Source organism: Liolophura sinensis, chromosome 1, assembly GCF_032854445.1.
Source record: "Liolophura sinensis isolate JHLJ2023 chromosome 1, CUHK_Ljap_v2, whole genome shotgun sequence".
NCBI classification, from domain to species: Eukaryota; Metazoa; Mollusca; class Polyplacophora; order Chitonida; family Chitonidae; genus Liolophura; species Liolophura sinensis.
Window position 1 is genome coordinate 62,192,009 of NC_088295.1, and position 56,886 is coordinate 62,248,894.

The 56,886-nt window shown below is 38.0% G+C and overlaps 2 protein-coding genes across 3 annotated transcripts; one reads left to right on the forward strand and one right to left on the reverse strand.

Annotated features, from left to right (window-relative positions):
• Positions 1 to 755: 755 nt before the first annotated feature.
• LOC135481841 (uncharacterized) lies at positions 756 to 8,360 on the reverse strand. Of its 2 annotated transcripts, XM_064761568.1 has the most exons (5): positions 8,183 to 8,360; positions 7,099 to 7,474; positions 3,896 to 4,078; positions 3,107 to 3,353; positions 756 to 2,319 (listed from the first exon to the last, which is right to left on the reverse strand). In XM_064761568.1, the coding sequence occupies exons 1-5, from the start codon at positions 8,339 to 8,341 to the stop codon at positions 2,238 to 2,240; spliced, it is 1,047 nt and encodes a 348-aa protein (XP_064617638.1). In that variant the 5' UTR covers positions 8,342 to 8,360; the 3' UTR covers positions 756 to 2,237. The 2 variants fall into 2 exon arrangements, with proteins under 2 accessions (XP_064617638.1, XP_064617639.1); XM_064761569.1 differs by lacking the exon at positions 3,896 to 4,078.
• Positions 8,361 to 10,258: 1,898 nt separating this feature from the next.
• On the forward strand, positions 10,259 to 29,117 carry LOC135474987 (uncharacterized). The gene is made up of 17 exons (XM_064754708.1): positions 10,259 to 10,356; positions 11,579 to 11,667; positions 12,505 to 12,612; positions 14,719 to 14,826; positions 15,825 to 15,926; positions 16,368 to 16,427; positions 17,371 to 17,505; positions 19,602 to 19,761; positions 20,316 to 20,416; positions 20,854 to 21,053; positions 21,695 to 21,809; positions 24,267 to 24,406; positions 25,254 to 25,415; positions 25,914 to 26,066; positions 26,770 to 26,940; positions 27,485 to 27,662; positions 28,726 to 29,117. Exons 2-17 carry the CDS (start codon positions 11,589 to 11,591, stop codon positions 28,875 to 28,877), a joined length of 2,124 nt encoding a protein of 707 aa, XP_064610778.1. The 5' UTR covers positions 10,259 to 10,356; positions 11,579 to 11,588; the 3' UTR covers positions 28,878 to 29,117.
• The last annotated feature ends 27,769 nt before the right edge of the window (positions 29,118 to 56,886 follow it).

The following is a 56,886-nucleotide window of genomic DNA, read 5'->3' on the forward strand; positions in this document are numbered from 1 at the left end:
CTGCTGCAGTAGGGGAATTATTCCAAACTTTACAGTAAATACTTCACAAATGCTGTGATAGTATTGTAAATTTTCAGCAAGTGTTCAAATATGTCAGTGTGCCCCCTTCTAAGAAAACTCAACTTACGCACAGCTTTAAACCACTTTTGCATGATCCCTCGAATACCATTTTCCTTTCCATGCTACACGTGATATTGAAGTTAAGGTCAAAGAAAATTTGAACTGATTGAAAGGATTATTTTATCTTTGCACATAACAATACATACATTTCTACAATTCAACACATTGACTGTGCAAATCAATCTCACAAATTCAATCCAGCAAACAGATGAATATGGAAAAATGTGAGATTCATAGACATAAATTGGAAAACATATGCTAATTGTAAAAAATCTCTGGAAATTGAATACAAAATGGAATCGTCAGTATAGATTGTAGGCAGGAGCATAGGACAACAGTCAATACACAAGAAAAAAAATTCTGCCAAAGGTGGGCAGAAACTTGACACCTTTTTTTTTTTTTAAATGTTGTCCACTAAATTCACAACATGGGATAAATTTACTAGCACTTACACAAGTTTTTACATAGGCAAAACTGGTACAACAATAGAGATGTCACCAAAGTTAGGCCATGAAGTAACATCATCAGGTACATTTTACGTACCAGTAGTGTCACCCCAACTAAAAGTATAGAAAATTACATATATATATATATATATATATATATATATATATATAAAGGTGAAAATTCATAGGGTTCAGCTATTTGGCACAGGGTTAAATTTTCAAAACACATTATCACATTGTTTTTACAGTATAGTGTAGTAATGATTGCTTTTTAAAGCACTGGGGCCTTGCATTAGTGAACAAAGGAGTTAACTCTGATACGGTGACTCCACAATGACGAGGATGACATTTTTTTTCCCTCCTGTTCCTGCAAAGCAATCACAAACAGACAAAACAAACTGGTGGAATGTCTTGTATCAGTTAGGGGATAGCGCGTCTTGGAGCCAACAGTTGCAAAAAGAGAATCAAGAACACGGAAGCTAGGAATAAAATCTTGATAAGAATCATTGATACACACACAAAAAATCTTTCCACTGTGTACAAAAGATCACAGTGAAAGATAATAACTGTAGGAACATAGGCATCATAAATGGTTTACATCTTTTTTTTCAAAATGACACTCCACTACATGTACTCTATAAAGGCTTCAAACAAATGAATTGAAAAACAAAAAAGATCAAATCTCTGAAACTACAGCCTAATACATACCAAATTACAGTTTGTTTTAGATACAAAGAATAAAAACAAAATATAATAATACTCTCGAACTGAAATAACCGACCAGCCATGCCATCTTCTTACAATGAAATCTATTACAATCTAGACAACTTTCCTTATCTTAAAAACAAGTAATCAGTTTTCCTTCCATTGCAAATTTCAATCTTCTAACATAACCTTTAAATGACAAAAACATTCATATTTTTTCTTCCACTTGACGAACCACTCCAGCAAAATGTAGCATTGTCAGTCTGCACCACGTCAAGGTCAGCCTTCACAATGCACAATAATTTGCATCAGTTTTCATGAAAATTAAATCAGATTTGACATAAGTAACAGCCATTAATGCCCAGCACCAGGTAAAACCTTTTCCTCAGAAGAGCATTTTGCTACGTAATCCATTTCGACTTTGGGGATGTACCAGATATGTACTCAAGGGGATTACTGTCCAACAATGAGCTTAAGTTTCTTATGTTTAAATGTATTAGAATGAGATTTGTATCTATGTCTGGCCTCAACAATACTCATCCTAATACATAGACATAACAAATGACACCTGAAACTTTAGCCCAGGCTAAATACCTGTCTGAACTCTTACCACACATCTGAGCATCTTCTAGATATGCACTTTAGTGCCTTTTTGGCTTTACCACGCAACTGGAATCAATGCACTTGTCAAGCATCTTTAGGTCATGTCAGGCAGATTTTTCCCCCGTGCTCTTGACTTGTGTCATACAGAACATGGCAGCTGTGTGAAATGTGAAGCGCAGGGCACCGCATACAGCAATGTCACCATACTAAAGCTCAGCATCATGAGCGTACTGGATAAGCAACATGAAGCAGGAAACAGTGATGCGGACATGGTGAGACTGTCACCCAGCCTCTTGGCCTGTCAGGCTGATATCCTGGCAGATCACTGATCAGTCCCTCTCTCAAACCTGCACACCCCAGAATTCAGGTCTGAAATACCAACAGTCCAGCATCTATCAACTTCTTTATTTTCCTCCTCATTTCAGGGTCAGCTGAATGCAAGATGCTGAAACAGAGAAGCAACAAGTCGGTCAAGCAGGTGCATGCAGCTTTTCACAAACCAGTTTCAATTTTGCACTTAAAACGCAGCTAGTAAATGATTATCACAAAACACATGAGTCTGCCAACAACCTGCGGACGGCCGTGACTTTCCACCGGGCTCTGCCTGGTTTCCTCCCATCATATTGCTTGCCACCACCGCATAAGTGAAATATTCGCGAGTTTGGCATAAAACACCAATCAAATAGATAAATAAATAAACAAAACACATGAAAAGCAAACTGTAAAAATAAATTATGTTACTTGCACAAAGGAACTGTAAAGTGATGAAAAAGTCCGTAGCCTTAGCCCAAATTTGTCTTAACTACCAACTTATCTAAGGCAAAAAAATATTTGTACTCAACGTCAATTTTAGTCCGGCCGTTCTGGCATAGCTTACATGTACTGTATGCCTGTCTTCCATTCTTGAAATTAGTTCTTAACTGCTTATATTAAACTGATTTAAGAGGGCACAGTTCTTAACTCCATAAAAAGGATCTACAAATGATACAGCACAATCATTCAGGAGCCTTTCACCAATGTGATCGCTGTGAGTTCAGCTCATGCTGTCTTCCTCTCTGGTCGGACATGAAAAGATCTGCTAGCAGACCTGCGGATGGTTGTGGTTTCTAACAGGACTCTGCCAGTTTTCCTCTCACGACAATGCTGGCTCTCGTCATTCAAATGAAATATTCTTGAATACGACATAAACACCAATCAAATATATAATTCAATCAATAAAAAAAAATCCTTACCTTTGAGCCTGGACTTGGTTAGACCTTAGGGTCTGCACCAGCCTTTGTATGTCGGGGTCTATAAGTATCTGTCTGATCTCTGGGTTAGCCAGGATCTCCTGCATCCTTCTCTCATCCTCGTCAGCAGGGGCCATCGCTGAGTTTATATTACTGTTCAGGACGTTCACCCCTGCACTGTCTACCTCCCGGGCCTTTGCACTCGGCTTCTCCAAATCTTGTTTATTGCCTAGCTTTGTAAAGTGATCCCCTGCACACAAAAATAACGGTAAATTAGTTCAGCGAATAAGTAAAATAGCATATGGTACACCACAAACTGACAGACATGCATAAAAAAGGCCCGGAACACATTTCTTGAAATTTAGAAAAGATAAGACAAATTTGTATCTGTCCTCGTCACACAGGGTTTAGTGCAAATACAAATACATTAAATAATAGCCATATAAAAAACAATCATGCGAATTTGATCTCTTTATAGTAGAAAAATATAGCTACCTGTACGTCTGTAGCATTTCTTTATTCATTTGAATGACAACAATAGTGTTCACTTATATGCCAGATGTCAGATTAAGAGTGCAAAGAGGTCCTTATTAAAGACACATGCCTACAGACTTATATCACCAGCCAGGTCACAAAAGCTGGACTTGAGACCCAGACTTGCCTGGTCAATGACAATCTAACAGTCAGAACTTTGGTAACTGAGACCTCTTGTCCAACAAGGCTTAGGGCCCTCCAAGTTGTTACCAACTGAATTAAAAGAATATCACATACTGATTTCTAATCGTGTATTACCTATAATTCCACAGAAATCTTTAAAGAATTTCTGAATTTCTGAGTTATTCTGATACTTTAACATGGCCCCTTGGGGGTCACTCTGAAACTCTCCAATAGCCTGCACAAATACGGGGTCTGTCAGTCGCCGTGCCAACAAGTCATTACCCTGAATCTGTGACAATAAATCATCTGTCAACCACTCTACAAAGAAAAACGATTACAATAGGTTAAGTTCATTACTTCTCTTGGCTGAAGCATTCAATACCACACTGTCTGCAGCTTACTGCACATGAACAGTCAGCAATGAAAGTTGACTTTTAGTGAATCCCTGAAATTGGCGAACCCAACCAATGTAGTTTTCTCTCGAAAATCAAATTTAAAAATGTGCATAAACTGTAAATTGTAAATTCTGAGTACCAATAACCTCCCCCCTACTATTGATAATGATTCAACACATCACACTTGTAAATTCTGAGTATCAATAACCCCCCCTACTATTGATAATGATTCAACACATCACACTTGTAAATTCTGAGTATCAATAACCTCCCCCCTACTATTGATAATGATTCAACACATCACACTTGTAAATTCTGAGTATCAATAACCTCCCCCCTACTACTGATAATGATTCAACACATCACACTCGTAAATTCCTAGTATCAATAACTGCCCCCCCCCCCCACTATTGATAATGATTCAACACATCACACTTGTAAATTCCTAGTATCAATAACTGCCGCCCCCCCCCCCACTATTGATAATGACTCAACACATCACACTCGTAAATTCTGAGTATCAATAACCGCCCCCCCTACTATTGGTAATGGTTCAACACATCACACTTGTAAATTCTGAGTATCAATAACCCCCCCTACTACTGATAATGATTCAACACATCACACTCGTAAATTCTGAGTATCAATAAACTCCCCCCTACTATTGATAATGATTCAACACATAACACTTGTAAATTCTGAGTATCAATAACCGCCCCCCCCTACTACTGATAATGATTCAACACATAACACTCGTAAATTCTGAGTATCAATAACCCCCCCCCTACTATTGATAATGATTCAACACATCACACTCGTAAATTCTGAGTATCAATAACCGCCCCCCTACTACTGATAATGATTCAACACATCACACTCGTAAATTCTGAGTATCAATACCCGCCCCCTACTACTGGTAATGATTCAACACATAACACTTGTAAATTCTGAGTATCAATAACCCCCCCCCCTACTATTGATAATGATTCAACACATCACACTCGTAAATTCTGAGTATCAATAACCGCCCCCCTACTACTGATAATGATTCAACACATCACACTCGTAAATTCTGAGTATCAATACCCGCCCCCTACTACTGGTAATGATTCAACACATAACACTTGTAAATTCTGAGTATCAATAACCCCCCCCCCCTACTATTGATAATGATTCAACACATAACACTTGTAAATTCTGAGTATCAATAACCGCCCCCCTACTATTGATAATGATTCAACACATCACACTTGTAAATTCTGAGTATCAACAACCTCCCCTCTACTATTGATAATGATTCAACACATCACACTTGTAAATTCTGAGTACCAATAACCTCCCCCCTACTATTGATAATGATTCAACACATCACACTTGTAAATTCTGATATCAATAACCTCCCCCCTACTACTGATAATGATTCAACACATCACACTTGTAAATTCTGAGTATCAATAACCCCCCTACCATTGATAATGATTCAACACATCACACTTGTAAATTCTGAGTATCAATAACCGCCCCCCTACTATTGGTAATGATTCAACACATCACACTTGTAAATTCTGAGTATCAATAACCTCCCCCCTACTACTGATAATGATTCAACACATCACACTTGTAAATTCTGAGTATCAATAACCGCCCCCCCCCCCCCCTACTATTGATAATGATACAACACATCACACTTGTACAGTAAATGAAGTAAATGTATTTTACACACATAAACCGTAATAAATTGTAGTTTAAATGTTTGACAGACCAAACTATATGCACCACTCACAAGAGTCTCATAGGGTCAACAGAACCTCCTTCATGACTTTTGTGGGCCTCCACTTATTAGTTTTCAAATTACGAGCAAATTACATGTACTAAGACAGAAAGATGGACAACCAACGCTCTGGAAAGAAAATTCAAGTCAGAAGAGATTGGTACAGCCTCTGTGACCTGTCAGTTTGGTGATTCTGCCCTTATAGCAGTTTATAAAAATAAGCCAGGATGGCAAACATCAATTTGATGCATGAAAATTATGGATTTAAATTACAAAATGACAGAAAACCTATTGGAATCAAGGAAATGTTTCATAAAGAAAAAATTACACGCTCTTCCTGCAGTTTAAAGGTAATCTGAGGTTACAAATTCTGTAAATATGAAACGATACTTACACGAGTTATTTGTTAAAGAGAAGCATGGGAAGCAATGATGAACTAGATTATGATAATCTGTAATCACTTTTTATGTATGGACTTGGGCTGGTTTGTGAACCTAATCTGAAGTCTCACATACTTAATGTTACCATTGGAATTTATGGTTCTAATCAGTTTTCAAGATATCAGCAGAAAAATCACAGAAAATCTGACCAACAGATCCATGGACACCTAAATGCACAGAACAAGCGAATGCTATCTGCTTCTCGTCCTTTCAGGGGCGGAGCACAAGGCGAGCATTTTGTCAAACTGGTATTCTATTTTTGTTAGTTGATGTGATGGGATGAGAGAAAGACACAGTAGAGAGACGCACAAGGTGGGCTTTTAGTCAAACTGGTATTCTATTTATGTTAGCTGATGTGACTGATCAGAGGTACAGGTTTTCTTTACAAACACGGTGAATGATGCAAGAGATTCTGAATGCTTTATCTAAAAAAGTCATGTTCATCATGGTTCCCCATTTTACCTAAATTTTACCTTATATTACGGTTGCGAATATAATAGAGGGAGGAAACCCATAAACATCGGCAGATTTCTGAAAAGACTTTCTCACATACATGTCCATTCTATGTATTATACTTTAGCTTTTTTTTCAACACCTGCAGGCTTGCTACTAGATCTAGCAAATTTTCCCCATTATACTCATATCTGTTTCACAGATCATGTCTTTTGTCCCTTTTCCACTGTTTACAATCATGACCACAGACTTACACACTGCCATGAGGCGGTAACATACCTTTATTTTGTAGCAACCCTTCACTGGCTAGCATTGCCTGTTGAACCTCTGGGATCTCCAGTCCCTTTTCTCGGTTGGTTTGCTTAGGCTTTATAAAAGGCATGTCTTTATTGTATGTCTTTTTAGCACCAGCAGCATTACTCTCTGTCAAATTCCGTGTTTCATTAGTCCTTTTATCGTGTTTACCACTCGAAGCTGTGGCATTGAAGAGAAAGCCTTTCTGAAAGCCCCCGAATGTTTGGTTTTTATTCTTGATCTTTGGTCTGACGTCAGCTCCTCCAGTGGCACCTTGACCCCCTGAAGCTCCACCCACTGCATTATTTGACAGCATCTCCGCGTTGGCTGCTGCTCCACTGGGCATAGCACTTGCTCCTGCCTGAAGATAACAATGAGAATGTATACACTAAAAATGGTCTCCACAGAAATACATTAAGTGGTGAATTTATTAGGACCAATGTAGCATTATTTAACACACAATTACATGCAGTCATTAGACTATAATAGGGTCAATCAGGGCCTGATCCAGGATATCCTTGAGCCCATCAATAAGGCTTTGGAGTCAGAAGTGAAAAATATTCACACTTTCATGCTAAATGCATATAAAACAGGTCAGTATAACAGCTGCGAATCAAAAGAGCACCCAAACTATTCAACTAGATCAACCCCTATCAATGGAGACCCAGCAAATGCCCAGCAGCCATTTTTATTGATGTCAAACGTTCCTTTCCCCGACCATCATGTGACAAGGTGGTGAGTTGGTGTCACATAAAACATAGAGTAGCGTCACAATAGAAACTGACATGCTGCGATGATGCAGACAAGACAATCAATATCTGACACAACAAGGTTTAAAGTCCTGCTTAACAATGACAAGCATCACTACATTGTGTGTGTGGAGTGGGGATGAGAGGTGAGGGGGGTGGGGAGCAGTTTGCTGCCTTCCTACTGCAGAGACTAACTATGGAATTTGTGTCTCTAGTTGTTGGCTACTTAGGTTATGTGTATGAATGGTCAATTACAAATATAACAAAACATTATATTCCAAATGGTTGCTGATTTCATTAGTTTGTAGTTCAATACTTACCTGCAGAGGAACATGTGCACTGTTCTGTGCAGTAGCTGTGTTTATCGGTTTATCTCCACTCTGCCTGCTAGCATTGTTTAATGCAGCTTGTGCCGCATTTGATTTCTTCGTTTTCCTAATGTCTCTCAAATTGTCAACCTGTCTCAGCATCTCAGACATATCTTCCAATGGCGGTGGTGCATCTAAAACCAAAACAAAATGGGTTTAAATTGATAACTAAAACCATTCCCTTTTTTGAAGGTATACATTAAATGTGCTAGATCACACATACAAATGATTAAAGTCAAAAACCAGTTGTCCGATGCCATATTGCAAGTAACAGTCTGAAAAGATGAGTGCCATTTATTCATTATACATGTAGATATTAGCGTTACCTATATTTCAGAAAGGGTCGGTGTTTAATGCTGTGCGTAGACTCCTCGCATATAGGTACTATACGACAGTGATCAATCTAAAGGATGGGGGAGGTGGGGGGGGTGGGGTGTTGTCTCTATGGCAGTGGGTGTTCGCACCGCCGGCCTTTGGCTAGCAAATGACTTTCTCTAAAGAATATTAAAGCTTCAGTGACAATATGAGCACAACCACAGATCTGTTTGCAAGAATCATACTACGTCTTGTGATGAATAAAAACATAGAAAATTCTGCGCACATATTTCTGGACCAACAATGATACCTACGCACAGTACTATCAGGAGGGACTATGTATCGTATTTGTGGGGAGGTCTTCCAGCAACCTGCGGATGGTCGTGGGTTTCCTCTCACCATAATGCGGCTGCCGTTGTATAGTGAAATATTCTTGAGTATGGCGCAAAACACCAAACAAATAAATAAAACAAATAAATATGTATCATATTGAACTGGTATAAATTGGGGAACCCGCTTTTGCTCTACCAACGACTTTGCTCTGATCTACTATATATGTATATGCATTTTGAATGATAAAATGTAGCAGTCTAATGTGTGTTACGTAGCAAAAACCTTATGTGACATCACTGGTCCCATTGTGGTCAGGAAAGGCCAAAATAGATTAAAATATTCAAATGCATTTTACTAGGTTAAACAAAAACAAAAAAAAATCCAACTCTTTTCCTTTTTAATCGTCTTTCATCTTATACATAGTTCATTTTAGTGTTTTCTTTGCCTTCAGAAGAGCGATAGACATGTTTTGGAGTATTAGCTTTAAATACTGTTTTAATCCAGAACACAAACAATGATTTACACTACACTCATCAAGGCGAGTCACTCACATAGGACAACGGTATGCAGATATCCAAGGTTGTGAAGCAAGATTTTCTTTTTTGATGTTATTTAGACAATGTTTTCATTGTCTGCCCGTGTAAGTGAGTGTGCAGTGTTTTGGCACAAATTTAATGACAAATGCCCGAATTTCTGCCGTCTCGAATATTCAACCCAATCTCAGGTCCAACCGATTTTGGAGGTAACTACTTCACTTCAATAGTGGACTTTGTCCGACACTTGACAGTGACGAAAGGGTGTTTCTCTCTTTGTAAACACTGACATACGTTTCCAAAAGAAGAACAGTGTCTGTGATCATGATTTATGATTTGACGTAAACGTTCAATCAATCCAATAGCAACACTGTAGTTTACTGTCCACCATGCAGTGTTTTGGCTTTCCTTCAATTGCCTGACCCAGGCCAGAGAGATATACAAAGATTATCTTGCAGAAGTGGAGTTTGAAATTTTATGTAATCAAGAAACCCACGTCTTGATGGCATTGCATCTTTGAACTTAGTGATAGTTGATCGTCACAGAATATTGGAAGAAGACGGGCAAAGTTATGTTTTTGCACAGAAAAATAGACAATGTAGGGAAAAATAATGAGCGGAAGAACGTTACCTTCGTCGGCCATTTTGACGCTTTGATCTTGACTCGTACATTTCTTGGCGTTATTTTGGGCATAGACTGAAAAGGAACGAGTCCGTAAATCCCAAAATGATTTTATTTTGCTTATTTACATCACGACGGTTTGCCATAATTTTTTTTAAAGTATGATTTTTAGTCTTTGTGGATCATTTTCACTGGTTTCATTATATTATGAAAAGTTCAACAGCAGCCACTCCAACCGGAAGCACGTGGTTTTGTTGTAATGAAAATTGAAATCTGTATCGCGTGGTGATGGAAAGTGAAATATAAGGTTGAAAACAGAATCAGGTAACTAAAGGTTGTGGTACATTTCAGTTTTTGTTACTAGTTTAAATTACACGTGGAAGAGAGAGCGTTGTCATTTGCAGACCTGAAAAAATTATATGGTTTACATGTAGTAGTTCTGTGCGACGAAAACTAGGCCCAGTGTAATACTATTTAATCGCAGATCTTTGACTTCTGGCGTTTGTGTCCTTAAAAAAAAAAAGCATTTTATTTTTGTAGGTATCATGTTTGAAATATACTTACTTTCTTTGCGGATTTTCAATAGATGTGAACGGAGCAACTACCAGTTTCCTGGAACATCTTATAGACTAGAATAGCATAATGAATTATATGCTAGGCCTATATACTGTTATATACTACAATGTCCTCTTACGTCCAGCATTCCCAAAGCCACGGGCCTTGTTTCACAAAACATAGTAAATCAGTTTTTCCTAACTTTTCTGGTAAATGACATTGCCTTACGGCATTATAACCTAGACAACGTTACCAGAAATTTGACTTGCGTAATCCAAGTACACTGACTGTTGCAATGATAATCCAACATATTCATAATCCAAGATGAATATGGCATGTCCAGAAATTCCTCAGTCATTGTACTCAGACTACATATATGACTTATGAAGCTTTGTGAAAGTGCCTACTGGTATTTTCCTGTTCGCACTTAGAAACTCTGTTAAGTTTCCTATCAGTATCTGGCTCTGTCTCCACTAACAATCCATAGCCAAGGGGATGGCCCTTTTATTGGACCACAGATGAATTAATTTCTTAAATTTGTTATTTCCAGACATCAAACTTGGTAAAATTTTGAATTGGCTGCCATATTTGCATTCTCAAAGCACTATCATTGTGGTGTAAAATGAAATGCAGTGTGTCCTTGTCTGTTGAAAGGATATTTTGGGTGATTTCTTTAACCATAAGTCGCCTTCATTCACAACTGTCTCTGGTATATGTAGTTATACTCTATTCAGGTACAAATTAAATTGGGCCTAATAAGATGCAGAGTTTTCAAAACGGTTAAAATTGGCTGAATCGAATGTAGATTTTAAATGTGTTGATGTAAAAGTCTGTATTTGCGACATCATTGACACCTAAATTTGTCCAAAAAGCCCGCTGTAAAATTCATAATGTCAGACTTCATTTTATTGAGTCAGAAAAATCTAGAAAGTAAATAAAGGTAGTTTTCAATGGGTTTTCAGGGTATTCTGTTTGATGTTCATTATTGCAGATCAGCAAATATGACCCAAGGTAACAAAGACTCCAGAATTGTGAAAAAGAAGAAAAAGATGAAGATGCGTCAAAAAATCTCTGTTGATGGTCAGTTTTTAACTCTGATATATATATACCGGAAATATAATAAAATGTTCCTTTTGTACTCACACAGTTGAGCTTGTAAGGTGTCATCTCTTCAACATTTTTGCAAATTTGCATGATTATTCAAGCATATTGTGAGAGCATTATTCTTTGGTGACTGATCATACTTTTTGTGAAGCCCTGAAATTGGGCAGCCCAGCTAGCGTACTTGTGTCTCTTACATTCAGTGAGAAAGGTGCATAAATATGATTTACACAGAAATTGCACGTGAGCAAGAGACACAGAAATTTGAGAGTGGGGGTAAAGAAGACTTGTAATAAAGTCACTCTTTTCAGAATTTCTAGCTTTATTACAAGGGTAATTGCCAGTTATTAACTGTTATTGAAAGATAAATTATCAGTCATCCTTCTGTGTGTGTTTGCACATTATTTGATGTGTAAGCATCAATAATCAAACAATTGTCCACATAAATCTAGTGTGAAACATTTTACCCCTAATTTAAAAAATCCCATGGCTCCAGTGGGATTTCATGGAAGCCGAATGCTACTGATTAGATTATCACCAGATATATTTACAACACAAATTATGTGTGTAAAAATTTTCCTTATCATCTGACAGGTGGGGTTTCAGACTTTAGCTATTATTTTCCATCTAGGTGATTGATGAAAGTCTTGCTGTTGTATATAATAAAATGGAAAATATGTGAATATATAAATCTACAAAAGTTAAGCACTAAGGAAGGAAAACCTCAAAAATTTTAAATGTTTTTCAGCATAGAAAAGAATTATTTCGTCAATTTTCACATTTGTTTTTTGTTTGTTTTTTTGTGAAACTTAACAGGTCCCATTGGAAAGGCTGTTGACAGTGAAAAAGATGTTACAATTACCATGAAAAAGAAAATTAAGAAAAAGATGAAAGTTAATCCAGAACATCCAAGCATTCCAGAAGGTACTTAAACTCATTTCATTTATGATAACTGATACAAGGGTCAAATAATAGGGGAATTTTGAGTTTGAATTCTTTTATGGCTAGAGGTGAAAAAAAAAGTCCTACAGTATTATGTGACCTGTCAAAAATGTTGGACATCAGTATTGGGTCACATATACTGTAACTCAGGCATCTGAGGAAAGTTTCACAAAAAGTAATTTGGAGAAGACGAATGATGAAAGCTATTGAGGAGCTGAATGTTTGTGAAATTGTGAAGTTCCTAAAGAAAAGAGATATTTGTGTTTCTGGAATATTGGAATATAACTGATCGGTAAATTAATGTCAACAAATTTTGATTAACATTTTTCACAAGACACCTGATACTGTTTTGCTGTTGCCTTTAACAACAAAAGGATTCACACTCGAAACTTCTCTAGTCCGCCTTTTTCACCGATTCTCCAGCTTTTGACCTAATGCTGGCTAACCTTTATGATATGGATAAGACAAACACTGTGTAGTGTGATGGGAACAGATTCATTCACTTATTGAAGTCTGACTTTCCAAAATAAATGTAAAAAAATTTAAACTCCCCATTCTTACATATACTTTTTGGCTTTATAGTTGAATTTAAATATTACTAAAGTGACAGACAGTACCTGACTAATGTCTGTGACCCGCAAAAGACTGCCATTCAAAGCATCTTAAACCGACATTAAATATTTTTTTAGATTTTTTTTCAATTCAATAAAAGTTCAGTGAATTTTTGTCCTGACACAGCTTCATCATGTCTCCATTTAGGTGACTCAACATTTGCTCTAGCTCTCTAACGTCAAAGATATTTTCCGCATGAAGTCTAAGCAGTAGACGAGGACAAATGAAAGTTGTAGACTTCGGCGATGAATGTCTCTGGAGGGGTTGTGCTGGTGATTTTAAGCCCAATTTAATATTTTCAACGTCAGACGTCAGAGACAGCCCATGGCTTGAATACGGCGTTTCAATAGTCTTACTGTATTTTATAAAAGAAAACACTAAAAAAAGAACATCCCTGGTATGTTAGAAAGACGGAGAAAAAAATAAGATTTAATTAATTTTAAGCATTGCCAAGATGCCGTTTTTTTATTCCCATAAACCTTCAGCTTCCCTAATGAATTTTGCACTGACTGTGATATTTGTTATTTAGAAACTGCTGTCTGAATGCTGAAATGAATGACAAAAAATGTATTTGAGGAGATGAATGCAGTTTGGACCTAGATGGTGCGCTACTGTCTGGCATATGTGTAATTTGTGACATCGTCGTTGAATATTACACAGCTTGTAAATCAACTGATTTTACGTCTGTGGTTGTCCATGAATGATACAGACCTGCCCCACAACACTTTATGAAATGGCCCTTTTTTCTGCTAGACATAAATAAATTGTTGTTAGCGATCTCAAAACGAAGTCTTATGCAGTAGTTCTGTGTTATCATATTTCACTTCATTGATTGAATGCGTAAAAAGGCTACGTCACAGCTTAGGCACTCAACCTGATAACAAGGTGTTTGATTGGATAAAATTCTCAAGATGGCTGCCTTGTCTCACACCAGCTATTTGTGCAGTATTGTCATTTTGTTCTACATGTTATTTGGTGATCTCATTAAAATAACCAGTTGTGATACTTTTCAGAATGCTTGAATATCCTGCTTTCGATTGAAATATGTTTTAGCCAGGCACTGTATTGTCCCTTAAGATTGTTAATTTATTCATATACATGCAAGTTCTTAGATTGTGAGCTTCTTAAGAGTATTATGTACTATGATACATTTTGCAATCATTTTACCTAATGCTTTTTGGTTGAATGTGTAATTTTTGAGTTTTATTTTCCAACATTAGAATTTTTAGTGAAAATCGGAAATTTTGGTGATTTTAAGGATTCCAAAAGATTAGTTATGTTGGATTTTGTTATGTTTTTGAATGTAATACTTGTACAACAGTGAAATAGGACAAATATTAATTGGACAATATATTGATTGGACAAAATATTAATTGCACAGAAAAAAGTTTTAGGCAGGACTGTCAAGTAGGCAAGGGAACATGTGTTTGGAGGTTTTCTAGTCTTTTGTATTTTCTTTATCATAAAACTTTGCAGGCCCTATTGGGAAGACACTCAGCAGTAAAGAAGATATAAACATTACCATGAAAGTTAAAAATAATAAGAAGAAGAAGTTGAAGGAAGACCATCTGAACATTACTGAAGGTAACTCCTTTAATATTTAACTCACTGATCCAAAACAAATCTACCTGACCAAAATTCGTAAGGTTTTAATCATCTCTTCTGTAGGGCATACATACATTATGGTCTGTAGATAAGATGTTATGAGAGATATGACAAGGGACCAAGTTTTGCCCAGATGAATGCATTTTTAGATTTAAATACATGTACATATCATTATGATAAAATATTACTTCTGATGTTGAAACTTACGTATTTCCTGTAGGATGTCACATGACCTTCCAAACAATCCTCAAATTGCTCAACACAGTTTTCATTTTAGGATCCAGATAGTATGTCTCATGGAGCCAGGCAAACAGAGCAGCTTAGCCATGTGCTCAGTTTTATTTATTTATTTATTTATTTGATGTTTAAAGTCGTACTCAAGAATATTTCACTTATGTGACGCCAACCAGCAATATGGTTGGAAGAAAATAGACAAAGCCCAAGGAAACACACAACAATCCAGGGGCTGCTGGCAGACCTTCCCATTTTCGGCCGGAGAGGAAATGGGCTAAATTTTAAGTTGCTTATCATATTACATATTGTATGTTCTAGGATGGTGTTATATATGTGTAAATGTAGACTAAAAGATATGCATGTATTGGTGCAATGGATTATGCTTTCGTATGGCTCTGAAGTACAAATTTATAAATTACTTGTATATGCTGTAGATATGTTAAACGTTTTTGTACTTCTTAATCTTATTCACAATTCTAATGTGTGAATGGAACGAAATTCATGTGACTAGCAGAGTTTTCATTTAGAATTGGAGAAGGAGGTCAGAGTTCAAAATAGGTGGCTGAATTGAAAGTGATTACATCTCAATTACTATTGATTTAAAAAGTAAGAATATTCAAAGTAGACGGGTATGGGGATGGTAGCAGACAGCAGTCTGCAGCCTGTTACTTGCCCTTTTTGAACACCCTGGACAAGAGAAAAAAAATGGCATATGTTATCTGGGTACATCATTTTTTTGTCAGGTGGCAATGAAGATTCTATAGAAGAAAGTGCTGACAGCACAAAAGAGGTAAAGGAAGATGGAATGTCTGAAGAAACTGAGGAAGATGTACAGCAACCCTCAGGTATAGCTGCATGAAGTGAATGTGGGAAACATATTTTTCTAGGCTGAAAATTTCCTTTTTGTTTTTCTCAGTCACACTGTGCGCCTGACTTAATTTGTATTGACGGACGGGTAATATTTATAGGCATGCCAGAAATTTTTTAAAGTACATCAGAACTTTTCAGTGAGATAATTATCAATACCTCCAAGAGAACAAAATGTAAAAGAAATGAAAAGTTGTATGTCATATTCTTGGAGTTCACACAGGACATTTAATTCTAGCAGTCAAGTTACTGTATATAAACCATGTCATAGGTTTCATTTAAGTTCATCCCTGATGAAAACTGTAAAAGCGAAAATTGAACTAGATGACATTTGCCTGTATTGCTTCGGTTCGAAAAATTGTGAAATATGGAGTAAAAATCCTAGCTTACGTACATACATTTGTTCTTTGCTGATTCAGAAGATTTTGTCAAAAAGAAGAAAAAGAAGAAACGAAAGATGACTGAAGACACAACCACAGGTTTGTTTTAGAAAAGACAATTTGAGGCTTTTGTATGTGTATTCATAAAAAAGGGTCATTCTTTTTTTATTTATCAAAAATAAACCTTGATGTCTATGTCTCAGCTGAAGTCTTACTTTTGGCCAATCACATTCTCTCAATTTTCACTTTTCCGAACAATTGTTTACCGCTCTCTGTTTTGAGTACATGTATTTGGACCCAAACCAAATGATTTTAATACCTGGGGCAGTAGAGAGCTCTGGTCCAGTGGCAGATAACCTACTGACACAATGGCTGCTCCAACGACAAGATGGATGGTTTGGCACAAGTAGCATTTATCTCACTTGTGACATTAATTTGTTTAAAATTTGCAGACATCTTCCTTATAATATGTATTATAAGTGCATGGGTTCCCCAAATTGGTAGAACAGATTTTATTGAAATACGAAAATTACATATTGTGGAAGGCAGTAAGTGTGCAGTTTTGTAATTTAGTACCCATACTGATGTAATTTATTACTCCTTTATATTGCATTAGTGCTCCTTTGTTGTATGTAAGGGCTCCTGTGTTGCAAGTGCTCCTGTGTTGTATGCAAGCTCTCCCGTGTTGTATGCAAGCCCTCTTGTGTTGTACGCAAGAGCTCCTGTGTTGTATGCAAGCACTCTTGTGTTGTATGCAAGTGCTCCTGTGTTGCCAGTGCTCCTGTTTTGTATGTAAATGCTCCTGTGTTGTATGTAAGCACCCTTGTGTTGTATGTATGTGCTCCTGTGTTGTATGTAAGTGCTCCTGTGTTGTATGCAAGTGCTCCTGTGTTGTATGCAAGCACTCCTGTGTTGTATGCAAGTGCTCCTGTGTTGTATGTATGTGCTCCTTTGTTGTATACAAGTGCTCCTGTGTTGTATGTAAGCGCTCCTGTGTTGTATGTATGTGCTCCTTTGTTGTATCCAAGCGCATGTGTTGCAGATATCAAAAAGAGGAAGACAGACACAGGAGAATCTAGTCAAGAGGAGACAACTGATGAAGGAAAAGAGGAGACAACTGATGAAGGGAAGTCTGGAGAAGAGAGTGATAAGGTTAACCAGATGCAAGAATCACAGTGTGAGTACAACAAAAAAGATGCATACTTTTTGCTAATTAAGGCCATTTATATCATTGTTGAATATGACCGATTTTGTGTTGGGTATTTTTTTGTGATTCTCTTTTTCTGCATGGGGTGTCATTTCGTTTAGTTGTAGGAAAATGCAAAAGAATGCATCAAAAAAAAAAAAAAAGAATTATAAGCATAAGCTGGTATTGCTTTTGTTACGGAATAAAAACAGTATTGGTGGGTGGAAAAAAGATGCAGCTCTGAATTTTACAGGGAAACAATGCTCAGTTATGTCCCTTGACCAATGGACCAATAGGATGTTGTCTAAAGAGAGCTCCGTGATACAGCCCATTACTCAGCAATATAGCCAATTGAATTATATAACTCTTATTCTCCCTTAGACAATCTCCAGTTGGTGATGTTCTTATCTTGGTCATAGGCCATAACCAGGGCCTCGGCTGGTGCTCGCCGTTGTTTCAAATTTAGAACAAGTTTTTGAAATGGCGATAAAATTCGAAAAAATGAGAATGTTTAATATGTGTACTTAAAAAAATGTACAAATGTTGTACATGGGAATGGGAATGGGAATGGGAATTTTCTGGAGATTAAGCACATTTTTGCTATTTTTCTGATGAAAACAATCCATTTACTTTCATTTCAAACAGCCTCATTTCGGTGAAACAACAACAACACAGTCACAGTCAGATTTTACTTGACAAATATACAAAGGGGGTTAAGCATTCTTGCAAAGTGACGTAGATTATATAACACTTAATGAATGAAAATCATGGCATTTTTGGAATGCCTTTCATAGAAAAATCTAAAAAAAAAATAAAATTATTAAGGGAGATAAATATAGTGTTAGACCTGTAAATGAAGTTACCTCCCTTGAAAAATTCAACCTTTCCACTTCAATAATCTATTTTTTGGAAGTAAATGAAATGTTTAAATGTTACCATCACATAAATGTGTACAAAGTCTGGTTTTCCTATGTCATACTGTGTTACTTCAATGTTTTAATCATAATGCGGCATTTGAAAGAACTAAATTTACAAATATATTTTGTAACAAATTTTTCTGATAGAGGAAATTTCATTTTACTAGGACCCTATGCGGACTGATTGAAAAAAGGATTGATTTTTTTTCTCAAAAAACAAAAACACTCTGCCAAGCATTGGTTCATTATTTTGAGGAAAATATTTCTGTATGTAGCATGGATAGCTGGAAGAGACCAAACTGATTGTAGCAGCTTTAACAAAGCGGATAAAAGTGAATTACAGATGGAGACCAACAGGAGTCATATGGACACTGTTACCATTCGATCAGTGGATGATAACAAAGATTACGTCAAGGCGGTTAACAAAGTACGGCTAAAGAAAAATAGTATTGGCTACAAAGTCTGATGGGTGGCTAAAGTGATTTGCTAAAGAAAATACTGACCCAGAGAAAGCCCTTCATGACTGAGTATTGCTTGTCATTACAATTCAGTGCAGCATTTTTGTTTTCAACCTAGTTTGGTCCAGGCCATAACTAAGTATTGTTCCCTGTTCAGGAGAAGAATCAAACTCCGTGTATTGAAACAAACTCCACGTAGACATTGTCTGATTTATAATAGTGTGATGAGGAAGGCAGACTAACTTAAATTGATTCTACAAGGCTCTAATAAAAGACAAGCCTTGAAAAGTCTACCACTAGAGTCAAACTTTTCACTTGCCTATTCTGTGCAATCGTTGATTGAAGGAAAAATGGAAGTTTTGTGTGTGTGCATGCTTGGGTTTGGTGCTGAATGAATTACGGTAAATGACCTAAAAGTTGCACATTTTACCTGATTCTGAGATTTTCATCAATCTCACAGAGGTGTTTTGAAGAACAGGAAAAATGTATATTTCACCTCCAAAATGAGTTATTTATGACATCAGTATGCCAATAAAAATGCAGTTATTGAGATGACATTTTAGGTCATTTATTATATTTAGTGGTAAGAAAGCCATGAATGGTATCCAGAACTGTATGTAGTTGGTAATTTCTTGATAGGAAAAAGTTTCATTCATTGGATACACATGTAGACTACTTGATGACCTCTGACAGACTTTTTCTTCTCATCCAGTACCAGGTAGCTCATTGTCCACAGCAATTTTATCTGACACGTCCTTTGAGTCATTGAAGGAGAAAGTGTCAGAGTTGACGCTGAAAGCCGTGGCAGATATGGGGTTTACCCACATGACTGAGATACAGGCAAAAGCCATCCCACATCTGCTGGAGGGAAGGTATGCAGAAGTTTTTAGTCCAAGCAGAAAAGTTCCTGAAAACCTTCAAAACAGAACACAAAATTTCCCAAGGATTGTCAGGTGGTTTGGGTTGATAAATCCCATTAAAAGTTAACTTGGCTGTTAACTAGCAAGAACTTAACTAATTCTACACAGTTTAACATTACTGCTGCTTTGTGCTTGGAGGTTTGTCAGTGTATTGGAAATATTCGTAATAAGCTGAAGGATGTTAAACACCAGTCCTACATGTAAATAATTCTCTACTGGCTTAGTTTTGGAGAAAATGCCATTTACCTAATTATATTTTCTTGTTCATTGAATTCTGTGCAGTTGAATTTGGTGGCGCTAAGCTGATCCAGCCTTCCCAGTATGTTTATTGGTGACATCATTTCCAATAATTCACGGAAATTATGCTTAAAATAGTTATTAAGACATATATAAAATATGCCTCAAAAATTGTTTTCAAATTTGTCCCATTTCTTGATTTATATTCCTTAAAACCCTACTCTTCATTTTATAATACATTTTCATGTATCCTTTAACTGTACTTACAGGGATTTAATGGGAGCAGCTAAGACAGGCAGTGGGAAAACCCTAGCCTTTCTCATCCCTGCTATAGAGCTCATCAATAAGCTGAGATTTATGCCCAGGAATGGTATGTAGCTTCAGAAAATGAGAGGGTTTACCATATAGGTGCCTTTAGTGGGTATCATTTGGAATTAAATAATAAAGGTTAAGTTTAAACCAATTGATATGACTTATAACTACATATTCATTAGTTAGGATTTAGATTGATAAGGGTTTTTTTTTTTGATGCATGCTAGTTTATGATAAGAATTCATTATTCAAGTAAATGAAATTATTTAATGAGTGAAATCTAAATAACTGCATAACATGTGCAATGTTGTAATACATGTGTCAAATTTGATTGAGGACAGGCCAACTGTATTTTAAGTAATTGAAACCTTTCAACGAAAAATGAATGACCGTTCACACCTTTCCGGTATGCTTAAGTTAGCACAATAAATCACACCATGTGGATACGAATAAAATAATGTGAAGTCCTTCCAACGACGTGTTCACTCCCGGCAGGTACTGGTTGTGTGATCATCTCACCCACACGAGAACTCTCCATACAGACGTTTGGGGTGCTGAAGGAGCTGCTCAAGTACCATTGTCACACCTACGGTCTGTGTATGGGGGGAACTAACAGGGTGGAGGAGAGTAAGAAACTGTCCAAGGGCATCAACATCCTGGTGGCCACACCTGGCAGGCTGCTCGATCACTTACAGGTGAGAAAAGGTGGCTGTGACACACGTTAAAACACATGACCTGACATCTGCATGGAAGTGGGGCCTGATGGCACAAGGGATCTCACCTACAGAGGCAGGTTTCATGCAGTGTGAGAAGATGGCATTCTGTGCTGTTATGCAGTAGTGCTAATCTCTTATCTAGCTCTTGGCTTTACAAGTACACCTGCTTGGAACTAGTTGATTTCAGTTCTAAGGAAAATTTGCATGTTGTACACTATGTAATGTTTGAGATCTATCCAGTGTCTATATCATGTGCCTGGGTGGGTTGTCGTGTTTGGTGTCTTCAGCATGGCATTGCAGTGACACAGAACTATAAATAAGTTGAAACTGAGAATTGTCTGCTATATGTACAAGGACACACCATCATGATATTGCCAAAATAAGTTGAAATTATGAAAGTAAAAGTCAGAGATTATTTCCAATCACATCCAGAATTTCCTGACTTTTTTCCTATGGTTTTCCCAGATGCTCAAATTACAACTGCTTTTTTCTCTCTAGAACACCCAAAAGTTTTTAATAAGAACTGCAATGAATGATCTGCATTTTTCCCCAGAAATACTTTGGATTTCATGATTAACATGTATGAATAACAAAGCCTTCAATGTTGTGTTTATTTATAGAACACCCAGGAGTTCATGATTAAGAACTTACAGTGTCTAATCATTGATGAGGCAGACAGGATCCTGGATATAGGGTTTGAGGAGGAGATGAAACAAATCATGAAGCTGTTACCAAGTAAGGGAGTATACAGTATACAATTACACTTATTGGTATATCTGTAGGCTGGAATGCTTACTGTGCTAATTGTGTGCTGCAACACTTACTAGGCTAATTGTTTGCTACAACACTTACTGGCCTAATTGTGTGCTCGAACACTTACTGGGCTAATTGTTTGCTACAACACTTACTGGTCTAATTGTGTGCTGTAGCACTTTAGTACTGGCCTAATTGCGTGCTGGAACACTCACATGTATTGTGCTAATTGTTTACTACAGCACTTACTGGTATAATTGTGTGCTGTAGTACTTTAGTACTGGCCCAATTGTGTGCTGGAACACTCACATGTATTGTGGTAATTGTTTGCTACATCACTTACTGGTCTAATTGTTTGCTGTAGCACTTTAGTACTGGCCTAATTGTGTGCTGTAGCACTTCAATACTGGCCTAATTGTGTGCTGGAACACTCACATGCGTTGTGGTAATTGTTTGCTACAACACTTACTGGTCTAATTGTGGGCTGTAGCACTTTTGTACTGGCCTAATTGTGTGTTGGAACACTCACATATATTGTTCTAATTGTTTGCTACAACACTTACTGGTCTAATTGTGTGTTGTAACACTTTAATACTGGTCTAATTGTGTGCTGTAGCACTTTAATATTGGTCTAATTGTGGCTGGAACACTCACATGTATTGTGGTAATTGTTTGCTACATCACTTACTGGTCTAATGATGTGGTGTAGCACTTTAGCACTGGTCTAATTGTGTGCTGTAGCACTTTGGTACTGACCTAATTGTGTGCTGGAACACTCATATGTGTTGTGTTAATTGTTTGCTACAACACTTACTGGTCTAATTGTGTGCTACAACACTTATTGGTCTAATTGTGTGTTGTAACATTTTAATACTGGTCTGATTGTGTGCTGTAGCACTTTAATACTGGTCTAATTGTGCGCTGGAACACTCACATGTATTGTGGTAATTGTTTGCTACATCACTTACTGGTCAAATTATGTGCTGTAGCACTTTAGTACTGGTCTAATTGTGTGCTGTAGCACTTTGGTACTGACCTAATTGTGTGCTGGAACACTCACATGTGTTGTGCTGATTGTGTGCTACAACACTTACTGGTCTAATCGTGTGTTGTAACACTTTAATACAGGCCTGATTGTGTGCTGTAGCACTTTAATACTGGTCTAATTGTGTGGTGTAGCACTTTTGTACTGGTTTAATTGTGTGCTGGAACACTCACATGTGTTGTTCTAATTGTTTGCTATATCACTTACTGTCCTAATTGTGTGCTGGAACACTCACATGTATTGTGGTAATTCTGTGCTACATCACTTACTGGTATAATCGTGTGTTGTAACACTTTAATACAGGTCTGATTGTGTGCTGTAGCACTTTAATACTGGTCTAATTGTGTGTTGTAACACTTTAGTACTGGCCCAATTGTGTGCTGGAACTCTCACATGTATTGTTCTAATTGTTTGCTACATCACTTACTGGCCTAATTGTGTGCTGTAGCACTTTGGTACTGGCCTAATTTTGTGCTGGAACACTTTACAGGGACACCGTGCCAACGTAAAAAAAATTGTGCTGTTATTTTAGACCTCTTCTACATATAATTGAGACTTCAAGATGTCTACTGACACATATCTGACTCTGGTTGGAAGATCGAATGTTTAGTTTATTTGGGGTTTCCCTTCAACCATCAGCTCGTTCAAGTCGCTGTATTTAAAAAGTCTGATTTTTTTTAGTCATTTACCTCCCCTTGTTGTGTAGACGAAAGGAGATGTTTGGTGAACTTGAAATGTCAGACACAGCACAGTGTTGTAATTATGCAGTATAACTTCAGGTCTGCCATTTGCAATTACGAGTACTTTACAAAACATTATCAATAGAAAGGAAGATCGTATTTGATTTTCTAGACTTCTGATTTGCTTTCATATATCGTATTGTTTACATGTGCGATTCATGAACAAACATTGCATTGTCTTTGCGCTGCCTCATTTGCCTGTTGTCTCGTCGGGCAGATTGTTTAGACCAGTCACGAATTTCCCCTTACAATTCTCTTAATTGACATTTTGTAGGAAATATTAGGCCCAGGAGGTTTAGTTAGGTACACCAAGAGTTAGCAGTTCTTGAGTATTGCCCATTTGTGTTGAACAGCAATAAAGTAAACAAATAAAATAGACTGATCTCTTCCAGAATCTGGGTTCTCGGTCAAACACCAAAGTTAAGCAACGTCGAGTCCTGCTAGTACTTGGATGGGTGACCGCCTGGGAACACCGGGTGCTGTAGGCTAGCAAACCTTTTCGCCATGATATGGCTGATTATGGCGTTAAGTCATAATCATTCATTCCAGAATCTGCCCTAACTGTCTCTTCACTTATAAACCAGATTGCTACAGTACTATAGAAATATTCTCGACTAAGCCAAAAAGCACTGATGTAATCTGTGATAATTTCAGAGAGGAGACAGACCATGTTGTTTTCTGCCACACAAACCAGGAAGATTGAAGACTTGGCTAAGATGTCGCTCAAGAAAGAGCCTCTGTATGTTGGTGTGGATGATAAGAGAGAGACAGCCACAGTGGAAGGTTTAGAACAGGTACCGTGGTGTTCTTGTAAAATTGTTGTGGAATTGTTGTGAGATTCAGGCTATATAAGACATGACACAATAGGTCTTAACTTAATAACTGTAGACAAGTTGGATTTGATCTCTCAACCCCAGAGGGTCAGACCATGTTTTTATGCATTTGATTAGAAAGAGCTGTACGAAACAAAAGAATAGTAAGTCGGAAGACGTAATGATAGAATATTCTTGATTTTCTTATATCTTTGCAGCTATTGCCTGGTATATGCCTATAATACCTACACAGCATAATGCCTTCAGAATATGCTTGAATAAAAAACCTTGCAAACATCCTTCTTTGAGAAATACTGTGTTTCACTTAAAGATCAGCATTTTTGAAATAACACATTGTACTTGATTCTAAAAGATTCATCCACATTATATGGCCATTTTAGAGTCTGTGTCATTTGATTAATATTTTATTGGAAAAACTTTAGTGTTGGCAGCACCAGAATCATTACAAGGCTGTTATGTGGGTTTGAATGAGTTTGATGGTTAGACTGGTCAGCAAGGCCAAGAACAACGTAGAAAAACGCAAAATAACTTTAAACCTGATACAAAAACAATCAGTAGATGCAAGTGACCCAGGCTATAGATAGATGTGTGAGCGAACAAATGTCAATAAATAGACAGGAGTCAATAAACCGCAGACTGTGCCCGGTTTCCTCCCTCCATAATGCTGGCTGCCGTTGTATAAGTGAAATATTCTTGAGTATGGCGTAAACACCAATTAAATAAATAAATAAATGAATAAACTGCTTGTTAGAGCTTTATTCCAAAGACTGAAGAGCTAACTTGTCTGTTTCTGTTTTTCGTGTTTTAGGGCTATGTGGTGTGTCCATCTGACAAGAGATTCCTGCTGCTCTTCACATTTCTCAAGAAGAATCGAAAGAAGAAGATCATGGTGTTTTTGAGTTCCTGTCTCTCTGTCAAATATCACTATGAACTCCTCAATTATATAGACTTGCCTGTTATGTGTATTCATGTGAGTATGCTTGACACTTGCTTGTATATCTTGGATAGGATGAAAAAATAGGATGTTATCAAAGTTCTCTGTAATTTCCACCAGTAAATACAAAACAGAACTATTTTTGAGCCATCCTCTTTGTCTTTGCTGCATCAGATCTGTGAATAAGATTTCATTCCTTGGTTTTAAAGAAAAAAGGTACAGCGGGTAAAAATGTTTTCAGTTATTCCAGAAGTTTTATTTGAGATTTGTACTGAAACTTTATAATCGCTGTGAGCTCATGTCCAGTTTATGCAGGCTTCCTCTCTGGTAGTACACAGGAAGGTCTGTCAGCAACCTGCAGATGGTTCTGGGTTTCCACAGAGCTCTGCACAGTTTCCTCCCACCATAATGCTGGCTGCCGTCGTATGTGAAATATCCTTAGGTACATCATAAAACACCAATCAGATAAATAAAAATATGTTTTTTTTTAACAGTGATGATGTTCAATAGGTTCACAAGTATTCTTTATTCCAGGGTAAACAAAAGCAGGCCAAACGCACACAGACATTTTTCCAGTTCTGTAATTCTGAGGAAGCAACATTGTTATGTACAGACGTGGCAGCCAGAGGTCTGGACATTCCTGCTGTCGATTGGATAGTTCAGTATGACCCACCGGATGACCCGAAGGTAAGGGCAAATTTTCAATAGATCTTGACACCCAGAAAAAACTTAGTTTGTTATTGCATAATAATAATAATAATAATAATAATAATAATAATAATATCTTTATTTATTGAAGGTAACTGTTCTTCCCCAAGGCCTTCACAAAGAAAACAATATATAGGAAAGAAGGCAATTTTTATGTTATATTTCTAGTGCTGCCTGCCAGAATACAAAAATCATCAAAGTATACATACTGTAATTTTTCAGCTTAGTCACACTTTTGCATACTGTGTTTTTATTCAAGGATATTCTGAAGGTATTATTCTTTGTAGACTGATAAAATTATACTTTTTGTAAAGCCCTGAAATCGGCCAATCCAACCAGTGTGGCACATCTTGCACTGAAAGTTGCTCTTTCATATGTGAAAATGTTGAGGAATTAGGGTAAGTTTGTTTGAAGATCGACAAGGTTTAAATTCACCACAAATCTCTCACCTCTTTCCTCATTGTGTGAAAGGTTACATATATATCACCTCTGCCAAAGAAGAGTTTTTTGCTGGTATTTAGTTTTCTGTTTGTCTTTTGTAATGTGATTTGAATGAAATTTTGTTCACAGATGGGCCTTGGGCTAAGAACAAATCTGTTGAATTTTGTTTGTACCCCCAAAATGTTTTTTTTTTAATACTTGACCAGCTGGTGATATGTCTTTTGTCTCCTTTTTATCATAGGAATACATCCACAGGGTGGGTAGGACAGCCCGAGGGGAAGGGGGTATCGGCCATGCCCTGCTCATTCTCACCCCTGGAGAGCTGGGATTTCTGCGGTACCTGAAGAAAGCAAAGGTCCCACTAAACGAGTTTGACTTCTCCTGGAGCAAAGTTTCACAGATTCAACCTCAGGTAACCTATAGGTTGATGGGTAATAAACATGCAGGATTTTTTCACGGCTTATGTCGTGCTGGTCTTTAGATGCTTTCATTAAAGCTCTCTATAGACCATTTTATTTTATCGAAATGTAATTACTGTCTGTGCCTTCAATATTTACCTGCAGATGGTCTCTCCGGACATACCTGGGAAGACCTGTCAGGAACTTGTGGATGGTTGTGAGTTTCTCCCAGGCTCGGCCCGCTTTCCTCCCACCATATTGCTGGCTGTCCTCGTACATAAAGTGAAATAGTCTTGAGTTTGGCGTAAAACACCAATCCAAACTATTACTTTTGTTGATGAGGCTTACATTTGTCCAGTTGGATGTCATCATACCCTTCTAAAAAACACATTAGCACACCTTTCTGTGAAAGATTACAAGTAACAGAACAGAACAGAATGTGACAAAATGTAGTAATTTGGCCATGGCCGAACATTTAGGTCAAATACAATATTTGGTCACGTGTCATTGTTTTCTTGAGACCATTTCCTGACATTTTGTATGTTATTTATTTTCCAGTTGGAGAAGCTTATTGAGAAGAACTATTTTCTGCACCAATCTGCTCAGTTAGCGTACAAGAGTTACATCAGAGCGTACGCCTCTCATCATCTTAAGAACATCTTTGATGTCAGCAGCCTGGACCTACAGAAGGTGGCCTTGTCATTCGGCTTCAAGGTGCCGCCATATGTAGACCTCAGTATCCTTTGGGTTTTGTGCTTTGAATATTAACATTTTGAAACATTATGTAGTGAACTTCTTAAAAATGGAATACTGGTGATTTTTGACGAGATATCCATATTTGCTAATCAAATCAAAACTTTCCTTAAACTGTTTGTAAAGTTTGAAAAAGTAATAATGCAACCCGATTTATCAATTTTAAGAACTTTATATTAGATTTTGAATGGTAACATGTACAAAAATAGCTGCAAAAAATCTTTTTTTTTTTTCCCAAAATCTCCAGTACAGCTGTCTTTTTTTTTTTTTTAACGTGATGGCAGTGTGATAAGATTTTCATTCTAGACTGATAAAATTCATTTGTTTGTAAGTATTGACACTGATAAACCAAACAAATAATGTATGTGTAGTTTGATCTCCAAAATCAAATCCCAACAGACATCTAAAGTTTGATTCAAATTTGATATTATTAGTCAGAAAAATTGTTTCTTAAGATGTGCGCTTTTCGAAAATGCAACCCACAATCAAGAACAATAAAACACCATTCCGACAACAACGACGCCGTATTTCCATAGTGCTGGTTGTCACAGTCTTCAGGAATTGAGACTTTGTCAGAGGAAGCATTGCGCTGATGCATCGCCTGGGATGGATTTGGAAATACACAATGGAATTGGGAAGTGAAAAGAGTTGTGCAGCATTAAAAGTTTTTCTAAACTCATATTTGTTTGTGGGAAGAAGTTGGTAGAAGATGGTTGGGAGTAGGCAAGTATGAGGAACAAGTTAAACACGTTGTTTGACGTTTCATGTCAATTGTCAGTTACTTGCACATAAACATCCCGACTGATTGCAGAATTATTCAAATGTTCAAATTTTCTGTAGATTTTGAGAAATAAGTTTATGAAAGGTAATACAGGTATGTGCAAATGTTACATTCTAATTTTGATTTGATTTCCTTGTTATATAATTACATAGAATCAAATTCAAAGTCCAAACAGGTTCAACTGTTGCTTTTCAGACAACTTATTCAGACTTTGGTCCAGAAAAAAAAAACATCTCGATAAAAAATTCCTTGACCCTGACACCAGATGTTCACAATAAAGGTGGAGAGAAGGCCAATAGAAAAGGAGGGTCAGGTGGGGGCGGTTACGGATACCAGCGTGGAAACAAACAACACAAGTCCAAGGTTTTCAAACAAGTTGGTAACAGGGACAGATCCAGGAAACAGTTCTCCAGATGATGATCGTCTAGAGCCTCATCAATTTTCCGGAATAATCAGAATATCTGGAACTTCGCTGCTGAAGGATCATCACATGTTTTAGAGGCTTTCACAGGGACTGAGAACACCGATTTCATTTATGGGTGCAAATGTGGTTTACACAGGCTGTGTTTCGGATTCAAAAGAAATGTCACAGCGTTTATCATATTGTAATATTTGAAAATCACATCCATTGTATATGCATGTGACACACTGTTCTTTAACTGTAAATGTATTAATACATGGAGGGCATTCCTTGGCTGAGGTGGTTAGCGTGACAGCGCGACACAATGACAAGCAAGCCTCTCACCAATGCGATCACTGTGAGTTCAAGTCTGGCTCATACTGGCTTCCTCTCTGGTCATAGGGGCCAGCTGCCAGCTGAGGGCTTTCCCCTGGTTCTGCCTGATTTCCTCCCACCATAATTCTGGCTGCCATTGTATAAGTGAAATATTCTTGAGTAAAACACCAGTCAAATGAATAAATAAATAATTAAAGTAATTAATACATGTTACATGTAAGTAATAATAGTACTTCACTAACAGAAGTGCTCGAAAGACAGTTGGCAGGAGGCTAAATTATTTCTTTGGAGTTTGGATTGATCCAATTGAATATACATGTAAAAAACATACATGTATATTGAACAGAAAACTCATTGTTTACTAAACAAAACTATGCCTAGGCCTAACTGTTATTGTATTATGGTATGGCATCTTAATCAATGAAATTGTAAGTTTACTGTGAGTATTACATATCTCGCAGACAAAGATGGATTTCTGTTTCTTTGAATCCAGGATATGTTTTGTGGCACTGTCTTTGTTATAGAAAAGAGCATGAACACATTTATAGATGTGGATTAACAGTCATGTACAATATAAGTTAATGAACCCACAAATTGTTCTTGAATTAGTTTTCTTGATTCTGTCAGCATGGAATAGCATGCAGTGGACTTAAGCATTTTCTTTTTGTCTAGATCAGATGCAGGGATTTTTGTAGATCTCCCGCTCTTGCTGTTCGTAGTGGCCTGTGTGGATGTATTCCATCCACTGATATGGTGTGCAAATCTGTATCGAAAGCTCATCAGTAACTAGCCAAACGCTTTTGTCGTTTTCTCCACCCAGGGTGTAATAACTCATTGATCGCTACCATGTAAGTGAACAGTTCTTTTAATACAGCGCATGTTCAGCTTTTTACGTTCGCTTTACATCACTGCCACCACTAGACAACCTTGACCTTTGGAGGCTGTGCGTCGCACGTAGGCTTGTTGAAGATTAACTTCACCATCAATTAAAGTCATCTATTAAATTGTTTCAGCTGTTGGTTGTTATTATGTCGTGGGCACTTTAGATAAAAAGAACGCATGTGTATAAAGTATTGTTTTAAACAAGGGTTGAGAAAAAGCTTTTTGTGTTTTCTGACAGACTTCCTGTCTTATCACCCTGACCCCAGCGACCTCGGCGTTGTTCAAGATTTCTGTAGAAAATTTACTTAGTAGTGGCAGTGATGTAAAGCGAATGTTAGAGAGCTGTACATGTGTTGTAAGAAGAATGTTCATGAGTATGACGTAAAACAACATTTAATCAACCTATCAGTCAGTCCAGTGTAGATGGTCACTTTTGCAGACGTTTCACGGCGATGTATAATATCTGTGTTTTATGCACTGTAGTGTGTTTATAGTCTCGTATTATTAGTCCCGTTACCAGATGGGATTCAGTATGTACCCCTCGTTTGTCTGCCCATCAATCCGGCACGAATCAGTTTTCTAGCCTTTCTTTTTTTCAAAGAGGGTGTACCGTTACGTCCATATTTGACAAAGTTATGGCCATTTTTGTGGTGTTTAAGAGTTTTGGACTCCAACAGTTTTCCGGACTTTGTGGAAAACAGTTCTTTGCACTGAATTCAAACTTAAGTGGTAGGCGTAAATACCGATCTTCCTCCGGGCTCTGTCCGGTTTCCTCCCACGATAATGCTGGCCGCCGTCGTATAAGTGAAATATTCTTCAGTCCGGCGTAAAACACCAATCAAGTAAATAAATAAATAAATGCCGATCAAGTTCCAGTTTTGGGTTCATTTGCTCACTTTCAGAGAAGGTATGGCCGTATTGACCTCTTATGGACTCCGGATTTTTTCTATGAATGGTTAGTTATTCTGTATAAAGCCTTGATATATTACTTCTCCGAAACTAGTTGGATATCATGCTGGAATTTCGGGCCATTTCGTCCATTTTCTACAAAAATTAGAACCGTTTTTTGTTCTACTGTGGACAATGCTTGACAGCGCTACAAGTTTTATTCTGACGGCTCGAAGTGATATAGGTCATAACTTTCCAAAGGCAATATTTCCATAATGCTGAGACCACTCTCATGGTAGCCTGTAATGATTAGGGCGTTAGCCTCAAATCTGGGAGACCTGGGATCAAACCGAGGTTATACCAAAGACTTTCAAAATGGTACTTGTTGCTGCCTCGCTTGGCGCTCAGCATTAAATGGTTATAGAGCAAGAAAATGGGACTGGTTGACTGGTGGTGTCAGTATAGTGTTACCAAGTGGGGTGTCGTGACTTGTGTCTTCCGCATGATACCCTTGCAGTTGTGGCAGAACTTTGGCGGCATGGACTCGTCCTGCCACAAGATTAGACCGTGTATGTACATGCAAACTCAACTCCTCAATTCCTCGTCGTCATATTACTGAAATATTGTTAAGTACGACGTAATACCTCAAGCATTCATTCATTCATTCTTTCCAGGATGCTGTTTCATACTGCTTAGTATTACCTTGCATACAGGTCTTTCAGCAACCAGCGGATGGTCGTGGGTTTCCCCCGGGCTCGGCCCGGTTTCCACCCACCATAATGCTATCCGCCGTCGTATAAGTGAAATATTCTTGAGTACGGCGTAAAACAGCAATCAAACAAATAAATAAATTATCTTGTATACAATTTGCAGTGTCGCAGTGGACAAGTTAAGCAGGAGAAAATAACCACGATGTCTACACAGTTTCTACACTGGGAGCCGTCGATAGCTTAGTCGCTTAGGGTGCCACTGGTGTACATATATACATGTAGCAGTGATTTTTTTTTTCTCATTTTGTCTTCACAACGAATAGCCGTGGTTTGCATGCTCAGCGCATTCGTGTAGCCTGTGCCCTTCAAGGATATATGAAACTTTTGCTTTTTGTTTCTTCATACGACGTATATGATACTGCCTAGCGTACAGAAGAACAAAAAAGCTTCTCAGCTTCTGTCTTGGGGCGTAAAATGGCTTTAAACTACATTTTTCTTAATCCCCAGCGATCAGTCAGGAAATTAAGTCGTCTGTTGTGGTGACGTCAACGATGATTGCCTTCAAAGCAACTTTGTTTGGGGGGAAAGCCCTAACTGGGGGCACTGGCCCGCGTTCCCTGTAACTTCAGCAATGACGCCATTTCCAAATATTTCCGACCACTGACGGGAAAATTTGCATAAAGACGGGTTATTAGGAAATATAAAATCCGCCTCAAAGATGAAAAAACAAATCTTGTTTTTTTTTTTCGGTGTTTTTTTTCGTTAAGACCATATTTTTCATTTTATTGAACTGCCTACCTTTTCACGCTCCTTTTAAAGCATATTGAAAAATATTAGGCTTTAAGAAGTTTTTGTTATTTAATAGTTGATCATTATCATGGAGCATTGTCACTGTCCTTGTCCGCTATACTTTAAAACTGGAGAAAAATATGTTTTTCAATCATTATTATGGACCCTTGAAGCTACGGTAAAATATTTTCCCTCCTTGGTATAATCCAGATGAACACGAGGTGTCACTGTCTCTGTAGGCTATACTTTAAAACTGGAGAAAAATCTCTTTTTTTGGTTGTGCTTTTCACAACTTTGTAAATCTAATAAGAAAAGCCCATGTAGGCTATGAAGTTGTCAAGTGGAGGTAACTTTTGCAGGTACATGTAAGTTGTCTTGGCGGCGAATTACTTCCCTTGCACAGTATGTATTGATGGGACGTGTAGGTTGTTGAGGACATTTAAATCTAAATTTGTGTCCGGGTTTTATGTAATTGTACTCTGTTCTTTACTATTATTTCAAAGGTTGCACTAACCTGGTTGCGTTTGATTAGAATGGCTTGGATGATGGGCTGTCTATTTAAAAATGTTTTTCTACAGATATTCCCGTGCAGAATAGACTCATTGTTGTTTTTGTGTTTTCTGGGATGAGTGAACGTGGGCGTATAGAACATGGGCCATAATTTTTAAGAAACCAACAAATGAGGGATAGGTGAAAAAAATAAACTCACGCCAGACAATTTAGTGGAATAATACACGTAATAAAATCAAGGGGATATGAGACAGTCGAGACGAAATGAACGCTTTAAATCACAGCAATCTGTGGACAAAAAAAGATGTTCGGTTATGCCATAAATCTTGGCATGTGACACAGCCGGAATTAAACCTTTCTGTTCGGGTCTGGTGGGTAGCATTAGCCCCGACGTTAACTATCGGCCGAGGGTCCTAGAGGCCACACCAATCAATAAAAGTTTCTCTGTCCGATGGCCGTAAGTTATATCCTGTCCGATTAATGTGACATTAGTGTGGCCTGTATATTAAGTACCGCGAGAAAATGCGCCCTTCATGTTACAACCCAATCCAATATTCGCAGTCGATTTGTGGAGAATCTCGGGAATGAAATGACAGATAAATCAGGATAGGCGATATTTTGAGGGAATGTAATCACTAGAGAAAGGAAGAATGAGGATAATGTAGCTTTAACGGCGTGCAGAAAGAAAAAAAGAGAATATAATGTAAAAAAAAAATGTCATTCCTAAGGAACAAACCGATTTTGCTATCGCAATGTTTCAGAAAAGTTTGGTATCCACGGTAAAAAAAAACACAAAAACAAAAACAAAAAAAAACAAAAACCGACGTTTGATTCGCCAAAGTTTGGTGGACTCACGGGGATACAAGAGATTACGTTTAGACGCGATCAAGTGAAAACAAAGGAATCACACGGTCAAAACGGGTTCTTTACACTGAACGGCGTGGTGGAAATATATACGTGGACGTCCGCCTGGTCTATACATTTCGAGATAAATTTTATTTGTTGTTGCTTTATACCTGTGTACGTATAAAGGTCTACGATGACGTTTACTTCAAACACAAGGGTTTGCTTCATGCACCCATAATTCTCATCAGCGTCGCATATACTTATTTATTTATATGACTGTTCTTTTACGCCGTTCTCAAGAATATTTCACTTATACAGCCGCGGACAGTATTTTGATGAGAGGAGACCAGGCAGAGGCCAGGTGGAACCCAAGAGAATCCACAGGTTGCTGACAGACCTTCCCATGTACGGCCAGAGAGGAAAGCCATTATGAGCTAGATTTGAACTCATAGTGACATCGTATCTAAGTAACATATTCTTGAACAAACAATCGATGTAGAGTAAAGGGAGGAGCTAACGGGACGTATACATTCCCAGTTATTTCGGGTAATTACCCACTGTTGTTCACAACAAGATGAATTTGAAAACAGAGGCCTACTTACGGCATATATAAATTTTGAAATTATACCTATATAAAGTAATGGAAGAGTGTAATGGAATGAATATTCCAATGGAATCGAGATCGAAGACAAGAAATCGACATTAAGTGACTTGATGGTGACCGTGTCTGACAGGTACATTAACAATATCGATGCTGGTCAGGGCGCTAAAAGGCTCACCCTTATACAAGTACCAAGACTGTAAGTGAACACGACGGCCGAACTAGAGCAACATCGTTATGTGAAAGCTTTGCTCTGTACAGGCCAAGAAACGGCTTTGTTGAATGAAACCAGTAGATACACTCAAAACTGTAATTACCAGACGGGCTGTATGTCTGAGGGCTTGGAGAATCTGAAAAGAACGCAATTTTGTATTGTATTTAGTCCTTATAGAGTCCCTGCGCCAGTTAAGTATAGTCCAGTCAAGAACGTTATGACCCAAGCCCAAATGAACAGGAGTTGTTGTTAAAAATAAGATTTTCAGGCGCCGATGTCAAACGATCCGTATTTTCGGATATCTGCCCTCGGGCAACATTTGTTGTCCAGTTTTAAAGAAATGGGCTGGGAAACACGGTTGGTTACCCGCAAGCACATGAGCAAAATTTTGAAGAATTTCTATTGCCTGTATCATGGAATGCCGTTTTCAAGAACAAATGTTGTCCGTGGATCTATTAAAAGCCAGTATGCAATAATTATATCTATTAGTAATATCACAGTGATCAGTCTTCTGAGAGGTAGAAAATGGACATAGGGAAACGTCGCCATCGTAAATGCGCCTGCCTCAGCATTAGCGACTGTCTTATAGAACGAGCCCCTGAAGAGAAACAGTATATAGGCTGCTGAGTGCAAGAGAGCCTGTTTTACCATAATGAATTTGGTGGAATAATTGCACATATGCTCAGCCTATAGCGTTAACGACAAAACCCATGAAGCGATTATTCTATGTCTTGTTTGAGAGAAGCGCCGGCCTCTTTCATGTTGATTACTGTTGTGTAAATCCACTTTGATCTAATTCCGTGCTCCGCAGCTGTTTGCCGGGTGTTCATTGTCCAAGGCGTTATAAACTGAGTAATCGATCGATCGCTATAACACGATTTTTTTTTGCACAAATATTTGGTTGTCCTGATGAATGACAATGTAAAGTGACACTTCCGGGTTGTCTACGGGATATGCGGTTTTCTTGGAGATTTTTTTATGGTGCATTAATGTAGACCGTAACGGAAATCTTTTACAGGTGAATAGATACCGCTAAAGGGTTTTGCCGCAAATGGGAATGTGATTGATTGTCCATCAAGTGCACTAAAACCGGAAACGAGATTACCACTGCTAACGACATTACCCTCGACTTTGCAGCTTGTCTGGTTTGCTTTTGTGCAATGTCCAAAAGAGGTAAAAGGTATTAAGTTCGGCTGGTTAGTGACTGTTTGCATTGCTTTTACCCTGTATAAGGTCTTTAGCCGCCGGTTTTACGTGCATAGGGATAAGAGATTCCTTTGGTAGAGTAAAAAGGGCTTACGCTGGGAAAGGTTTGAGCTTGTCTTGTCAAGTGTTCTGTCTTCAAATGGAAACCAGGAACCGTTATAATGTATTCATGCAAATAGGCATATAACTGGGATGTAGGAAATTCTATATTTCCCCAAGCGCAGATTTCAGTCTCGCCTGAATTAAACACTTGAATTCTTTGGAAATTCAGACACTGTTCAACTAACAGGAATGTAATCTGTGCCAATTTTTGTGTCATATTCGAGAAGCCTGAAACAGATATGACTGATTAAAATGCTTTAACGCATTTGGAACAAACCGAAGCGTGAAACAACAATGTAAACTGATTGGTTGAAATTACTAAAGTAAGATAATACATTTCCCATGTATACTTTAACCCATTGTTGTCCTCTACCTTTTCTCAGATACTAGTACTAATGAGTACAGGACATGCCTCATGGGCGTCGACATCAAGAGGCCCTGTATGAGTATTATTCCTAAACTGTCATCCACGTTTACATTTGTCTTGTATTATTTAACACATTGTTGTTCTCTGTCTTTTCTCAGATACTAGTACTAATGAGTACAGGACATGCCTCTTTGGCGTCGACATCAAGAGGCCCTGTATGAGTATTATTCCTAAACTGTCATCCACGTTTACATTTGTCTTGTATTATTTAACACATTGTTGTTCTCTGTCTTTTCTCAGATACTAGTACTAATGAGTACAGGACATGCCTCTTTGGCGTCGACATCAAGAGGCCCTGTATGAGTATTATTCCTAAACTGTCATCCACGTTTACATTTGTCTTGTATTATTTAACACATTGTTGTTCTCTGTCTTTTCTCAGATATTAGTACTAATGAGTACAGGACTTGCCTCATGGGCGTCGACATCAAGAGGCCCTGTATGAGTATTATTCCTAAACTGTCATCCACGTTTACATTTGTCTTGTATTATTTAACACATTGTTGTTCTCTGTCTTTTCTCAGATATTAGTACTAATGTGTACAGGACATGCCTCATAGGCGTCGACATCAAGAGGCCCTGTATGAGTATTATTCCTAAACTGTCATCCACGTTTACATTTGTCTTGTATTATTTAACACATTGTTGTTCTCTGTCTTTTCTCAGATATTAGTACTAATGAGTACAGGACTTGCCTCATGGGCGTCGACATCAAGAGGCCCTGTATGAGTATTATTCCTAAACTGTCATCCACGTTTACATTTGTCTTGTATTATTTAACACATTGTTGTCCTCTGTCTTTTCTCAGATACTAGTATTAATGAGTACAGGACATGCCTCATAGGCGTCGACATCAAGAGGCCCTGTATGAGTATTATTCCTAAACTGTCATCCACGTTTACATTTGTCTTGTATTATTTAACACATTGTTGTTCTCTGTCTTTTCTCAGATACTAGTACTAATGAGTACAGGACATGCCTCATAGGCGTCGACATCAAGAGGCCCTGTATGAGTATTATTCCTAAACTGTCATCCACGTTTACATTTGTCTTGTATTATTTAACACATTGTTGTTCTCTGTCTTTTCTCAGATATTAGTACTAATGTGTACAGGACTTGCCTCATGGGCGTCGACATTAAGAGGCCCTGTATGAGTATTATTCCTAAACTGTCATCCACGTTTACATTTGTCTTGTATTATTTAACACATTGTTGTTCTCTGTCTTTTCTCAGATATTAGTACTAATGTGTACAGGACTTGCCTCATGGGCGTCGACATCAAGAGGCCCTGTATGAGTATTATTCCTAAACTGTCATCCACGTTTACATTTGTCTTGTATTATTTAACACATTGTTGTTCTCTGTCTTTTCTGAGATACTAGTACTAATGAGTACAGGACATGCCTCATAGGCGTCGACATCAAGAGGCCCTGTATGAGTATTATTCCTAAACTGTCATCCACGTTTACATTTGTCTTGTATTATTTAACACATTGTTGTTCTCTGTCTTTTCTCAGATACTAGTACTAATGAGTACAGGACATGCCTCATAGGCGTCGACATCAAGAGGCCCTGTATGAGTATTATTCCTAAACTGTCATCCACGTTTACATTTGTCTTGTATTATTTAACACATTGTTGTTCTCTGTCTTTTCTCAGATATTAGTACTAATGAGTACAGGACTTGCCTCATGGGCGTCGACATTAAGAGGCCCTGTATGAGTATTATTCCTAAACTGTCATCCACGTTTACATTTGTCTTGTATTATTTAACACATTGTTGTTCTCTGTCTTTTCTCAGATATTAGTACTAATGTGTACAGGACTTGCCTCATGGGCGTCGACATCAAGAGGCCCTGTATGAGTATTATTCCTAAACTGTCATCCACGTTTACATTTGTCTTGTATTATTTAACACATTGTTGTTCTCTGTCTTTTCTCAGATATTAGTACTAATGTGTACAGGACTTGCCTCATGGGCGTCGACATCAAGAGGCCCTGTATGAGTATTATTCCTAAACTGTCATCCACGTTTACATTTGTCTTGTATTATTTAACACATTGTTGTTCTCTGTCTTTTCTCAGATATTAGTACTAATGTGTACAGGACTTGCCTCATGGGCGTCGACATCAAGAGGCCCTGTATGAGTATTATTCCTAAACTGTCATCCACGTTTACATTTGTCTTGTATTATTTAACACATTGTTGTTCTCTGTCTTTTCTCAGATATTAGTACTAATGTGTACAGGACTTGCCTCATGGGCGTCGACATCAAGAGGCCCTGTATGAGTATTATTCCTAAACTGTCATCCACGTTTACATTTGTCTTGTATTATTTAACACATTGTTGTTCTCTGTCTTTTCTGAGATACTAGTACTAATGAGTACAGGACATGCCTCTTTGGCGTCGACATCAAGAGGCCCTGTATGAGTATTATTCCTAAACTGTCATCCACGTTTACATTTGTCTTGTATTATTTAACACATTGTTGTTCTCTGTCTTTTCTCAGATATTAGTACTAATGTGTACAGGACTTGCCTCTTGGGCGTCGACATCAAGAGGCCCTGTATGAGTATTATCCCTGAAGTGTCATCCACATCACATTACAATGAATGTCAGTGTTCCAGTACGCAATTGCTTTGACACTTTTGGTCTAATAAATTCTGTTTGGGGTTGCAACACCAAGGCAAGAAACTAAGTACTTGTTTCGTTCGTCCTATTAGTGAATACCATGACCAGATAGTCTAATCCAAATAACACAAATAATTTTGGTTCATTTACAGCATTCGTATTCTTGTGGGGGAACTATATGTTTTCAAGGCTTAGGCTTAAATTGTAAGGTTATTCTGGAATTCTGAGTTATTGGTTACAGGCTGTTACTGCAGAGGACTTTCACAGGGGAAGACATGCACAGGGGATTTATCACCACGAACTTTCGTCATTATCCGCGTCAAAAATAGGACGATTTCCGTTATTGGTCAGGAAAACTTTCAAAATAGTTCATCTTCTGATCTGTGATTTTATCCGTGTTGACGTTTGCATTGTGTTAACTCTTGTTCGCCTGTCTATGTTTCGCTTTCCTGTAGTAAATATTTGAACACTTGTTGGCCATTTACACAAAAGGGGTACGGTATTTTTGGACTGATCAAACAACAGAATTTGATTCTATACTGATAAATATACCAACGTATATATACTGAACAAAATAGAAACTTCATATGTGTTATTGTATGCTCCAAACACACATATAGAACAAAGTTTGTTGCTGTCGGATAAATCTGGTTTACGGATGTAATGAGTGCACACTAAACGGGGATAGGCTTTAAAGTGTAAGCTTGGTGCATCCTCCACAGGTAACCGTAGAATGATGGGGACACTTTTTGAGTTCACAAGGATTAGCCATCTGTATTGGAGCTTCTAGCCATCTATATGGAAGCTTCTAGCCATCCGTATTGGTGCTTCTAGCCATCTGTATTGGTGCTTCTAGCCATCTGTATTGAAACTTATAGCCATCTGTATTAGAGATTCTAGCTATCTGTATTGGAGCTTCTAGCCATCTGTATCCACTCTCGCATTCACAACACTAAGGCAATGCTGTCTCATTGACAGCAGTTAGGCAACCTGCTACATTGTTGTACCAACATGGCGCCCAGAACATTCTGGGGTTGACGTCACGAAGACTTCTTCCACGAGGATCCTATACGTGTTGGATGGGATTGAGGTCAGGTGATCTCGATGTCCATCTCATGGCGTCAATACCAGCTAAAAGCAAACCTATTCCATAAGCTGAAAGTGTAGTCACCTGACTTCGCACAGGCGCACGGTGCTGTTTCACAAAAGAGCGTGCTGCGTCACCCCGCCTGGCTCACCACAATTACAGCGGTTGGAACTGGCCATCATGGTATTCTCCCATGTTAAGTACCCTGTACTACCCATTTTCAATATAATGTTATAATCGCTTGTGGATTCAATCTCAATGTCTACTTGCTAATGGCTAAATTTCAATTTCGAATTTAATACGAGTACTAGTATTTTTGTTAATTAGTTTTTTGAATTTCGGTTACTAAACACTGTGTTTTCAGAAGCTTTCCACTTAAACTGGATTATCGTTTAAAATACACAGTCAGAGTTTTTTTGGAAACCCTTTCAAACCTCTGGACTTTTCCATTTGTTCAAATATGATTTATTTCCACTCCAATCACCGTAGGGGTTTCATGGCTTGAGACACAATATTTTATTATACTGAGAGTTTACATGTTTTTTTTTGCAATTTTTATTAAGTTTAAATAAAACTGCCGGTTACCGTGCAATCCCGTCTAGAGATCCTATACCGACAGCCAGACTGACAGAACTATTGACAAAACAGGCGGAATAAACTCTTATTATCTCTGGAAAACATGTTAGATCCTTTTCTGGCGAGAAAGCTTTTCAATTGTAATGCAGAAAAACTATGCAATATGTCAGAAACTGGAAAACTGATCATTTGGCAATCTGGTTTTTATCGTTCTTGGTAGCTTTTAGGCTGTCCTGATTTCTTCTCCTGGGTACAATATATAGTCGTCATAAAATTAATACAACGCTTTGTCAATGGTTTTTACAGCCACGGAGGCGTTTCTATACTCTATTTTTACTGCAAGAAAAAGTTCGTCGGTTTTAAATGCTTGTGCCATAAAATTCCCAATCAGCTGAACATTTGATTTGACACTAAGTAGGAAAGGATGTTTTCACAATCAGTGTAAATAAGTGAGATTTGTTTTTGTGCAAAGCCTAGTATTCCTCATGGTAGCTTTGATAAAGTTTCCATTTACGCGTCAATGGATTCAACTTATGACTCCAAACGAAGTCCAAAAAAAACACCAAGAATCAAATGAATTCCCTTCGTACGACACATGTTCATGGAAAGTGTGGAAAACATCTAATTTCTTCTTCAGAAACTTATTGTGGGAAAACAAGATTTAACTGGGAAATGCGACAGTTAAAACTTCATCCTTGAATCTGGTATAACAATATTTTAAGATATATCGGCCATAGTGTAGAAGGCAAGTACTTTGGAAACCTTTCCTTCTTTCGTTTAATTTAAACGTTGTTATTAACATCGTTCACCTTACTGTAGTGTCTCCTGGTGGTACCAAACGACGGGGGTACCAAGCCTACTGATCTTAGTTTTAACCAGATATCTTTACACTGAGTACCAAAAGAGGGGAGGATCAAGCATGCCGATCTTAGTTTTAACCAGATATCCTTACACTGAGCACCAAACGAGGGGAGGATCAAGCATGCCGATCTTAGTTTTAACCAGATATTCCTTACGCTGAGCACCAAATGAAGGAACTGTCAAGCATGCCGATCTTAGTTTTGACCGGATGCGAGATTGATTCGCTGGCAGTTGCTTAGCAGGCTGTGGCTTTATCAACCGCCCATTGCAGTAAACATTCTATTGTAACGCTATTTTGTATCTGCCACGTCATTTTGTATCTGCTTTATTTTAACAGCGGAGGTTACAACTGAAATGTGTAATGAGGAAACTGAACGAAAAACAAATACTCAGAAAACCAAGTCTCTGGTCTGTATTAGATACTCTTTACCTAGGGCAGTGAGAATATGCTTTTGTCGACTTTGTCTGTCTGTCTGTGTGTCACCAACTAAAAGGGAAAAGTTATACAGGGGTGTAAGTAAAACTTTGTGGACATGTTAGCTTTTGGTTCAGGACATTCGTTAGATTTTGGTGTTGATTCGGGCCTGGATTCTTCACCATTACAAGAGAGTACGCATATGCATATTTTTCATTTACACTTCAATTTCAATTAATTAATCTGTTCAGTTTAACTGTGTGTTCAAGTCAGTTGTCTGAGTGATGCTAGAATGCATTCTGTTATTATAACACGATACTGTGTCAAACTCAGCGTAATATCCTGTTAGCCCAGTAGAATGTTTATGTTGAATTGATAGAATAATATGTGTATTATATTTAAGAGAACAATCTGTTGCAATAGATGGATACGTTCTAGCATCGCTTTGGCTTACCACATTACATCAAGCTGTTGTGCATGTATTTCAGCGATCTAAACTGAAAGTCTTAAAAAATTAGACTCTTTGTAAGCTTCCCTTTATATTTCTGTCCCCCAAAAAAGTTTGCCTGTCTTGTAGCACAAGGACATGGTCGTGCTGGCTTCCTCTCCGCCCATACAGAAGGTCTGCCAGCAAGGTCTGCCAGCAAGGTCTGTGTGGGTTTCCTCCCGGCTTTACCCCGTTTCTTCTCACCATAATGCTGGTTGCCGTCGTCTGTGAAACATTTTTAAACACGGCGTAAAACCCCAATCAAAAAAATAAATAAATAAATCGTAGTCAGATTTGCATGTCAAGTGTATGATCCATCGTGAGAATGCAATACCAACCTTATGAAGTACATGATTTGTCCACACAAACGAAGTTTCCATGTCCTAATGACTTCAACTTATACTTTGGTTTAATAATTTCAGTTAACAATAAGCATTAATAACATTTAACCACAGGGTATGAAATAGAATGACCATCCACAACTGATCATCCACAAGGATCAAATGAGAATTTTCTGCACAGATCTCGTTGGCACGTTTATGCCACTGGAGAGGTGAAATAAAGCTGTGCAAGATTAGCAACACCTCTCCTCCCTAAGCTGCCTATTGTGACACAACTGTGGTACCAGTAAAACAACACTACCTGACAAGACACTACCTGACAAGACACTATCAAACTACCCTCCATGAGAACTGAACCCTCGCCATTACACTTTAGGTCCATGTGTCCATACTGGGACATACAGAACAAGACGGGAAACGTTCCCTAATAGTCACAGATGCTTTGGATAGTGAACTCTGAACTAAGTTCATCTGTCACTATCTTACTTACTGTGATTCTCAGCTAACTTAAAAGCGTACTGATAAGCATGCCATCTGACAGCTGCAATAACCTAGTCAGCGCTAATCTTCGAGGCAACGGGTCATTTTGGCAGCATACAAAGTCCGGACAATAACTGAAGACGACTTCCAAAAATGGAATGGCGCCTCTTCCTGGAACCTCGCCCTTTTTACGGATAAAGAAATCGTCCTGTCTGATTGGGCGGATGTCAGTCTTTACCCATAGCTGATGTGCACAATAGGTGGTGAAAATATCAAGAACACAGCCCCTCCTTTACCATAGAATTGACAGACGGTTATACGTTTGACTGTGAGCACAATTGTGCGGAGCTGTATGAAAGCCTCTGTACTCGATAGGTCCAAGAATAGTCTTGTCTGGGCTGGGCGGTAAGTTCACCTCCACTTAACCAGCTTCATAGCTGTCTGACCAGGATGTGGCGGAGATTAACCCCAAGTTGTCGTTTTGTCAAGAAAGAAAAAATTGAGTGAGTGTAAGGGAAAGTAATTTGGTAAAGCCCTCCATGTATAGCGATCCAGATATAGCGGTAAATTCATTGTTGTGGTACGCGACGATCTATCAAGCCAATAGGAATGTGATGATGCTCCAATGGTTTTCTCTCTCTCTCTCTCTCTCTCTCTCTCTCTCTCTCTCTCTCTCTCTCTCTCTCTCTCTCTCTCTCTCTCTCTCTCTCTCTCTCTCTCTCTCTCTCTATATATATATATATATATATATATATGTGTGTGTGTGTGTGCGTGTGTGTATGAGTTTGTATATATGTATGTATCTGTGTATGTATGTATTTAATTGATATTTATTTGACTTCTTTGTTAGACTTATGTTTTACGCCGTACTCAGGAATATTTCACCTAAGCGATGGCGCCCAGCATTATTGTGGAAGGAAAGCGAGCAGACAACCAGATTGCTGACAGACCTTGCCACGGACAGAGGGAGACGTAGCCAGCGTACTCACAACGACCGCAATGGTGAGAAGCTCCTGGGTTATTACATCGCTCTGGCGCCATAACCACCTCGACCACGGAGGTCCCTTATTTCATGGATACCATGTGACAATATAGGCGACACAATTAATTATGGTATCGTTTTAAAGACAAGTATTTAATTTGGAATGGTTTCATTAGCAGCATACCTTAACAATTTCGACCATTTCGGGATCCTTTAGAGCTGTGTTGACATCGTGGTTTTTATTTCTAAGCTAGAAAAACATTATTTCGAAATGCAAGATACTTTAGGTAATTTGATAGTTTAGAAAGAGTGTGCCATAAATGGGATCGTTCTGTGCGGTCCATCAGCTGAACTGTAGACGTAAATGAGATTAGTCCTACTAACAACATTATACACGGCCTAATGCCTGGTCTGGTAACGGTAACATGCAATTTGTATGATGTCAAATGAAATTAAGTACGAATGGCTAGTCACAATTTGAACGGTCGTTGCTCTTAATTTTGAGATTGTTGGAGATGTATCCCTACCTGTAAAATAAGGTATATTGTAAGTTTCAGCAAAATTTCATTACTTTTTGTTCCAGTTTGAACGCCCCGATTCGGAAAATGGAACATCAAGTGCAATAGCGTTCCAGTGCAAATGTGATTAGACTCTAATTAATCTGAGCTGTCACTGGGTTATCATTGATTATCGTTTAAGGACAATAGCTTACCAACAGTTGCCATCACTTGAACATGTTTTTCTCACAAGAGTATAGATTTACACGCAGTGTAATAATCAGGCACCTATAATCCTAGCTCGGGTTTAACTAAATTGGTTAGTTGACCATTTTAGTTAACCGAACTATAACTCAGTTATATAATGCAGGGAAAGATTACTTGGAAACATGTAGGAAATACTAACAGGGTTAGTTTGAGCTCAAACCACTCCCAAGTCTCTAAGCTCCGTCTTAACATTCTGCGCCATTCCGGAGACAAAGTCGTTGCCATTTACGCAGCCATATTCAAAGGCACTTGAAAGGCTCTCGCCAAAAGGCTTACTCTCAAGGGATCTAAGTTTGTCCGATAGCAACTGAAAATGGTGTTAGCGGTAAATTCACAAGGGGAAAATTTAATTTCCAGAATAATGGTTTTACCTCTAAACCCGATTACAAAGATTCTTTCTTGTTGTGAATGATGTGCAAGCGGAAGTTTATGGATCATTTTCTTAGGTGGTTGTTGTTGTGTTTAAAGGACGCAATAATGATCATTTCCAGTGTTCATATAAGTTTAAAGCAAACATGCTTTTGCCCTGTAAAGTTGAAAAGCACTGACAAACATCATTGCATCATTTTGATTCAAAAGCAATTTCTTGTAACATGTGAAAGTTTACTTATTGTTATAAAATGACCTTCAGATATATAAAAACATTGCCACAGGATATGTAAGAAATTTATCAAATTTCTGGACAACAACAGCACTAAGTATTATCAATACTTTTGTTTGTATCAACAAATTAAATTAGTCAATGGAGCTACAGTTCGTATTCGGAGAATTTGTCTGCTGTGTTACACGTTTCTTTTTCCAGACACAGTGTTTCGCTCTACCAGCATATAAGTGCTATTTTGAGTTTCGTATGGCGAAAGCTAAAATTGTACGACGCAAATTTTGACAGATCTACAAAGCTTTTTTCCAGTTTGTACAATCAGGCCATGAACACTCATTCACCACCCAATAGTGGATGGCCTGTATATATCATCAATGTATGTTGTTTATTTATTTATTTAATTGGGGTTTTACGCCATACTCACGAATATTTCACTTACATGTCTGCGGCGCGCATTATGGTGGGAGGAAACCAGGCAGAGCCCAGGGGAAATCCACGACCACCCTGAGGTTGCCGTAGATCCATTCTATGTTGTTGTGGATGTTAAGTCCGGCGAAAGCTACGCCTTCTTTGCAAAATGGTCACCAAGCACAATAAACAATTTAATATTATGCGTGGAATCATTAACTTTCAAATCTAACAAACGAATGAAAGTCAATTGTGATGCGAACATTACTTGTTATATTTGAATTTGGAAAATCAATCAATTGTGGGTGTGTTGTTTATGTCACCATCAAGAAATGCTTCAAATTTTAAAGTACCGTGATTTGTCCAATGAGCAATTTAATGGGTGGTTTTGTTTTGGTTTTTTGATATATACTTATATTTTTCGAACACAAAGTATGGGGACCTTTTTCTCCGAGCGAAATTCGAGTCGAAGCTGTGGAGTCCGTTTGCTCTTTAGATATGTTAACAATGACGATTTGTTAATCAAACTGTTAGCATAGTTGACTTAGTCGTGTATTACGAGAGAACAATGGTCAAAGAACACATTTTGCAGGAAAAAGCTCCCATTGGGCAAGAATGGAATATTTTGTATTAATCCATCGATCTCTATATGAGAAATTCTCAATAGTGCATTTCCGATGCGGAGAAGTCATTGAGCAAATTTGGATGAGTGTCATCAACACGCCCTAGGCCCCTTTAAGACGTGTTGAGTCGAATTGGAATTGATTTTCTGACTCACTTTGTCGAATTAAGTCTCGAATTGCTTTGTGTTAATCCTCCACCATACTGTTACTTCAGCACTCCAATATGGCAACTAAGCACGTATTCTGATTACCACGTTCAAGCAGGTGTTTTCAATATGCAAGCGGTACAGTACTCCACCAGGAATATCACTGATTCTATATGGACAGTAAAGAGCAGGACAGTAAAAACTGTTTATTGGGTTTTATTTTGATAATTCTGGAATAAATTCATAAGCCTGCATGGATAGTGCGAATTGGAATGCAGAAAAAAGCGGAAATATATTTTTTGTGAACGGTTCCTAAGAATGTACAGAAGAATCAAGCTGTCCATTTTATTTTTAATCAGCAACTATAGTCCTAAATACTGATCTGAACACCCTATATCTGTCAGTTACATGTGGTTAGGCCCTGGTTGTCACTTTTGGTCTTGTTCATGTCCCAGTCGATTTAGCCTTGGCGAACGATGTCACAGGCTCGAATCCAGCTCTCGCGGGTTCGGCTGTGACTTTAGATTAAGAGGACCTCCCCGAATTCCTCCTCACCACCCAAACCAGGCCGTGGTTGTGTGAAAATAAAAGTACCGCGTTAGGCAACATTCAAATAAATAAATAAATAAATAAATCACGGACAAACACACAGATACCTGATAAGGTTGAACTTTGGGTCGATTGTATAGGGTTGCAGTAGTCTGGAGCGCTTGGTCAACTTTCGGGTAATGCAAGTATCCTTGCGTACATCATGACGCTCTCTCCACCTTCCCCCACAGAAGCCAGGGATAATTAAACAGCCTGATAATAATGCTTTCTTGAGCTTAGCGCTCAAGTAACATGGCATCAACTTTGCCTGGTGGAATTTCAAGGTTTCACTCCGGCTAACATCCCGGATTTCTCCAAGGCTGTAGAGCAGTAAAACCTGAAAATGAACAGCTTTGGGTTCTATCAGTTCTTTTATTCTGTAAAGTTTTTCTAGGAAATTGGGAATTACGAAATAAGCCTGTCTCTAAGGAGCTAGTTACGGCATTTGTTTTTTCCCCCCTCCTTCTGTCGTCGATATAATCAAAGCGGACGCGTTAAATCAATACTTTCTTTCCAGGCTTTGTCAGGTATTTCTGTTTCACCGATTGTACGTTACGTTACATAGCTGTTTTATCAGAAAACAGTCGTTTGGGAACTGGGCGATGGATTGTTAGACTTGTTTGGTTTGTTCCTCATTTTGTGACATTTATATTTTCTTTGAAGCTGTTTTTGTGACATTTGGGAAGATCAAACGGACCCTTATATTGCTTTAAAGCTCCCATAACTTATGTTTAAGGCAAATGTGAATTTAAATAAGTTGTGAGACATTATTTACAAAACGGAGGGTTAAAATTAAACGTATCGGATTACATCAATTAAAAACTAATGAATATAAAATCGTATAAACATCAGATCTATCACATATCCCATGTGTCAAGGATGATCCTAATTAGACAAAATGGCTGTCTGACGTTTACGTTTCCAAATATTTAAAATGCTCATTGTTCATCATTTTTGTAAAACGTCATGAGTATTTATAAATTAGATGCGATTTACAATTGAATTAATCTATCTGAGCAATATTTGACGATTATTAAGGTTAAAGTCTTTCAGCATTCTGTTCATTTGTAGGTTGATGAAAATTATTTTCTTTCTGAATTATTATATTGCACGTGACCTTGTACGTCTAAAAGAACAAGACGTAAATATTTAAATGTGTCCATTTAGGTAATTTATCCCGTGAGACACATCTACTGTAATTCTTCAAGCTGTTGACATGTTTGCAGGATGATTATTCAAGCATTTTATGTAGGCTTTATTCTGCGTTGACGGATCAAATTATACCTGCCCTGAAACTGACCGGTCTTGTCAATGTAGTTTTATCACCAAAATCAAATTAAAAATGTACATAAATTGCTCTGCACGTTGCACTTTCATATGCCAAAAGGTTCAGGAATCAGGGTAACAGAAGCATTATCTTCAGTGGGTGTGAACCTCGGACTACAACGTTGTTGTAGACACGAATCTCTGACGGCATTACAATTATCCGTGACTTGCAAAGCGACATTTATACCCTCGGGATACTTAGTGATGTACATGTGACGATATGTAAACCCTTTCTGATACCAGGTACAGACGATGGCGACAAAAAATTGAAAGACTTTTCTCTGAAAAATCACGACGTTCATGTTGGGCCATAGGCGAAAGTCAACAATCACACGGTGCGAAAATGTTCTGTGGCTTTCAAAATACAAAAGTACGAGGCTTTTTTATTAATCAGAAACGACTTAAATGGCTCATACTTTGATCTTAGCACAAAAAGCCTTCCCCGAAATCCCCGAAACCACAAGCCATGTACTTTGGTTATCTCTGTGAAATGTGACTTCAACAAAGTCATGTATTTTATCACATGGTCAAGTTAGATGTGCGTCTACTCGATCCTCGTAGTGAACGACAGGCTCATGTTCAGTCCCTCCAAAACCACTGTTGTGCTTTTTGTTGGACGGACCGACTGCACATTTTCTTGTTCAACCTGTAAATTTCTCAATTTTAAAACAGAATCTTTCAACACCAGCAACCGAATTTGAATATTTCACTTTATTAATATATGTAAATGGGATGCATTACGTAGAATCCCGAAAAATCATGTTGTAGTCAATTATATCTGACCAACAATAGTACAGTGTCAAATCATGTGATTGTTTTCAATCTATACATACATTATTTTCTGTGGTGTTGATTATTTAATTCTAACTGTTCATGTAAATACTTAAATACTAGCAAAGGTCTCCTAGCACCATGATTTAAGTAGAATTAGGTAAAATATAAGAACACACGACGTGTCTTTTCTGCTGACTTTACATCGATTCTCTCTGGAGAAATAAACATTACATCTGTCATCTACACTGACATGCACCATTGCTCACTGAATGCTTCCATGGATCCAGAAATCCACAAAGTGATCCAAGCTTTTTTACTGATCAAAAAGGTTAGCCGAAAATTCTACCAAAACGTGCTTTCATTCTTTACGCAATGGTAAATCGGCTTAGTCCCGGTTTAAGTTCAAATGAAATCCATCCTTTGAGAGCTTAAGTTTAGCAGACCGTGTTCTTCTAGAAGACTTAGTCGTTGTCGTCCGTGTAACCTGCTTCAAAGGAACTCATCAAATCCACGTACACCCGACTTACTGAAAGTAATTTTACTCGTCTGGTGCACTTGCCAAAATGGCGTTACAGACAAATCCACTGGAAGCTAGATTAGAACTTTAATTTTCACCATAACGGCTTTACTTCTGTCCTAGTAGCAAACCAACCCTTTTAAGGTCCTCTTGTTTTTTGTAATGTTGTCAGCTTCCAGGTTATTTTAGGAATTTAAGGAAAACGTCAGTGAACAGATCTGGGCTAGTATTGGATCAAGAGGTTCTGCTCTAAAACATGGGCTGCATTAAAATGGTCGAGTGGTTAGCGTGCTCGCCCGTTTAGAGATCGGGTTCGCTTCACAGTCAAATTAAAGCTAAGACTTCTAAGAGTTAGCAGTCCTCGACGCTCCGCGCTGCGAATCCTGCATACTTACTGCTGTAGTGGTACTGGATGTGAAGACCGAGAACATTCCCAGATCATTCACAGAAAACTGTCATCGACTGCTTCTTTTTAATTGCCTATTACACAGTCCTATTTTCTCATTTTAATTGCCTATAACCCCGTCCTTTCTCATTTTATACACAATTATGATTTGGCAGCTACACAATCGTAACAGTAGTTTTCACTAACAAACGGTGTGCATTGCAGCCACTGAACTGCGTTGATATTTCTGTTTCAGTTGTAACTTTTTTGAATAAATATAGGGTCTGTAGAATATATACCTTCAACGGTTAAACTATCAAGGTTTGCATGTAGCTTGTGGCCATCTGTAGAAATAACAGTTTTTATACCCAATGTCTCGTCCTTCCCGCCTGTGCAGCTGAGATTGTTTAAATTTTTATGGCTATGATAGGATGAATATGTCTGTCTGTGCTAAATTTCCTTCTAAAACTCTTCTAGATGGAGCCGAAATCATCCGCGAAATAGGAAATCAAACGACATCATCGTCCCTATAGCTTTCCAAAATGGAAAAGAAATCTCTGCTTTATGTCTGGAATCAGCAAATGGATCATCTGGGATTTTCAAGTTTTTATGATCTCCAATGGATAGACAGGCCTAACCCGGAACAAATTCATATCTTTTCTCCAACTATCACATTTTTTTCTCTGGGCAAACGCGAAATGTTCATTTTCTACGTCTAAAGCTACAGCTGTCTACTGGGATTTTCCTGTATATCTTTTAATCAAGACAGATTTTCAATCTCGAAAAAGTATGATGCTTTGGTCTGTTCACCTGCACATGGCCATAAACTCTAAAAAAACAAAATGTGAAAAGAGTTGCATTTAGCAAAATAAAAGAGTGAAGGGAAGCCTTTATGGTGCACGGTATGTGAAGATCAAGACTAATTATCCATCTAAATGTATGTAAGATCCATTTTGGGGGTAATTCGTGTAAAAGTCTTTACTCTTATTAGAATTTATGTATTTGTACTGTATAAACTTGGTTACTATGGGACTAATTAGTTAAGAGAAAAAGAGAAAAAACAGAACAAGAAAACCATGAAACCTCTTAAGAAAGGGAGATAATTGAACTGACACAATTGCCATCGACACGCAGGAGACCACGTTTTAGAATAGGATCAGTTGAATTTTCTCCGGCATTTCGGCACTCTTTAAATTGCATCACTGTGCTTGTCTTTCACAGTGCTTCTTAAATCTGAAATGATTTAAGTGTTCTGTCACTGATCTTGTGAGGCGAGGGCGTACTTAGACTGTGAACTCATAAGGGTGAAATGATCCTCCCTGTCTACTGCATTTTGGTCATGATTTCGCTTTTAAACCACAAGATATTACGTGTGTCATACCAATCCTAATATAGTGTACGTAAATGGCCGTTCTGTCTTTTTCTCTTCGTTACAACTGCACGCTCAGTACAGCTATCGTCAAACAAGTTTAATATTTATTTCAACTTATTTATTGATTTGATATGAGTTTTACGCCATACGCAAGAATATTTCGGTTATACAACGACTGGCATCGTTATGTTCCGAGGAAACCGGGAAGAGCCCAACAGGATCCGATTAACATCCGCAGGCTGCTGACAGACCTTCCTACGTACGGTCAGGAAGAAAGCAAACATGAGCTGGACTTGAACTCACAGCGACTGCAGAGGCCTCTATTCACCTAAATACAGCCATGTGTAGCTGATTATAACTGCAATTTTTGGGCTAGGTTATTGTCTGTAGTAAACCCGCGGGTGACAGGGAATACGGGTAAAACACCAATCCAATAAATCTTTCACAGGTGTTCAGGTTTATAGAGGCAGAACATTGGAGTTCCCGGAATAAACCATTGGCCTTTGGCTAGTGAGTGTAGAAGTTTTCCACATGAAAGAAAATACCTTTGATGTGAATAAATCATCCATAGGGCAGGGAATTAGAGACAGCATACATACAAAAAAGGAATAAGCATTATGTATAATTATAGTGGTACAACTGGAACCTTTGATGCTCGACGCTGTATACATGCTTAGTTCCCCGGGTACAAGTTCCACTTTAACAGCTGTCTTATATTGTTTGTGCTTTTCCGGGATATACTTCCACGTTATCCCGACTTCACCATTAATTTTTTTTTCACCGCTAATATTCACCATTACTTAAATATGTTTTTAAGTTTCACCATATCTGCTCTAACAAAGAGCGTTCATTATCGAACTTAAGAGACTGTTTGCTTTTCATGGTGGTTGACAACCAGTTTGATTTGTGTTTTACGCCGTACTCAAGAATATTTTACTTATACGAAGGCGGAAACCATTATGGTCGGAGGAAACCGGACAGAAAACCCACGACCATCAGCAGGCTGCTCGTAGACCGCCCCACGTACGGCAACATTTTTTGGGCCTTTGTGTATGTCTTCATCTGTTCTGTCCGCAAAATTCAGCACCGTACTAACTCAATGCCACATGGGGAATCTTTGACGCAGAATCAACCACACACTTAATGCTTCAGTGTTTAATGGCAATGGTATGAACGAATGCAATCAAGATATTGTCGAACATTTCTGATGAGATACAGCTTTTTACCGGCGTAAAGTATTCATATCTTAAAATATAGTATCTTGGAGGAGGTAGCACAGACGTCAAAGCTTCATGAAAAGCCAAAGTGTAATTGTCACCATGTGCCCAGACAAGATTAACTTAATTTGTTTTTTGGATGAAGCAGGAATACCAACCACGCCTGTCTTCACGAACATGCAAATGTAGTAAATGGCGAGGTGAAAAAAACAACAAAAAAGCTCAGTCCAGCAACGTGATCAGCTTTGGATATTTCTCATTTATAATGCATTCCCTTAGCCAAGGCTGTAGGGATTACTTGGAATGCATGAACCGTTGGATGTAAATATTGGATGTTGTAGGAACAAGCACAATGTGGTTAAGCACTCAAAAATATCTGAATATCTTTTTCAACATTCCGTTCTCCTACTTGCAGTTTTCACTTATATATGACATTTGTTACTGACAACAAATGCTATATGTACTCAGTACCATTTCGCAACGATTCCCACCTGTAATCAACAATTGCCGAGTAGTTTAGCGATGCCTAAGTCTCTTGATTCCCAAACACACGGGTCTCACCCGATGTTATGTTTTGCGTGATGGCCAGATGTATCTGTCAAGGCCGGACGTCATCTTTATCTGTAGTCCAAGACGGGTTAATTTCTTGACAGCCATGAGGCATTTCGGGGCATGGCTTACACTGAAGACAAATCTCATTTCAATAAAGTTCATTAAATATTCTTTTTCCGTTTGCTGATTGACAAAATTTTTGACCTTGAAGGTTTGCTTCACTCCTTACTGATGAACCGAGGTTTATTGGGAGTATTTCAGTGATAGACCTTGAATAACTTTATCCAGAATGTGTAACCAGTTGATGAAAAATCTCATTCCAGTGTTTGATTCCGCCAACTTTGATCCAGGCAAGTCCTATTACTAGCATGTAGTGTTATTACTTTGATTTTTTTTCAGTCTACAAATCTTGTCGAAAAATGTTACGTCACAGTCCTTCATGCTTTTTTCGTTGTTTTGTAGAAAGAATGTTTCTCTCAGAGATGATGTTGCATTATTTACATATTTTTTTCATTTTTGCAAAACAATTGCGATAAGATAAGTCACGAAGCGAGTATATATGCACAACAGTTTACTACAACTCGATGATTAAAAATGCAGGTAAAAGATAGGGTTTAATAGAGGAGCACATAATGTTAGCAATAAGGTCACTAAATTAACGGACAGAATCATAATCATATTTGTTTGAAGTTTCCTGACGTCTAGCAAGACCTTCTCGTTTCGTGCAGAGTTCCGAAAATATCCCACTGACATGGCGAAACGCTGGACTCAACAATTAAGTCAAAATCAGGGACGAGTCATGCAACGGTTATCTCCCAGGAAACGGAGTGCAAATTAAAGTTGAAAACTGATAGCAGATTTTTAATCATTTGGTGTTATTTAGACATTTTTTTCCCGTCTTTCAATCCAACTGGACACTCGCCTTTTCGGAGCAGTACACGAGGCATTCACTCTGAGTTGATAAATCTTTCACTGCTCGCCTCGCCACTTCATCGACAGTTTCTTAGGTCCATAATAAAATCATTTACTTTAAAAATTACATTGGACGCGATGCGAGACTTCGTGAAAGAAGATTAACACAACATTCTGGAATAGTAAGAAATTCGTCAAAAAGGCACGATAGTTTCCTCGTGACGTAATACTTTGATTTTAAGTTATCGCACTGACTAAAATATTTTACTCTGAAGAATAGTCTGCGCTGTAAGACCAGCTAGGGCTTCAACGATCATTATTTCCATTTCTTTTAATCACGATTTTCTGTTCTGTTTCCTTTCTTCTTACATTGACGTACATCGCCGCTATTTGACTGAAAAATTGTTAAGCACGACGTTAAACCCTAAGCATACATTATTTACGGCATTATGAGAAATTGTTGTCCTACAGCAGGGATATATTCATTAGACCCTTAGTGCTCGATGAAGTATTGGTCCTCCAACAAAAGCTTGACCTTTTGATGTCGTAGTGCCTGTATTTGATCGGGGTACACAAACCACGTTATCGCGACTTTTTAGACACTCCGCATCAAATATTTATCATCACATATAAATATATTAAAGTATAATCACACAATGTATCCGGTCTAACATTGGCCGTCTGTTATCGAACCTAAGGCTCTGTTTTCCGTCACGGTGGTTGGAGAGATTGCCCTTTCCTTTGACACACTCAGACGAAGGAAAAACGGAAGTTAATATTGGACTAAATTGTTAACTCATTGTCTCAAGTATTAAATCGGAAATTGACTACACAGAAAAGGTCTTGAGAATACTTTCCTCTATTTTTCATCACGATTTAGATTCATGATTCCTTAGCTTTAATAAACAGATTTTTGGGCATAATAGTATTTAATAGAGGCCGCCCTATTCATTACGACTGCCTGTGCACATATGACCGGTGTATAGGGTCATTTGTCTCAGCAATAAAATGACGAAAATCTTTAATTCCATTTCACAATGGGAATCATAGAAGTTAAGTACCATGTCATCAAAATAACACTTAATACCTCATTGTTTCATGGCGAAATTACTACTCAGAATGATTGCAAAGAAAGGTTTATGTGCCAGCTGGATATATGGAGTCATTTTACCAAATAAACCATTCGTCGCCCATCATACATGACTTGAAAACTCTCATCGCAAACAATAACATATAAAATAGAGGTCCTTTTGGGAGGTAACACAGATGTCAATGTTTCCCTATGAACCAAAGTAGATCTACCAGCAGGTGTCGAGACAAGATAAGCTGAAATTGCTTTTAGAATGAAGCCATAGCACCAAACACACCTTCCCCCACAAACAGACAAAGTGATAAAGTGAAAATAGTCAGCCCAATAACTAATCTTATTAAACCTGGAAATTACCAGTAAGGCCACACGTCTGAATTTCTGTCTACACCATGTAGGACAAAGGCTCAGTCTTTATACTTCGTCTAGTTCACGGCGTAGTTCAGGGACAGCATTAGGCATGCTTCATTTATAAGACAATTCCTAAGACTAGGCTGTAGAGATTACTTTGAAATCAACGAAGATACAATGTTTCAGTCTAATATTGTCTGTACAGTATCATACAAATATGATATTGTACAGACAAATAATGACAACAGTTACTCAAAAATATCTGAAAAGTGACGTTTATCTGATTTTCCAAAAAACATTGACCTGCGTAAAGTTGTTTTTATCTGGCATCCGTTATTGGCAATAATGTATATTGATATTTTAATATTCATAATCGGTACTACGCTTTATAATCATTATGCTGTTGGTATGAAAGAAACGTATCTCTTCTCATTCCTGTTATACTGCAAGGTAATTAAAGTGTTAAAGGGTTAAACAAAGCCAGAAGCGAATAGGTCAGTGAAGGAAACTTCCCCACAAACATCGCGGGATCATTGCCTGACAGTTTCGCTTCGAAACAATGTGCACTTTTGCGATCGATTCCTGTCGTTTCAACAAGTGCTCGACAATTTTAGAGACGCCAAAGTCTATTGATTCCCAGACATACTGATCTGGCATGATGTTGTGTTTTGTGTGATGGCCAGACATTTCTGTCGGGGCGGGAAGCTATCTGGCCCTGTACAGTGACACGGGTTAATTTCGTGGCAGCCGCCTGACATTTCGAGCCACGGTTTACACTGGAGACTAATCTCATTTCAGTGAAGTTCATCAAATATCATACCCTTGATTGACAGGTTGGATAACCAGGGTCGTACGTCGTGGTACCTCAGGATTTTACTCTGAGGATATCATGGACGAATTTGAAGATATATCGCTGTTCTTCACAGTGTTACGTGTTTTACCATGTAATTACATATACCTTAAGTGTATACACCAGAATACATGTGATCTTACAATGCTTTTCTTTTCGTAGATAAAAATTCAAACCAG

Excerpts from the sequence above, each read along its gene's own strand:
- LOC135481841 (XM_064761568.1), bottom strand. The coding sequence starts at position 8,341 with ATGTCTGAGATGCTGAGACAGGTTGACAATTTGAGAGACATTAGGAAA. Across the intron at positions 3,354-3,895 it reads AGATTTCTGTGGAATTATAG|GGGATCACTTTACAAAGCTA; the intron begins GTAATACACGAT and ends TTTTGTGTGCAG. Across the intron at positions 2,320-3,106 it reads AACCAAGTCCAGGCTCAAAG|CATCTTGCATTCAGCTGACC; the intron begins GTAAGGATTTTT and ends TCTCTGTTTCAG.
- LOC135474987 (XM_064754708.1), top strand. The coding sequence starts at position 11,589 with ATGACCCAAGGTAACAAAGACTCCAGAATTGTGAAAAAGAAGAAAAAG. Across the intron at positions 24,407-25,253 it reads CAGTGGAAGGTTTAGAACAG|GGCTATGTGGTGTGTCCATC; the intron begins GTACCGTGGTGT and ends TTCGTGTTTTAG. Across the intron at positions 26,941-27,484 it reads TTTCACAGATTCAACCTCAG|TTGGAGAAGCTTATTGAGAA; the intron begins GTAACCTATAGG and ends TTTATTTTCCAG.